This window comes from Callorhinus ursinus, unplaced genomic scaffold (assembly GCF_003265705.2).
Source record: "Callorhinus ursinus isolate GAN/ISIS: 27379988/994484 unplaced genomic scaffold, GSC_fseal_2.0 scaffold41, whole genome shotgun sequence".
NCBI lineage: Eukaryota > Metazoa > Chordata > Mammalia > Carnivora > Otariidae > Callorhinus > Callorhinus ursinus.
This window is the reverse complement of record NW_027397103.1, coordinates 9,900,901-9,966,260: the sequence shown is the minus strand read 5'-3', so window position 1 is coordinate 9,966,260 and position 65,360 is coordinate 9,900,901. Positions and strand designations below refer to the sequence as shown.

Sequence of the window (65,360 nt, the reverse complement as noted above, 5' to 3'; positions counted from 1 at the left end):
TGGAGCACTGGGTGTTATGCACAAACAATGAATCATGGAACCCTACATCAAGAACTAATGATGTAATGTGTGGTGATTACCATAACAATAACAAATTTTAAAAAAATCATAAGGAAGTGAAAGCACATTTATAGCATGTTCTGTTATTTATTGAAAAAAATCCACGTAAATGTGGACCCATGCAGTTCAAACTCATGTGGCCCGAGGATCCACTGTGTGTATATTTTCTATTATTTCACAGGGGGCCACATGGTGAAGCACCACAGTCAGGCTGGAGGTAGAGGGGGGTGAGGGGGAAATGTGGGCAAGAGACTTTGCTGTAATTTCTGCAGGAAGGAATGGGCAAGCCAGGATAAGCAAGCTGAGAAGGTTGAAGATTGGCTCATTTGAATAATTACAGCAGGCCCTGGGGTGCAGGCTCTGTCCCCAGTTGTCGCTCCCTGGCCCTGGGGTGATTAGGACTGGGGGATAGTAGCTGAGAGCTAAGAGCTTGATAGAGTAGGCATTGGAATTGGCTGGTTTGCATGTGAAACGCTCGCTCGCAGGTGGGTTGTTGGCTGTCTCCGGGAAGGAGCTAACCTTGGGAGAGGCTGTCTTTCCCGAGTCAGCAAGGCCCTGGGAGGCCGAAGCATCAGAATAGAAAGACACGCTTACTGCCGAGCCTACAAGCATCAGCTCACTCCGTATCTGTAACCAATCTGCTGTACCAGTTGGAGTGACTTTGGCAGTTGGTACCAGAAGAACTGATTAAGAGAGGCTTAAGGAATAAGATGCTTAATTCAATCTGACATAACCAAGAGGACTTGAGGTGGAAGCTTCCAGCTTTAGCTTGTCAACTCAACAGTATCATCCAGGATGCACACCGTTTCTCTCCTTTGCCTTTTTTCCTGCCCAGCATGTTGGTGATGTCTCTCCCTGTGGTCCCAAGAAGGAGAGAGGTTTCAATGACTATTGCAATGGAACCATGCCAGAACTTCATCGTGTAAAACAATGCAATTATTTCTTACACTCGGCGGGTGAACATGGCTACAGCTGGATGGTGTTTCTGTCCCATGTTGTGCAGGAACAGGATGGCAGTGGGGCCATCCACTGAACTGCCTTCGGCTGGCGGCTGGGCTAGGCTGGAAGGTTCAAGAAGGCGTTGTTCACGTGTCTAGGGCTTTGGTGCTCCTCTGGGTGGCCTCAAGTCCCATGGCTAGCTTGGGCTTCCACACAATATGGTGGTCTCAGAGTGATCAGACGCCCCTCCCAGTGGCTGGCTTCCAGGGCCAAAGAGGGGGTGCCAGGCCTTCTTTAAGGCCTCACTTCTACTGCATTCTTTTGGTCAAAGCCAGTCACAAGGCCAGCTCCAATTCGAGGGGAGTTTTTAGAGTTGGGCACCTGCCACTCCCAGTAAAAGTAAGAAAAAGAAAGAAAGGAAGGAGGGAGTGGATTTGGTGAGACAACTGGTAGTATCTGCCACGCTCAAGCTTCAGTGTCCCATGCAGAGGAGGCCAGCCAGAGGTGGTCTTTTGTTAGAGCGACGGGGTGGCATGATGGGTATTCATACTTCTTGGAGCACCAGGCTAATCTAGGGCATCCAGAGTCTTTTCCTTCCCTCTCTCTCTCCCTAGCTCAGTGTGCTCTATTTATCCATAGCCTCGCCTGGTGGCGGGGTGGGAGGCAGGACCATGAGAGGGGAGAGGATGATGACACATATGCAGAGGGGGCAGGGCCCAGTTATATAAAAAAGATGGAAGCATTTGGCACCACTCCTGGTGCCAAATTGAAATTAATGCTGGCTTCACTCCCAGGCTGGTTCCCACCCGCTCCAGAGGGCAGAATCTCTGCAGCACTGAGTCCGGGAAGGGCACTTGCTTGTCAGAGGGGGAGGCTGGGGAGAGGCCGTGTCGGTCAGGGTCCCAGAAGAAAACTGAATCCCATGCAGGTGGGTCAAGGGACTTTAAAGAAGAAACTTCTCTCAGAGTGTGGACACGGTTAGGGGTATGAGAAGAAAGGTTGATGCACAAAGAGAGTGGCCACACAGGGAAGTCATTACTACCCTTAATAAAGGCTTAAGAACTAAGATTCTTAGACCTAACAGGAGAGTCCTCCCCAGCGGGATTCAAAACCGACTCCCTCTTGCCCTTCCTTCCACTAAAGCCCAAAAGAGCGATTGTAATCTCAGTGGCAGGCTTCTAACATAAGGAGTGACGAGACCCGCACATCCTTCACAAAGTCATGTGGCCTCCCACAGCGAGAGCTCTAAAAATGTTTACACCCTTCAACCCAGGAAACCTAAATCTGGGGATTCTTCCTAAAAAAAAGTAAGATTTTTTTTTAGCCTTTGACTTTTTTCCTTTTTAAGATTTATTTATTTGAGAGAGAGAGAGAGAGAGAGCATGCAAGCAGGGAGAGGGGCAGAGGGAGAGGGAGAAAAGAAGACCAGGACCTAACAGGAAATCTTGAGGTGGAAGCTCCCAGCTTCAGTTTGTCAACTCAACAGTAGACAGGAAGATAGGAAGGACCCAGAATGATGGAAGCCCAGAGAGGGCTGGGGCTGGGGAGAGCCATCCAGACAGAAGCTATAGCTGGAAGTACAGCATGGCTACCACTAGAGACACGATGCTCAGACAAAGGAGTTTGAAAGAAATGCCCCACCCCCCTCTCCCCAAGCCTTCTGATCTCCTGCTGGTCCCTCCCATTGGCTACACCCAACTGGAAGCTGGAAGACAAGGGAGCCCATGGGTGATGTGGACTCAGGGTAGGCAGAGAAGGGTAGAGAAAGAACTCGGGTAGGGTGGGCAAATGATACAGGGGTGTTATGCACATGCCCAAGAGAGGTGGTTATTTTTGTAGTTATTTTTCAATATTCCAGAACGTCCCATCAATAGATATGCCACCATGTAAAAAATTAAAATAAAAAAAATCCCTCTCTCGTTCATCTCTGTAGAAAACTTTTTAATTGAAGCACAATATACACATATAAGGGGGACATATCAGAAGAGCAGTTTGATGAGTTTTCACAAGTGAGCTTATCCATGTAACCAGATCAAGAAATAGAACATTCGAAGTCCCCTGACTCCCCGTCAGTATGTCTGCTTCAACTCCCCTCCAGCAGATAACCTGTATTCTGACTTCTAATTGCACAGGTTCATCCTCCCCAATTTTGTACTTTACATAAATGGCATCCTTCAGTATGAGCCCCTTGGGGTCTGGCTTCTTTCACTCCACATGGCTATTTTGTTGCTCTTTACTTATTTCCACTTGTCCCTGTAGAGATATTACAAGGGGCTTTGTGTCTATGGGTTTTTCTTTTGCCTTTGACTTTTTTTTCTCTTTAAGATTTATTTATTTGAGAGAGAGAGTGAGAAAGAGCAAGCAAGCAGGGGGAGGGGCAGAGGGAGAAAAGAAGACTCCCTGCTGAGCAGGGTGCCCGTGCCAGGCTCAATCCCAGGACCCCGAGATCATGCTCTGAGCTGAAATTAAGAGCCAGATACTCAACCAACTGAGTCACCCAGGGACCCTGCCTTTGACTTATTTTTTTTTTTAAGGAAGAATCCTCAGATTTAGGTTTCCTGGTTGAAGGGTGTAAACATTTTTAGAGCTCTCGCTGTGGGAGGCCACATGACTTTGTGAAGGATGTGCGGGTCTCATCACTCCTTATGTTAGAAGCCTGCCACTGAGATTACAATCGCTCTTTTGGGCTTTAGTGGAAGGAAGGGCAAGAGGGAGTCAGTTTTGAATCCCGCTGGGGAGGACTCTGAAGCTGTAAATATGAATTAGGGACACCCAAACCGTATGTACTTTTTCCAAAATTATTTGTTATTTTGTTTAAAAAATATTATGTCAGAAGTCAGAATCCCATCAGACTGCTTGACCCTTAACTTATGGATTACTACTGTTTTTATTTTGAACCCATAGGTGGAGTGAAATATTTTATGATCTTTTTAGGCTTTCAAGTTCTCAATTTGGCCCTGGTAGTCTCAAGAAATAAAGGCTCAGAGAGGTCAACTGACTTTCCTAAGGGCACACAGCAAATTAGTGGCAGAGCCAGGACTAGAACCTGGGTATCTTAACAATTTGTTCAGTGTCCTCCCCACTGTAACACTGTGCCCTCCCTGCCTGTTCTCCCAATTGTGAGATTACTTTCACAAGTCCTACAAAGGGGCTATTGTGTTCCCTCATCATGGTTCCCAGACCCCATGTGACTGCGCCGACAGTGGACATCAAATCTAGACTGAGCCAATTGGATTCTCTTTCCTAAGAAGCTGAGATTAGAACATCAGTGTGTTTTGTTTTGTTTTGTTTTTAAACTGGGCTCCAAAGTGGGAACTCAAAAGAAGCAAGCTGGGAGGAGAGGAGAGCAAAATAAATAGTCGTTAAAAATAAGAGGTCAGGGGCACCTGACCGGCTTAGTCAGGAGAGCATGCAACTCTTGATCTCGGGGTTGTGAGTTCAAGCCCCATGTTGGGGTTAAAGTTTACTTTAAAAAATACATAAATAAAAATAAAAACAAGAGGTCAGTTTGCGAGACCAGGTAGCTTGAAAGACAGAGTTGGAGAGAAGAGCTGATTTGGTTTCTGATAGCTCTCTAGTTCTTAGTTCTTGTTCTTCATGGGGATGTGTCTCCAGTTCAAACACAATAACCCTGGTATTCCTATAATTTAGCATGATTTTGGCTGCAGTAAGAAAATTTATGAATTTTTACAACAGGAAGTACAGAGCCAAGGTGGATTTCAGGCATGGTATAATCACAGTTCTAGGCGCTTCCCTCCATCGTGTGTTGGCTTTGATCTCACACTGGTTTCTCTCATGGTTATGAGAGGGGCCATCAACAACAAGGGCAACACTCCTCCTGTTCCCAGCCACGGAGCTAGAAAAAGCATTTCCCCCTCCAACCTCGGACTATAAATACTTCCTTTCTGTCTGATTAGGCCACTGTCAGTTTTGTACCTATTCTTGACCGCCTTGCAGGCTCCAGGAGAATGCTATGCCGTGATTGGCTTGCATTTGTGTTCCTGGTCCAATCATTGGCAAGGAGGATGGAAAGGCTTGGCTAAGGGTAATAGAGATCTACCCTGGAGATACAAGTGCAAATCAACTTCAGTCAGCTGAATGGGAGGGGCTGGTTACCTGAACAAATTGGGATCTGCTAGGGAGGAAGAAGGGGTAACAGATGCTGGAGAAGGAAAAAAAATTCATTTTGGACTATTTTGAGTGGATTTCTGATCCTTGTAGCCAAAGAGTCATTTGGACAATCAGCTTCCTGGTCTGTAGCCAAATGCCTTTGCCCAGCTCCTCTGCAGCTTGATTCTAATTTCCTCCTCCATTCTGTGGACTCTGTTATCGCCAACATTTCTCACCGCTGGCTCATTGCTTTGGCAAGCTGGCTTCTCACTCTGCTCCAAGCCCTGCTGATGGAGCTGAAGATCCCTTTAGCAGAATCAATTCTGGCAGGTTCTAATTTAAAAAGCCTCACACTTCTCTGCATGGGGGCTGCTGAGATCTGTGCCCATAAAGGCAGGGAGAGTAAATTCTGCTGAGGAGAGCCTATTCTAGCCTATTCTTAACAAGCCCTGAACCTAATTGAACTTAATCACTTTTCAGTCGCTGACACTTGAAATGTGTGAGTCACTAGGCTATGTATGGAGCTGAGGGCTACGGTGGCCCTTTAAATACCAAAGAGATGGTAGCTGTTTGCTTCCAGAAGAGCTGCTAGGGTGTGGGGCTGTGGTTTCACTCAGGGTTGCCCCCGAGACAGACAGTCCTGGATTCCAATCCTGGCTTCTCCACTTACTGCAACAGTCATTCTGTTTCTTCAAGACTGTTTCCTCATCTGTAAAATGAGGATGGGAACACGCCCCAAAACACTTCATGTGAATCATCAAGGCCTGACACGAGGCTGCTCAAAATCTTTATTCTACCTGGCATGAATATTCATGTTTCCTTGCAGAAATGTTAATGTGTCTGGTTATGACGTGTTGCCCAAACCCCATACATGATATACCATTGCACTAACTTTCCTCATGGTTACAGCGTGGCTGCCAGCAACATCAGGGACAACATGTTTCCTTGTGCACCTTATTATCTTTCTGAAACCAAAAATATGGTAAGTTCTAAAACACATCCCGTCCCGAGAGTTCAGGGATAAGAGAATGGAGATCTTAGTGTGGCTGAGCTACAATTATTCCAGGGCCTAGCAGGGAAAGTAGAAATCACATGGAATCAAGATTACCCTAGGAAACCAGTACCCCCAACCTTTTCTTGAGCAATGTGGCTGCTTCTTGAATTTAGCCCCACAAGAAGTGGTCAGCTTGTGTTTGAAAAATGTTTATCTTTAAACTACCAGACGGCATTCGGCCTGTAACAAATGCTCCTGCCAGGAGTCACTGGTGACCTGGGTCAGGCCAGGGTTCCCTGTGTCATGCTCACAGAGGGTGGGTGTGGGTCCTCCTGAAGAAAAATGACGGGCCAGTTCCCCCGCACGGGTGAAGTTCTTTTTTGTCTTAAATTGTTTCTCTCTTGTTTTGCAGAGCAGGAAGAAATGGGTCCTTTTTAGTGCGTGTCGAGGGTGTACCCAGCGTGGCTGCGGTAGGGATGCGGGGCTGTGAGAGCCCGAGTGAGGAGAGCGTGAATGCAGATGCCAGCGATGTGGGAGCACCTGAGGTGGCAGCTGAGTGGCGCTGTGAGGGGCTGTTACTGAGTATCGTGAGGGGCGCTACTCCGGGAAGGGGCCGCTGAGAGGTGTGTCGCTCCCCCACGCTCCGCGTTCTCGCCTTCGCTTGGGTCTTCTTCCAGCGCCTTCCAGGGGAGAACGCCTGTCTGTGCAGGTCACAAAGGCGCCCGTTCCAGGGGTCCGAGAACTCCCAGACGCGGGGCTGGGGGTGGGTGCAGCGGGGCCGCGCAGCAAGCCCTGGTCTTGGTGCCGTCGTCGGACCCGCCGCGGGGGTCGGACCCGCCGCGGGGGCTGAGTGCCCCGGGTAAGTTTCACGCCCTGACGGCCGCGCTTGCTGCTCCACAGCTCCCCCTGCTGGTGGAGGCCCCTCGCCCATTTCCTTTAAGAGGCCCTAAACCTGGAAAATATCGTAAGCCCCCTCAATTAAACACAAATAAATTACAATGTGTAAAACAACTTCAAGAAAGTCCAAGAAACTTCCATTTCACCCCAAGAGATCCCATTTTAATAAATGATTTTATTTATTCATTTCATTGACAGAGAGAGACAGCGAGAGAGGGAAAACAAGCAGGGGGAGCGGGAGAGGGAGAAGCAGGCTTCCCGCGGAGCAGGGAGCCGGATGTGGGGCTCGATCCCAAGACCCCAGGATCATGACCTCAGTCGAAGGCAGTCGCTTAACCAACTGAACCACTCAGGCGCCCCCAAAAGATCCCATCTTTAAAAAATAATTTTTTTGTGTTTCTGTACCCCTACTTGGCTAGCACCCCAAGCATATCTTTAACGTACTACCAGGTTAGGCAGCCTTGGTTCAGGTTTTACAGGCTCCTCTCTCAGACCTGGCATTTTTATAATCCACGTAGTCGTGAGTCTGGCTTTTCCTTTAATGGCAGATTGTGAACATTCAGCCGCAGAGGAGGAACCTGCCTTCCTACCCCAGCTAATTAAATGTTAGTTGGTAAAGGTGATCTCTTCATTCATTCAAACACTATTTGCTAAGAGCTTACCCTATGCCCCAAGACTATAGAGATACTGTAGCGGAGGGACGGAGCCCCAGAGCACCGGAGGGCATGTGCCTGAGGGCAGGCTTTGAGTTTCCGCTCTGGAATTGCAAACTCAAATTCCTGCTAGCTCCAGGCAGTTGCAGGGAATGTGGGAATTGGAGAGAGGAGTTAGGTAGGTACTAGGGAGCAGGGAAGTCTGTAGCCAGGAGAGTCAGTACACTGCCGACATTCACATTTTAAAACACTGATTCATAAACAGGACGGAAGGTAGGTTGAACCTGCCCGTAGGCATCAAGTTTGAAACCCTGGAATGAGAAGGTGGTGAGCCAGGGGCCAGGATACTGGTGGGGCTCTGAAGGCCCGGCTGTGAGAATGGGGGTGAATCTCTCTGTAGGGAACAGAATGAGCCCAGCCCCGTGGGCACAGACAGAGACAGGCCTATGTTGGTGTCTGGAAGCTGGAGAGAGCCCAGGGGGAGACTGGCTCTGTGTGTGTGAGTGGGTATCAGCAAAAATGTGGGAAGCTGATGGTGCCTCCACCCCCTGGGGAAAAACACAAAACACAACCAAATAACTCAAGGGCAAGATAAACTGATACTTGACAATCCTGATTCACAAACAAGGTACGTTCATCAAACACCTGTTATGTGCTAGGCAGTGTGCTAAGAGCTTTATAAACATTAGTTTATGCTAAGAGGTGGGTGTGAGTATCCCCATTCTACAGATGAGGAGACTAAGGCTCAGAGAGGTAGAATCACACCGTCAGTGATTGTCAGGTTTACTTGAGTCCTGCTTTTAGAAAGGTATAAGGTATATCACAGATCCACGGAAGTCCAGAAGAGCTCTTGAACATAGAAAAGCTCCCGGGCAATATGAAATTAGAGCTGCATAAAACTCTCGAGTAGAAAGAGGTCCCAAAGTGAGTATCTTTTGCCTAAACCTTATCAGTCAAGTAAATCCTGCTACAGCCTGTACCCCCACCTTGAGCTCTCTTACACACTGATCTTATTGCTTTCTTGCTTTTAAGGAACATCCAGACTTCTTTGCCATTCACTTCCCACTGGATGCTGCCACCTACACTAGATCACACACCATTCTCTGAATGCTCCTTTCATCCACTTGCCTCTCAGCCTTTGCCCAGGCAGTTCTCTCTACCCAGAATTCTACCCACTTTTCTTCCCTGCTTGTTGAACTCCTATTCATCCTTCAAAACCCAAGTTAAAATTTACCTCCTTCTTTTCCACAATTTTACCCTGGACAGAATTCATACCACCTTGAAGGCTGACTTACCACTGCGTTCCCTAAAATGTTTAGCACTCAGTAGGGGCTTAGTGTGTGTGCTAAATGGATCTAAGCACTTCGGGCATGAGAACTCATTTGGTTACAAATGATAGAAAACTCCTCTCAGATTGTTTTGAGAGAATATGTTGCGGGGCGCATGGGTGGCTCAGTTGGTTAAGCGACTGCCTTCGGCTCAGGTCATGATCCTGGAGTCCCGGAATCGAGTCCCGCATCGGGCTCCCTGCTCGGCAGGGAGTCTGCTTCTCCCTCTGACCCTCCTCCCTCTCATGTGCTCTCTCTCTCATTCTTTCTCTCAAATACATAAATAAAATCTTAAAAAAAGAGAGAGAATATGTTGATTCATGTGACTGGACATGACCCAGAGGTATCTTCAGGCTTGGTTAAGTCCAGGGGTTTGGATGATGTCCCCAAGTTTCAGTCTCTCACCATTTTGTCTTCTCCATGTTAGCTTTATTCTCAGGCTCCCTGCAGAGGCAAGAAGGTTGCCAGCCACTCCCTACCTCATTCGGTAGGCTCAAGAGCAGCAGGAAACGAAGTCCCTCTCTTCTGAGTGTTCAAGATTAAACCCCACTATTCACTCTGCTGGGACAAGTCAGGGTTACGTTCCCATCCCTGACATGATCACACTGGCAGGAGTTGGAGGGGAGAGGGTTGTGGGGGGTGGAATTATGCAGATCAGCTAGGGATCTGGCACTCTGATTGGCCCTTCCAGAATCACATGCTCCGATCCGATAAGGAGGGGTGGGGTCAGTCCCAGGGAGAAAAACATAACTGGGTGGTTTCCCAAAACAAATCCAGATGTTGTGACCAGGAGTTAGAGGAATGCTGCACACTCCTCCAGCCTTCACAAACGGTTCTTAGCCTGGACCTTCATCAGATGAAACAACCCATACAATACCATATCATACTAGCCCCTGTTCACTGAGCACTTACTATGTGCCAGGCTCAGTGAGGTGCCTTAAGGCTTCCCAACCTGTGAGGTGCCTTCTAGAACTTCTCCTATTTTCCAGAGGAGGAAATGAGGCCCAGAGAACGGAAATGACTTGCCCAAGGTTAGTAAGTGGAGGAGGAGGAAATTTGTCGAGATCTGATGATTGACACAACTAATACTTTATTTTTTTTAAAGATTTTATTTAGGGGCGCCTGGGTGGCTCAATCGTTAAGCGTCTGCCTTCGGCTCAGGTCGTGGTCCCACGGTCCTGGGATCGAGCCCCGCGTCAGGCTCCCTGCTCCGCGGGAAGCCTGCTTCTCCCTCTCCCACGCCCCCTGCTTGTGCTCCCTCTCTCGCTGTCTCTTTCTCTTAAATAAAATACAGGCTCCACGACATAACTAATACTTTAAACCACTGGACTGCAGGACCCCTCAATGGGTGGCAAAACTAGAAGTTTCTGCTTTAGGATTCTAGCCCTTGAAGTCTGGGAGTCCGGGTGCAGTGGATCTCACAGCCCTCTGGGTCTTGTAGGGTTAACATTGTTATCTTCTCCTCTGAATATGTAGGCCAGATGAAGTTCAAGTTATGACTTGATGAAGTGCCTCTTGGTACCAGTGGCTCCTGCTTTAAAAGGCAGCTGTATGTGTGTGTTCTAGCCTTAGCTGAAGCTGAGGTTGGACTAATTGCATTTTAACCCCATCAGAGGACACATCGCCCTGATGCCATTTGCCCCCTCTTCTTTGGGAACACAGGAGGCAGGAGGGTAACCAACGTGCCAAACCATCTGCCTGGCTCCTAATAATAAATTGTGAGAGGAACAGTTTTCAGGCAAACATTGCTTATTAAAAAAAAAAGAAGAAGAAGAAGAAGAAGAAGGCTCTTCTCACACCCGGGCAGCCATCTGCCGTGTCCTCCACATGCGCCAAAGTGGTGGGAGGAGGAAGGGACTGAAGCGGGGGGTAAGGGAGAAGGTGCCTCTGGGCCCCACACTGCCAGCCGGGTGGCTCACACATTGTCTTCCTTTTGCCGCTGTGGACAGGACATTGCAGAGAGAGAGAAGAGCACTCACTGGCTTTGACCTCCCTGGTGTCTGAGCATAGCGAAACACAATTCCTTCAAGATGCCGATGGTAGGTATTAGCTCCTGTGTATGGAACGCTTACTGTGGGCTAGGCACATATTAGCTCATCTAATCCTGACAACAAATCTATGTGCACCCATTTTATAGATGAGAGACTGGAGGCTCAGAAACGTTAAGTGATTCACCCAAGGTCACACAGCAAGGCTGCCTTTCAGTATGAAATAATGAGGCCCAGCATCCTCTCTACCCTGGCAACACAGAGCAGGTTTTCCATGTAACAGATAAGCAGTTGACATCACCCAAGGGTGTTCTTCCACCTCTAGCCCTGCCCCTAGACATTTTCCTGACCTCTGCCCTTGAGCTGAAATGTAGGCTTCTCTGGTCACCTAACCCGTTGCTCAATGCCTCCCCCTATCTCACCCAGTCAAAGAAGCACAGGAGAAAAAGCTCTGAAACCATCCAGGAACTTTCGGAGAAGGTCAAAGAGCAGCTGGCTGAGGCTGAGCTTCGGAAGCTGAGGCAGCAGTTCAGGAAGATGGTTGAAAGTCGGAAGTCCTTTAACTTCCGCTCCGAGCAGAAGATCTCGAACCAGCAGTAAGCCATGGTCAGAGTATTATACTGAGTGAACTTGGAGAAAACTTTGGATTTGGTTTCACGCGGTGTGCCTTCTTATGTGGCCTCTGAGCAGGGACCCCATTCTAAACCCATACTGGGTACCTAGGTGGGATAGCTTCAGTAGCCGGGGATATTTATTCTCAGAATCCAGGCTGTCACCAGGACTCCAAGTGGGAGCACCACACCAAGAGGCCCCCATGAATCAATTCTAATCCCAAAAGCCCAGGAAAGGGGGAATCTGATTGGCTTAGCTTGGGTCAGGTGTCTAATCCTGGTCCTGGTCCAATCAGCTGTGGCCAAGGGGCGGGGACTGAGCCTTAGGATCCAAAACGGTTCTTGAGTGTCACTCGCAGGGTTCTAGCAACCCGGTTGGGGGAGTTCCCAGAGAAGGGGAAATCACCAGGCTGTGGCTATCCCAAAATATGTTTCCTGCTATACGTCCTTATGGGATCTGCAAGATCAAATATTTGCAATTGGGTTGTCCTAGAAATTATGATGTGGATAGCTTTTTTAGACAATAGAAAAGTGTTCCCTGGGGTTGAATAAACAAATATCCTTAGATTCCCTCCAAAGGAATGTAATTCCTTAGCTACCTCCATAACGTTTATACAGGCAGAAACTGCCCATTATTAGAAAGAAAATCTTACTGTTTGATATTATGTGAAGTTCAGAGGATAGGGGAAGCGGGACGGTTCAGAGTTTCTGTGGATTTAACACAGACAGTCCATATGGGATCTTCATGTGAATTAGAAAAAGCACCCTTTCTCAAGACACTTTACTGCCATCTGTTGGAAACACTGTCATCACGTAGGGATTTTGTTCGACCAAGATGAAGCGTCTCCTGGGAAAGTATAGTAAGTCAAGAAATCAATTATTGCTTTTCAAGCAGACAGAGCTCCCTTGGACAGTGCAGTCCACAACCTGCACATCTGTACCTGGCAGCCCTGATTCAGAGCCTACCTCTGGTGGGCATCAGGAAAAGCCTCCTTCCTGGTGGGTCTCTGACAGTTTTTTGTGAATCTTACCCTTCATCCTACTTTTACCCCAGTCCATTTGATCTGGTTTCACCGTGATGGACCTGAAGGGGAGGGGGTGGAAAAGTGGAGATCTCAGATTCTTCAAGTGAAACACTTGTAAACAGGGGCCAGGACTGAGATGAGCTGAGTGAGGTGCCTAGCATTCAATATTTAAGGAGACACTTTTTCCTCAGTGCTTGTCCTGCACCTGAACCCCCTGAGAGTGAGGGCCTCCTTAGAGTTGGGAGCACCTCACTCCCAGTCCCAGCCCTGCTGATGAGACAGACAAACCTTCCTTTTGCTTTTACCGAGTCCTCTGAACTCCCAACTTTGGTGGACTCTTGTGCTTTTTTTCTCTCCACCCTAACAAAGACCCCCTCCCAAGAGTGGCTTAAGAGGGGGAGAAAGGTCCCAGCTGCCAGGTTTAGAAGACAAGTAGCTCTAGGATTAGGGGTACACTCCCACATGGGGCTATTTACATTTGTAGCTGATGAAAGAACATTACAAGTTCAGTTCTTCAGTTGCACTAGCCACATTTCAAGTGCTCAATAGTCTTGGTGCCTGGTGGATGCTATCGTACAGTAGATAGAGAACATTCCCATAATTACAGAAATTCTACTGGACATGGGCACCTGGGGGCCTCAGTCGGTTAAGCATCTGCCTTTGGCTCAGGTCATGATCCCGGGGTCCTGGGATCTGGCCCTAAATTGAGCTCCCTGTTCAGCAGGGAGTCTCCTTCTCCTTCTCCCTCTGTGCTCTCTCTCTCTCCCTCACTCAAATAAATAAATAAAATCTTTAAAAAAATGTGCATATGCGTGACTTGAGGATCTTGTCACAAAGCAGATTCTGATTCAATAGGTCCTGGGTTGGGGCTGAGCTTCTGCATTTCTCCAAGCTGCCAAAGGATATGGAGTCTGCAGACTGCACTGCCCAGGGCGTTGGGTGCCCAGACTTTGCCAGAAACTCGGCCTCTGCGCCATTTCCCGTTGTTCAGTTGCCGTCTCCTGAGCCTTTTTTCTTTTCAAAAGCCCTGTTTGTCCACACTCCGACCCCTCTCCTCTCCAGAGTAGGAAGAGGGATGGAGAGGAGACTCCTGTCAGCTGATTTAATAAATCATTAGCACCCTGCGTAGGGAAACTGGGGAGGTTGGAGGTTACTGCGCATCTCTGTGTTGATGCGAAATTGAAAATGCCTGCCTGATGGGCTTGCCTCTCATTACCAGAGATAATTGGCTGTAAAGTCTGGAAAGAAAGTCAGCAAAATCAGACAGATGCCCGTGAACTGCTGGCAAAGGAGAGGACCTCCCCCCCCCCCCCCCCCCCCCCCCCCCGTCTAGGTAATGGGTTTTGACAGGCACGGCTGCAAATTGTTCCCTAAGAAGAAAAGGCCCCCTAGCGAGGGGGCGGAGCCGTGGAGTTGCAGGCGGTCAGAGTTCCGGACCTAGACCACCCCCCACCCCGCCCCGCCCCAGCCACCTGCCGGGGTGGGTGGTACCTCTCTGTGTCTCCTTGCAAGCGCTAAGGAGCCTGGAGCGGCAGAGCAAGGTAAACTCGGCGGTTCAGGGCTAATCACGCGCTGCTTTTCCCACAGCAAGGAAATCAAGGCCCTGCAAGGAGAGCAGGAAGAGATCACTCTGCTTTTGGGTCTCATCAAGTCCTCAAAGAACTTGGATCTGAATGAGAAGAACTACATGGAGCTGTGTTTCCTGCGGCAGACCAAGGACGACTATGAGGCCCTGATTAAGTCAATGAAAGTGCTGTTGGCAGAACTGGATGAGAAGGTGTGGTCCTTCCCTTAGAGGGTTAACTGGAGCGCAGGGCAAGGGAAGGAGGTGGGGTGGAATGGGGGGAGGGGGGTACCCATGATACCATAGGCCAGATCTGACACCCCATATTCTAAAGGTGACTGTGTTTACTCTGCCACCTTGTGACCCCTACTCTCCCAGGCCATTCCTCCACTGTGTTTCCCAGCACTTCCCCACTCCACTTAGAGTAAATTCCCAAACCCTTACTGTGCCAGTCAGGAGAGGTTAGATTATGCTAAAGTATCACCCCTGCTCACCACTCAGTGGTTTAAAACAATAAAGGTTTCTTCCCCATTCATGCTATGTCTCTCATGGATTGGCTGTGGGCTCTTTTATCTTCTCATCCTGAGACCAGGCTGATGGGGTATCCACCATCTTGAATATTGCCAGGTGTTGTGACAGAGACAAAGAGAGTTCTGCAAAGTCTCACACTGGCAATTGAATGCTGCAGCCTGGATGTGGCACATCACTTCTGTCCATGACCCAGAGGCTCAAAACTGTCTACCAAATCCATATATACCCCAACTGCCCATCCCCCAAATAGTCAACTCTATCCATCCACAAAAGTGTCTAGGAAGTGCGTGTATCCAGAAGGCAAAGAGCTAGAGACATTTGCTGAACAGTGTTAATGGTCCTATCCCTTACTATGGCTTGAGAGGCCCTGCATGATCTAGCCCCTGCCTGCCCCTCTGTCCTCAACCCATGTCATTCCTTCCTCAACTCCTCTCAGCGAGCTGCAGAAGACTTCTTTTTTTTCAAATATGTGAAAACTGTTCTTACCTCAGGGCCTTTGCACATGTTCCCTTGATCTCTGCTTCTTGCCCTTTATGGCTCAGCATAAATGTGACTTTCTCAGGGAGGCCTTTTCTATACCTTTTCTCCTGTTTAAAGTATATCCCCCTTGCATTATTTAGGTTCCTGGCCAAAAACAAATAGTACACTCAGTAAGGTACTTTTGAGAAGAGTTTTATGAGGCTCTATTTACAAGGGTGTGAGCACAGAGTAGGAACATTGAAGCACTGTAGGGTTAGCCGCAGTGGGCAGGGCAGACACTCTGGAACCTGAAGACAGAGAGCAAACCAGGGGGAATAGATACCCCAACCTCTGTCTTCTCACCCACGGGCTCCCAGTGCAATGGAGTCCTCATGGGCTCCTTCCGGGTCAGCCTCATGGGACCCAGAGCAGGGTGCGTGGAACAGAGTGGAGAGTGAACCTCAGGGGGCAAACCAGATCTCAGCACACTCCCTTAACTCCTTTCATGACACCCCATGGCACTTCCCTCATAGCACTTCTCCTCGTGGTAATTATACTTTAACACAGGTATCATCTGTCCATAGCCTGTCACCTCTAGGAGGGCAAGGACCATGTCTGTTTTGGTGCCCTCTCTACCCATCCTGTGCCTGTCCCAGTGCCTGGCACATAGGAGGTCCTCAGTAAATATTTACTGACTGAAAGAATCTGGAAATCTCATTCCATCTTTCCTCTGCTTCAAACCCTTCAGTAATTTCCTATTGTTCCTAGAGATGAGGGCCAAACTCCCCAATGTGGTTTGTTAGCTCTGCTGCCTTGTGTCCCTCCTGCTTCTCCCAACTTCTCTCCTGCGCCCCCCTCCTTTGTGTTCCGTCCACACTGGCCACTTTCATGAACCCATAGTGCTGTCTCTCACTTGCAGGCCTTTGCACCTGCTGTTCCCTCTGCCTGGATTGCCCTTCCCCATCTTCTCTGCCTGGGGAGCTCCTATTCAACCTTCAGGTCTCAGCCCAAAGGCTGTTTCTGCCGGATGGTTGTCCCTTCATTTCCTCTCCAGATGCCCCTGCTGTCTGTGTCCAAAATACCTTACCTCTTCCTTTTCCCAGGACTAACTGTGCTTTGTAGCTCATTTCCAGCCCTAGTGTTGAGGTCGGGGACCATCATACTGTCTTGATTGCCTTCATACCCTTAGTTGTCTGGCACAGAGCAGGTGTTTAATAATTATTGATGAATGAGTATATGAATGAATGAGAAAGGCAATAACAGTGAAGAAAGCAGAAAATTGAAGAAAAAAATGGGGATGTGGGTCCTCAGAAACAGTAGGAAAAGGCAAGCTACTTTTTAAAAAAGATTTTATTTACTTATTTGTCCGAGAGAGAGAGAGAGAACACAAGCAGAGGGAGCGGCAGGCAGAGGGAGAAGCAGACTCTCCGCGGAGCAAGGAGCCCAATGCTGGGCTTGATCCCAGGACCCCGGGATCATGACCTGAGCCGAAGGCAGACGCTTAACCGACGGAGCCACCCCGGTGTCCCAACTACTTCGGGATCCTCAAAAGAATATGGCACTCACTGCCCTGTACAGAAATTTTCTTTGCCCAGTTCCATCCCAGGGTGGGCAGGTCCCAGAATCCCCTGCGGCTGTGCCCACCACACAAACTCCAGAGCTGCTCCCTTGCAAGAGGTCCCTGGAGGCAGGGACCTCACCGGGCCCTGCCTGACCTCAAAAAGCAAATAAGCCTGTGCCTTTATGCTGAAGAGAGCACCTCACGTAGGCGATGCACTCCTCGGTGGGCGCAGCCTTGGCTGTGTCTCCTGTCGGGCAGAGGCCTAATTACTCTCCGCGTCACAAGAACAACATCTGACACAAAGGTGCCAAAGGGACTAGGAGGCTGAATTTAATCACAGGAGCAAAAGGGAAGTGCTGACACACACCTTCCTTTGTCAAGGAGCTGGAACCTGAGGTCTCTGAGTCAACTCAGGGGCGGGCACGAGGAAACGCTGCAGTCTGGAGAGGCTGAAATGAGGTTGTGTTGAGGGGCTGCCTGTGCATAGCACAGGAGAACCGAGTAGAACAGGGACCTGACTTGACTTGATCCAAAGCCTGGCTGCTGATATCACTCATACACAGTCTTCATGTGCCTTACGAGATTGTGTGAGACCCAGCGGTTCCCTTGATGCCTGATCATCTGAGCTGCCATCTTGCTTGATGTACCAGTGAGGATAGATTGGGCTGTAGGTAAAGCAATTCTTGACTAGAAGTGGCTGGAAGGATAGAAGTTTGTTTTTCTCACAGAGTAAGATGTCTATCTGGAAAAAGGTCATCCCAGGGATTTTTTAGTAGCTCTGCAATGATAGGTTGGTCTTTTTCTCTCTGATCCTCTTGGTTGGCCCTCCCCTCATGGTCTCAAGATGGCTGCCAAAGCTTAGCTGGTGTAGCTTCTCACATCATCACATTCAGTGACATGAAGAAGGGATGAGGGGCTGGTTCTTACATGATAGCCTCTCTTATGGGGGAGAGACTGTTTCACAAAATCTCTCTAGCTGGTTTTCCCTCATTGGCTAGGGCTAGAGCATATATCTACTTCTAGGCCAATCACCGGCAAAGGGAAGTGAAGAGACAGACTGTCTCTTCTTATGACGCTTTTTTAGGAAATGAAACTTTTTCTAGAAGCTTCTCTAGCAATCACACCTTCTGAATTCAGAGGCCCCAAGTGGTTTAGTCCAGCCCATCCCTGATGAATAAATCATAGGCAAAGGGGTAAAGTTGCCATGGTTGGTTTGGATCAGTCTTCTGGGGTGGGATGGGTGTTGGGGCGGTCAGCCACCCACCATGTCCCCCACAGTTGTGGTTGTTGTCCCCTTTTCCAGCTACCTGGCTCTGGACCACTCTTCTGTCTTCTGCTTGGCATCTCTTGCTGCCTAAGCCATCTTTCACCAGTCTACTGTGGTTCCTTCAAGACCTTAAAATATGGGTATAGACCAAATTGGTGATCTTCAGGACAGATTGAGCCTGACAACATGAAGGCTTTGGCCTGTTCAGTGTTTAAAATTTATTTTAATTAGTGTTAACATGTTAAAAATTGAGAAATTTCATGAAAAAAAAAGTGGGTATCTGGCTTCTCTTCAAAAAAAAAAAAAAAAAGACTGAAAGATCTGGCAACATTGGGCCTGATTTTCCAAGGGGCAACTGTACCTAAATAGTGTTGTGGTGACACAAGAGCTATTTAGCCACTCTCTACTTCTTCCTAACAGACTCCTGAAGAGTTATGTTTCCCATCCTGCCTTGCAGCTAAGGGGGGACAATAAAATTTAAGGGGAAGTTTGTTGGGGGTATCTGGGAAAGTTTTGCCTTCAGATTTAGGTTCCACCCCTTTACCCATATTGCTTCTTCTTCCTTCCTTCCTGGAACATGACTGTGAAGGCTGGTGCTGTGGTAGCCATTTTTTGACCATCAGGGAAAGGCCAGGTGAATTATAGAGATCTTGTATTTATTTCCCTGAGTTACTGAACTTTAAGCCAGCAACCTTTATGGACAGAAAGATAAACCATAATTTGTTTAAGCCATGGGGCACCTGGGTAGCTCAGCTGGTTAAGCATCTGACTCTTGCAGCTCAGGTCATGATCTCAGGGTTGTGAGATTGAACCCCTCAGAGGGCTCTGTGCTCAGGGGGGAGTCTGCTTAGGATTCTTTCTCCCTCTTCCCCTCCCCCCAACTCACGCATGCACTCTCTCTAAAATAAATAAATAAATCTTTAAAAAGCCTCTGTTTAGTTGCACTTTCTATAATTTGTAGTCGCATCATATAAGCTGCTGCCCCTTAAGGCAGGGTGTGTGTCCTCTAGTTTTCTATACTCTCTACCATCCTGTATTGTCTTATAGTGCATCCACTTTACTCTTTTATGTCACCTGCTTGGCCATAGTTTGCAAACTCTAGTATAGATTTTTCTCTCAGTGTTCCATGGTCATAGCTGAGACTGTGCTGTATAGACTTCCTGGAGGTTTGGGGATAAACAAAGGAAACTAAATCTCAGGGATGCTAACACAGGACCCCAGAGGAGACTGCTCCCAGAATTCATCAGCCCAAGCTCAGCACAGGGGTGCCTTGCTCCCAGCTGGAAGCAACCTCCATGTAGCTGACAAACTTTATATTTCATTACACCAAGCATTTAACCTGCCTCATGTGGAACTTCTCCATTCCAGAACAGGAGCTGGGCTTCAGACTGTGAATTCAAGCTACTACCTCCAGACAAACAGGGACATATCAAATTGCTTAAAATGACAGTGTCCCCACCCTTCACCCACCAGGGTTCCAAAACAAAGCCTCAGAGCTTAGTCTCACCCCAAATCCTAAGAAGATAAGGTACCTCTGACACATTAGGACCTGGCACTCACCACTCTTTACAGGCACTTGTCTTCAGGTAATAGTTCTATAAACTTCTCTAGAACCTGCTAGGATTTAGCACTAGCCAGCTGCTTCGAGATGGGGCTAACTATTGGGCAGGTTGGATGGATGTCTGCCTGGGTGTGGGCTGAAGCCATATGGCGGGTTGGTTACGCACACTGTTGGCGGTGTGAGGAAATGACCTGATCCACTGGTACTTGTATGAAAAACTATAGAATGAGTTCTCTGGGAAGGTGATGGTGGGTGTGTTTGGGTTTGGAGAACTTGGCCGGAGCTACCAGGGTAGGAAAAAACACCCAAATTCTTTCCTGCCAGCCATGGCAAGAGTGTATTTCACTTATTTGAAGTCAGAATCAATTATCCTAAGTGCATGGTGTGTTAGGAATGCTTTTGGCCACAGGGGATGTGAAACCCAACCAAAAGAAGCTTGAACCAAAAGGTGAGTGAAATTCACAAGCACAGATAAAGCAAAACCTCTAAATTGCCTCATTTTACCCCAAACTGGCTAAGATTAAGTTGAGTTGAGCATGCATTCAAGAAAGAAATTAAAATTCTACTGATAGGGCACCTGGGTGGCTCAGTCGTTAAGCGTCTGCCTTCGGCTCAGGTCATGATCCCAGGGTCCTGGGATCGAGTGCCACATGGGGCTCCCTCCTCGGGGGGAAGCCCGCTTCTCCCTCTCCCGCTCCCGCTGCTTGTGTTCCTGCTCTCGCCGTGTCTGTCTCTGTCAAATAAATAAATAAAATCTTAAAAAAAATAAATAAAATAAAATTCTATTGATAGGAAAAGAAAGAACATTGCAGTTTTTATTTTAGCACGCTTACGTTAGTGAACTGTAAAATTTGTACCTGTACAGATATTAATTTAACACAGCTGGGGGTTCTCTCTCTCTCTCTCTCCTTTCTTTTTTTCCAGATTGTTCAGATGGAAAAAAAAATTATAAACCAAAAACAGATCTTCACAAAGATACGGGAAGCCAATGACCCTCGGAAACTGCAGAAGCAGATCCATGTTCTGGAAGCCCGTTTGAATCTTGTACGTAAGGGGTTCTCTGCAGCTTTGCAAACAGCTCTTCCTTCTCTTGCTCAGAGTAGAGAATGATGTCTATGGAGCCTTTAGCAGAACCTACGCATCTTGTTCGTTGACTCAGGAGAAGGTGAACCAGTGGTGTTCACATAAGCCAGGCAGCCTTTTAGACTTACCACCCACCCTGCTCCACCCACTCTGTTCCATTGTTACCCAAGGTGCCTTTCGCCTTCTTGCTCTCTGCACTTTATGCACCATGCTCTTGCCCCCACCCCCTCTATTCCAATCCCCCACCCCTCCTGGGATGCCTATTTTTAGTGCCTTGACTTAAAAACTCTTGCTTATTTTTAAGAAGCAGCTCAAATATTACCCTTCAGCAAGCAGAATTAGTGAGACCTTCTTCCCCCATTGCGATCTGCTCACGCCTCTATTAGACCTAGTGCTTTTTGGTTGTTGTGGATATTGTCTCTAGGAAATATTCAGCATAGACATGTATAACTTGATAAAGAGAAAAGTGGTGTTTCCTAATCACTTTCAATTTATAGTGACCTTTTGCATTAAGGAGGATTCTCTAAATTACAAACTGACTTACACAAAAAAGAGAATAGATTGGCCATAGAACTGAAAAAATCAGGGGCAAAAAATTCAGTATCCACCTTCAGGCATAGCTGGATCCAGGTGCTCCAAACATGTCTTGAGGTTACTTTCTCTGTCCATCTCTCCTTTGGGTGGAAATGGCTTCATTCTTGGGCTGCCCCCAGTGTGAACAACCACCAGCAGAAAAGGACTATCTCTTTTCTAAGAGTTCAATCACAAGTCCCAGGGAGGGTTCCCATTGGGCCGTCTCGGGACAAGTGCCCATCCCTCAACCAATCACTGTGCTCAGAAGAATGGAATACATGGACTTGAGTCACATGACTACCCTTGGATTACTCCCCCCTCCCCCAAGTCAAGAGAGGACAGCCCTATCCAACAATGTGGACTGAGAGCTGAGAAGAAGTGGTAAAAAGCAAAAAGAAAGGAAGAAAGAATGCTGAGCACATACAAACACGTTCCAGTCTGACTTGTGAAATTACAGTTCCCACAACATAAGCCAGGAGAGAGGGCAAGTGAATTGATTTGGAGGGAAGCCTGTCAGTGCCTCACTATACAAAGCTCTTAGCTTCCCCCAAACTCTGACCCCCAGGCTTTAATCAGGGATGGTTGAAGTTAATTGGATCTGATCTCTGTCTCCCCAGTAACCTGGAAGTGGACTGAAGGCAGGGCCATGTCCTTAATACCTACACACAGTGATTTGCACCCATGCCTCAGAAGGTCTAGGATGTGTGTTAAAATGCAGATTCCTGGTTTTGAGTCAGAATCTGTAATTCTTTAGACTCACTGGTTTTGAATCCGAACCTGTAAGGCTTAGACCCAGGCATCTGCTCTATTAACAACCCCAGTGAAACTGAAGCTCCCTTGGTTAAGAATCATTAATGCCCAGCACAGTGTGAGGCTTGGAGTAGGTACTTGGCAAACATCTGTTGATTGAATGAATGAATGAATGAATGAACGCATGCATGATTTAATGATGACATGTCTATAGAGGTCTGCTTTTTTATAATAGATCTATTCAGAGTTTCTATTTCTTCCTGAGTCAATTCGGTAGTTTGTTTCTTTCTAGGAATTTGTCCATTTCATCTAAGTTATCCTAATTTGTCGTTTTACAGTTTTCTTAGTACATTGCCTTATAATTCTTTTTATTTCTGTAAGGTCTATAGTAATGTCCCCTCTTTCATTTCTGAGAGGAGTGCTGCTTCTTTACTTCTCAAACGGGTCCCCTTTCCCTTCTTCCCTGACCAGGTCTGGCTGTGCCTTTTAGTAGATTAGGTAGCTATCTCTAAAGGTTATTTCAGGGTCCCAGAATACCCCATGACCCTAAAGCCTCCCCCACTTACTCAGTGGGGCCTGAAAGTCCTCCCATTTTTATCCCACAATTAGAGGATGGGTAGCATGTCAACAGCCCTGGAGTAAAATTCACACTAAAGTACAAATGACTGATAACCAATATCTTCTTAAGGGTAAGTGGAAGGCCCAGAAAGAATAAGAATGACTCTGTTCCTGGATTTCCTTCCCTTGTGTGGTGGCCACTGACACATCCTACAGAGGAACCCAGGGCCAGGACTAGGGTGAGGCAAGTAAAGAGCCCAGGATGCAAAACTGAAGGAGGCACTCACTCTTAGGCTCATGGAAATGCAGGGTTGACTCTGGGAGAGTGAGTACCTTCTTAAATTTTGCATCCTGGTGGTCTCCCTTGCTTTCCCCCTTCTCAGCCTTACAGAAACCTAAAGTTTCTTAGAACATGCTTTGAAAACCTCTGATCAAATCTGCCTTATATCCATTGGGAATATTTTCTGTCATTGTTTCTTTTCAGTGTCTATGGGAGCACTTTGCATAAAAAACTTTTTTTATTAAGATAAATTTATTAAGATGTGCAGAAAGGTGGAGGGAATAAAATAATGAACACCCACATACCTATCACTTAGATTTAATCATTGGTAACATTTTACTATATTTGTTTCACCCTTCTTTCCCCTGAAGTATTTTAAGGTAAATTACAGACATCTTGCTATTTCACCCCTAAATACTTCTATTTGCATCTCTAAAAATCAAACATTTTCTTCATAGCCACCAAATCATATCACACCTTACAAAATTAATACCATTTCCTTAACATTGCCCACATTAAAATTTCTCTGGCTGGCCCCAAAGTGTCTTTGTAAAGTTGGAGCCAATCAAGTTTCTACCTGATGGTTAGGTCTCTTAAATTTCTTTAGTCGACAGCAGTGGTTCTTAAGCAGAGATGATTTTGCCCCCAAAGGGACATTGTCTCCAAAAAGAGACATTTTTGGTTGTCACAGCTGGGTTGGGGGCTGTGCTGCTGGCATTCAGTAGGTAGAAAGCAGGGATTACTTCATTAACACCCCAAAGCACAGGACAACTCCCCACCACAAAGAATCATCCAGTCCCAAAACAGTGCTCTACAACTTTTCCCGGCCATCAACCTGTTGAAGAGTCTGAGTCTTCAAGGAATGTGATACAGAAAGTTCTACCTTCTGGATTTGGCTGATTGTTTCCTTATGGTGTTTTTTCCTGTTTACCTTTTCCTCTCTCCCCTGCCATTGCTAAAAACTGGAAGTTAGGTATAAAAGAGCTTGAGACATTTAAAATTCAGGGGCTGGGGGGTGGGGGGAAGAACCTTGCACAAGACCACTTAGCCCTTTGGTGACCAACTCAAGCCTCTCACCCAGCACTTCAGCCGCTGTGCTGTGGACCTGCGGCCAGAGGGTGGGAGAGACTTCCCCACCCTCTGGCTGCCTTCTGGAAGCCTGTCTCGTGCCCCAGGAGTGAGCTCAGTTTTGAAGCACAGCCCTGCCCACAGGTCACTGTGCACTTTGACAAGATGCTGACCGCCAATGCTAAGCTCCGGAAGGAGATTGAGGACCTGCGGTACGAGAAGGCTGCTTACGACAATGTGTACCAACAGCTCCAGCACTGCTTGTTGATGCAGAAGAAAACCATGAATGTGGCCATCGAGCAATCTGCCCAGGCCTATGAGCAGAGGTGGGCTGGGTGGAGACCCTAGGGGCAGAGATGTCTCTTGGCCCCCTGCTGAGCACCTCTGCCCCTGGGCTTTATGTCTCGAGGGATCTTAAATGATCATCATCACTCTGAGCACTGACTGTGTGCCCAGCATGATGCTAGGTGCTCTGAGTATTATTTCAACCCTCACAACTGCCCCAGGGGTTATATCCCTATTTTATTACAGACCAGGATACGAAGGCTTAAAGCTGCCGAAATACTCAACCTGAGAGCTAGGTAAACGGCGGATGTGGTAGGGCTGAGATTCAAACCTCTCTGCTATGCCGTCTCCTCTGGGTGCCCCAGCCTCTAGTCCTGGGGTCTCTCACTCTGGGTTATCTCCTGGCCTCACACTCGTAGGGGCAAGAGGCATATAGTTGGGTTGTGAAGAGCATAGGTTTTGGAGTTGGAGAGATCGGGGTTTGAATCCTGGCTCCATCACTATTATTATAGGACCGCTTTGGGGGTTAGTGAGAATTAAATAGTATATGTATATAAGGACTGGCTGGGCCACAGTAATTGACAAGTGCTGATAATGATGAGGTGGTGGTGGTGGTGGAGGTGATGGTGGTGGTGGTGGTGATGGCAATGGTGGTGATGATGATGGTGGTCGTGGCTGTGGTCATGGTGGTGGCGATGATGATGATAGAACGATCTGTTCCTGGGGATGGTCTAGAGCTGGCAGCTCCTGTCATTCAGGTAAGGAGGGCTGTTCATCTGCTCCCAGAGCCTCCGTGTGTAAGAGAAGTGATGGTCACTGGCAGCAAGTCCCTCTGGTCTGGCAGGGAGAGGGGAGGGTGAGAGGGGAGCCTCCGTGCCCTCAGAGCCTGTACCATCTTGCTCAGGCTGGGAGCCATGGCGCGAATGGCCGCCATGAAGGACCGCCAGCAGAAGGACATTTCTCAGTACAACCTGGAGATCCGAGAGCTGGAGCGTGTCTATGCCCACGAGACCAAGCTCAAGTCCTTCTTGCTTATCAAGCTGAATGACCGTCTGGAGTTCGAGGAGCAGGCCAAAAAGGAAGAAGGTACACTCTCCAGGCATTCTTTCTGGCTCCCTCTCAACTGAGGCGGCCCAAGGCCTTCTGGAGGAGGGTTGCCAAATTTAGCAAATAACATTATAAGATGTCTAGTTAAATTTAAATTTTAGATAAACAGTGAATAAATTTTTTAAATGAAATAAAAAGTTATTTGTTGGTTATCGGCAATTAGGACATGATGATACTTGAAAAAAAGACACGGTTCGTCTGAAATTCAAATTTAACTGGGCAGCCTGTATTTTATCTGCCAATCCTAACCCATAGGCTGTGTCCTTACTCTGAGGCTCCTCTTCTGTTGTTTGGGGGAAGAGACTTGGGTGTCGGGTCCCCAGGACTCCCCCCCAGGTTTGGTGACCCGCTGGGAAGATTCACGAGATTCAGCCCGTAGTGACGCGCACGCCTAGGCAGTCGGGGCACGGAGCACACGCCAACAAAGAGGAAAGGCACATGGGGCACAGGCTGGAGGAACCCAGGCACAAGCTTCCAGAACCTTCTCCCAGGGCAGTCACACAGGACATGCTTAACTCCCCTAGCATCTCCCTGTGACATGTATGAAGAGGTATCTACTAGGGGAGCTCATTAGAGCCTCAGTGCCCAAGATCTCACTGGGCGCTGGTCACATAGGGGTCCTCTCCCTGGCATACCCCAATTCCAGCCTCCTGGAAGGAAAGCAGGTGTTCAGCATGAACCACACACACACCATCTGCACAGCCTAGGCACAGTGAGGCACTCCTAGCGTTTAGGGAAAGTCTGATATCCATGTAGGGAACTGTTTACCATCTAAGTGCCCAGGTACGGCCACATGCCAACCTTGCAAGAAGAGCCCTTTCTGTGGAGAACAGTCTGAGGGCTGTTATTTTTACTCTCCCCTGAACAAACTGAAAAATCTGAGCTCTTTGGAGAACCCCCCCCGCCCCCACCACACACACACACACACACACACACACACACACACACACACACACACACCAGGCGACTGCATTTGTGCTTTGGGCTTTTGGCATTTCCCATCTTCTCATGCCTTTTCATTTGGGACTGTGGTGTTGCAAAAAGTGTGTTTCTGAGAAACCCCACCTCTCACTCTCTAAATAACAACAGGTAAAGGAGTCACATGGCCAGATGTGCCTAGGAAGATCTAAAAAGATCTTTGTGATGGCCATTTGGAGGTTAAATCAGAGACAAGACTGAGTTCGGGAAATGTGGGGCTGTGGTAGGCATCAGGTGGGAGAGAACAAAACTTGGAGAACTTTCTTGGTTCTAATTCCTTGAATTTGCCAACGTCTGAGCCTGCCAGCAGGTTCCCTTGACCTTCACCCCGCTCAAATATCACCTCGTTCGAGAGGCCTTCCCTGGCCACCCAGCTCCCCCATCACAGCATCTGATGCTGCCCCTCTGTGACCTGAGCCACAGTGTGGTGATGTACATCTTCTGTTTACGTGGGTATCTCCTTTTCTTTCCTCTTTTTGTCTGATTCCTCCACTAAATGCTCCACAGGGCAAGGATTTTGTGTCTGCAGAGCCCAGCACAGTGTCTGGCACCTCGTAGATGCTCAATTAAATATCTGTGAAGCGACTAAGGAGTAAAGCGCTTGCCCCCACTCCTGAAAAAGTCTAGCCTCCTCCCCAGGGCACAGTGACAACATTATGGAGCATGTCTCCCTGCCTGGCACTGCTCTGAGTGGCTTCCTTTCAGATTCATGGTTGCTGGCTTTTCCTTCCTAGCTCTCAAGGCAAAGAAGCACAGGAAGAAGAGCATGGGTGACAGTTTCGAGAGCTTTGAGGTGGCCCACCTCCGGCTGCTGAAGCTGACCAAGGATGGGAACCTGAATCAGCTCATTGAGGACTTTCTGGCCAAGGAGGAGAAGAACTTCGCTCGGTTCACATATGTCACAGAGCTCAACAATGACATGGAGACAATGCACAAGAAGACCCAGAGAATCCAGGTGGGGGCGGCTCTTCTTTCCTATAGGCCTGGGACGTGCACACCCTCACTGCAGCCTTTCTCAAAGCGGGTTCCTCAAAGCACACCTTGAGATGCCCTGTAAAGAGGGCCTCGAGGTCTAATTGGTTTGGGAAACACTATATTTCTTCAGGGATCCCCCCTTCCATTTTAACCTTTCTGAAATTAGTATTTGTCTTCCAACTGATGCAAACACATAATGTGGTCCTGCCCCCACACCCCCAATAGTGACATTTGTAATCCATGGCATGTTCCATAATCCAGGGTTCAGTAAACTATAGCCATGGCCAGATACAGCCTGCGGTCGGTTTTTGTACAGGCCATGGGCTAAGAATGGTTTTTACACATTTAAAGGGTTAAAAGAAAAAAAAAGAGGATATAGGCAAGAGAGATCATATGTGGCCTGCAATGCCTAAAATATCTCTCTGGCCCTTTGCCTTAAGAGCTTGCTGACTCATGTTAATCAACAGCTTCACAGAATTGAGGAGAGATGGTCAATCCATCTTGAAGAGAATTGAGGTACTTGAGCATCATAAAGGCTCTGACAAGTCCCGCAGTAAAGAAACCTATGTACCTTTGTTGAGTCCATAATTTCCCAAACTGAATTGGCTCCTTGGGCTACTTACTCCCCAGAACACACATAAACAGCCTTTGGAACTGTCTGCATAGCATAGAATCTAAACTCCTTAGTGTGACACTCAGGCCCCTTCAAAAATTTGGCTTCAACCTGCCTTGGCAGGTTCACCTCCCCTCATGACCCCAAAGGCGCCCTCCACAGCTGCCAGTCTCAGCTGTCCTCTGAGGCTTTCCTTGTCCCATTTCCTCCCCCACCTCCTGCTTTTCTTCTGATGAAATACTGCTCGTTAGTCCTGACCCTGCACAAATGTCACCACCACTGGGAATTCATTACTCCTCCCTTGGAGGTCCCTGTGCTGTTTGTATGGTGAAAGGAGCCACTTCCTTTTGCAACGTCACTGTTTCCTGAATATGGAGCAGGTGCATTGGCCATGTGCAAATAGCTAGTAGCCTGAATACAGGTGAAAACATTTTAATTTACTAGTTGTGAGTTAATTTTTATGAGGAGTAGGACAAATATAGTTTGCAAACTAGTGATTTAATTACTTAGGGTGATAAGTAATAATAACAGTAAACATAATACAATGAACACAATCTGGCTGATTGAAAGAAAACTATTAATAGACAGTAATCGAGAGTGATAGGTAATAATTGTACAGGTGACATGCGAACATGATAGGAATGAAGGTGGTGGTATCAGGGTGGTCATGGGAAACAGATGGCGTGCCCCAAGTGGGTAAATAGAGGTGGGTTTTTTAAAAAGGGACTATTTACAAAGGTTTAAGGAAATTACAAGGGGAAAGTGCAGGACCAGCGAGAGAGGGCTCCAGAATAGGTGTGAGGAAGGAGCTGTTTCTGGAATCAGGAATGAGGTGTGTGGAGGAGGGTTTCTCTGTGTTTCTCCTGGAGGGATTGTGGCCAAGCTAGTGACCTGCCAAGTTCGGTGGGTGGGGAGGGCAAGTGCCCCCAACCTCTTTCCACCCACTAATCTCCAGCTGGTGCCTCCCTTGGGTGAGACCCAAGCCAGGGGACAAGGGAGCCCAGAGCCGTAGCCCCTGGGGTGTGCAGCAGAGGGTGGGGAAGAGAGGCAGGTAGATTTGGGGAGAAATGGAACATGTCCAGCTCAGTGTGTGTAGAGGAGATGACGGTGGGGGGAGAGATGAGCTTGAACAGCCCTCTGTCTCCCTTCTGGAAGGTGATCTTCCAGGGGACAGGCACAGTTGTGTATTCCCTCTGCTTTCCTGATGCCCAGGATGGCCCTGCACACAGTGGGAGGCACCAGGAAATGGCTCCAAAACAATAACTGACCTTGACCTTGCCATTCACCATGAGGATAGTGTCCTCTCCTTCGGGCACACAGACTGTCTCTGTCAGGACCAGTGTGTCTGATGACAGATGGCCACTCCTGCCTTGTCTGGCCTCATTCTCCGCATCTGTAGAATGACCTACTTGGACTAGAGCAGTACTTTCCAAACTTCTGTAAAAAAAAAAAAAAAAAAAAAAAGAAATGAAATAAAATAAAATAAAGTAAAATAAAGCTACAGAACATTTTCATTTAAAGCCAGGTTGTGAGGAAACACGGTAGAGAAAACAGGTAAAACGGAGCAGCTTTGGATGAGCGGGTTGGGGTGTGCGAGGGGTGGCTGGAGGGGTTGCCTGGACCCTTACCTTCTTGTCTTCTTGTGGCACCTCTGCTCAAACTACGGTTCAGGTAAGAAAAATATATAAATCCAAAACAATTAGGATTCTAACAGCTGACTTCACCCCCTCCGGAGAGAGAGCCGGGGTCAGAGGTCGTAACTGGTTGAACCCCGCTCTCATTCTTTTGCTTGGTCTCCCCTTCCCCGCCAATTTAAAAATTATTAGTTGCCAACATTTAAAAATCAGGATATTCCACATGAAAACCTGGATTTCTGGTTTCTCCTGGAAAATCCGATCTGACGACTCTAGCCCCGCAGGCTCCACTCTGAGCTGAAGGCCCCTCGCTCACATCCACCCATACAAGCTGGGTGCCGTCCGCTCTTGTGTCCGCCGGGCCGGGCAAGCCTCTGGAGCTTCTGCCTCCGGTGTAGGCGCTTCGCCACTGCCCTCAGGTGGCCATCTTGAGTATTGCATGGAAAATCTTTGGACGCGGAGATCTGAAGGGTGGAAGAAAGATGGATGGTCCATTTGGGACCTGGGAAGTGGGCAGGTCATTTTCTAGCAGACAGCACCTTCCTAGTCCCAGTGGGATGACAGGGACAGACTATAGCAGAGGGATGTGAGGATGCTAGTCAGAAACTGACCCAATCAAGAAATGGTTCCTAAACAAAATTAACCTTGATCTTTGCCACTCCCCATGATGGTCTCCTCTCTCTAGGCTACACAGCCTGTCTCTGGCCTTAGCACGAGTGTATCTGATGAAGGATAGGCAAGCCCATGATCTCCCTGGGCTTCAGGCTCTCTCTTAGTAGGATGATGTTTGGACCAGAACAGTAGCTTCTGAGCTTTTCTTTGAAGTTATAGAACTGTGTCTTTTGGGACTTAATACAGCTGGAAATGCCTGCCGAATAATTCCTGAAAACATTCGTTTCTAGTGAAAATGCTTATATTTTAAAAATCTTATAAGAGAAGGATATGCTCATTATAGAAAATTTGGAAACTACTTAGGGACTGAATTTTTTAAATCATCCATTTTCCCATTCCCTAGGGATTGTCATTGTTGTTATTTTGATCTATTTCCTTCTGACTTCTTTTTTTGGGGGAGGGTGATGCCTTTGAAACTTCACATAGTGATTATCCTATAGCATATAGAGAGTTACATATTTTTTAAAAGATTTTATTTATTTGAGAGAGAGAGAGTGAGAGAGAAAAGCAGACTCCCCGCTGGGCAGGGAGCCTGATGCAGGGCTCGATCCCAGGGTCTTAGGATCATGACCTGAGCCGAAGGCAGATGCTTAACCGACTGAGCCACCCAGGCACCCCAAGAGTTACATATTCTGATTGCAAAAAATGTTCTTTTGGTTTTGTTTACCCAGCAAGTATTTATTGAGCACCTACTATGTGCCAGGCACTATTCTAGACACTGATTATGGCACAGGGAACAAAACGACAAAAAGTTCTGCTTGCTTGGAGCTTCTATTTTGGCAGAGAGAAACAATAAACAACAAGCCTAATAAATACATAAATTATAGGGTATATTAGAAAGTGAAAAGTGGTGTGGATAAAAAGAAAAAGTACAGCAGGTAAAGAGGGGTTCTGGAGCCAAATGAGGGCACGGGAATTTGAGAAGCTAAGATTTGAGCAGACTTGTAGGTGAGGGAATAAGCTGTGCAGATCTCTGGGGGATGAGTGTTCCAGGCAGAAGAAACAGCAGTGCAAAGATCCTGACGCAGGAAAGGTGCCCATTTATAGTACTGGGATCATTCTAGACTGTTCATACTGTTTTGAAAATCCCCCCCCTCCGAAATTCATCATAGACACCTCCCAACATTTTCTATGTTCTTTTTAATGGCTTCTGGGGATGTGGATGCTCTATAGTAGAATCATAAGCTACTTCTTAAAAATGCAGATTCCCCAAATCCTATCCCATACCTACAAACCTAGATTCTCTGAGAATGGGCTAGGAATCTGCATTTTTAACCATATTTTTATTTGAGACCCATTCCCCTCATGATATGAATGTGCCATCATTGATCTAACTGATCCACCATCAGTAGACATTTAGGTTGTCCCTAACTGGGGGCCATTATACTAATAACATGACAGACAGCCTTGAGTAGTCACTTTGCCCACATGTCCTACTATTCCATGGGACAGATTCCTAGAGATGAAATTACTCAAAAGGTAGCCTTTTCTATTTGGACACATTGTTCTAGCCCTAGGGGTTCTTGAATCTGGTCCCTGGATCAACCAGCAGCAGCAGCTCCTGGGAACTTTTGAGAAATGCACATTCCTGGGCCCCACCCAGAACTACTCGCCCACAACCTCTGGGACAGGGGCCCGGCAATCTGTGTTTTCACAAACCTCCAGATGATTCTGATTCATGCTAGAATTTGATAACCCCTGCTCCGGAGCTGCCTTATGTTCATTATAGTAGCACTAGCCATGTGTGACTATTTAAGTGTAAATTCATTTAAATTAAATAAAATTAAAAATTAGCTCCTCGGTGGCACTAGCCACACTTCGAGTGCTCAGTGCCTAGGAGGGGCTAGTGGCTGCAGGACTGGGTGGTGCTGAGGCAACACTGCCACCATTACCGTTCCACTGACTGTGCTGTTCTAGACAATTCTCCGAAAAGGATGAACCTCCCACCCACCCACGCCCTCATCCTCCTTTTAACTAAGAAACATCAGGGGCACCTGGGTGCACAGTCATTTAAGCGTCTTGATTTTGGCTCAGGTCGTGATCTCAGGGTCCTCGGATTGAGACCTGCGTCACCTTGGGCTCTGTGCTCAGTGGGGAGTCTGCTTGAGATTCTCTCTCTCTCCATCTGCCCTTCCTCTCTCTCTTTCTAAAATAAAAATAAACAAACCTTAAAAAAAAAAAGAGAGAGAGAGAGACATCAGAAAGAACCTCCATGGGCATAAGAGGGGCCCAGGGGCTTGGGGGCTCTCAAAACAGATAATTTAAATCCTCATCATCTCCTGAAGGCACAGGCTCAGTTTTAGGTGCGGTGGGAGGGGAGCACCAGCTTTTCCTTACGGTCTGGTTCTCTCATGAGCAGGATGAGATCATCTCCTTGCGATCCCAGCAGAAATCATCCCATGATGACAACCGCTCCGTCCTGAGAGAAATGGAGGTAACACTGGGGTGGGGAGGGAGGGACATGGGAGTCTCTGTTGTCTATCAGGCAGCCTGTCTGGTGGTTCTCGAGAGGAGAATATGGTATCTGCCGATGAGACTCTATTGGCCTGGCTCGTGTATTGACATGTCCTGAGCCTTTGTCTCGGGCCACCTCCGCTACAGATATTGCTGCAGAATTTTGTCCCTATAGCTTCTTTGTCCATTTTAAAGACTCCCCGACTTCAGGAAGCCTAGCCCAGGCACTTGTGCCTATAACTTCGTCCCAGGCAGAGCTCTGCCTCAGTATTTTTTTCTCTCCTCCTTGTGCTGGCTGTGGCCTGCTCTCAATCAATTAACAGTTATTATGAACATTTGTTGAGCAATTACTACATACCAGATGCTGGGATAAGCGCCTTGCTTCTATTATCTCATTTAATCCTCACAACAGCCCTATGAGGTAGGTGCTATGATCTCTACATTGTACAGATGAGACTGAGGTTCAGAGAGGTAAAGTCACTTGACCAACATTATGGAGCTGGGATGCTGTATAAGAGCTTTGCATTGTATTTAGTTGCTGATCACAAGGAACCAAAGTAACAATGGCTTAAGCAAGGTAGAATTATTTACTTTGTTAAGAAATAAGTTTGGAGGGGCGCCTGAGTGGCTCAGTCGGTGAAGCGTCTGCCTTCGGCTCAGGTCATGATCCCAGGGTTCTGGGATCGAGCCCCGCATCCGGCTCCCTGCTCGGTGGGAGGCCTGCTTCTCCCTCTCCCACTCTCTCTGCTTGTGTTCCCTCTCTAGCTGTCTCTCTGTCAAATAAATAAATAAAATCTTAAAAAAAAAAAAGAAATAAGTTTGGAGATAGGTCCTTCAGGGCTGGTCATGATGTCACCAGTGACCCAGGCTCCTCCTGTTTGCCATCTTTGGTGTGTGGCTTACATTCCCAAGGATGCCGCATGGTTGTATTGTAGCTGCCAATGATCCAGCCATCGCATATATGTTCCAGGCAGAAAGAAAGTCAGGGAGGCAAAAACAACAACTATGCTGCCTGTTGGGCAGCTTAAAAGTTTCCTTCCGTGAAGACTCAGTCAATGCCTTCTGTGTTTACATCTCACTGGCCATCTCTATTGCAGAGGAGGATGGGAAATAGAACTTCCGCTGGGCACATTGCCACCCCAAATACAATCAGGAGTTTGTTGTTAAGGTGTAAGGGGAGAATGGATAGCAAACGTCTGACAAAGATATGAACCCAGAGTGTGACCACACAGCCCTGCTCTAATCCAGTAGTTACGGCCCAGGAACTGTCCTCCTGGGTCATTATCCTTTCCTTCTCTGTGACCTATTTTCTTGGCGTGCACCTGGTTATCGGGATGGCAGTGCCATTCTCTAGTAGGCCACTGGGAGGCAGCAAAGCACAAGGCACCCATTTTGCCCCTCTGGCTCAGAGAGGCCTCTCCCAGGAATTAAACTTCCAGACAGGTCCCCAGTCCAAGGAGACCCTCCTCGAGCTGCGCACGTGCTTGGGGTCCCATGTCCTCAGCTTCAGGGCCACCCAGTGTCCAGATGCTTCCTTGGGGCTGGAACTGGTGCTGTTCTTCATCTTGGGGTTTTGAAGGCCTCAAAAGGGGCACACTGGGGAGGCTGGTGGGGCAGCCTCCAACATCTCCTCCACCTCTGAAGTCCCTCCATCCCCTCTTTGTTCCTTTGGTTGTAGCATGACTTCTGGAGGCCTCTTTTCAAATGAAAATACTCCACACAGGAGAATTTGTCTTAAAAGCAATGGGATCACAAGAGCCCTTGTTTCTTACCCCCTGCTAAAGACCGTTTACCTCTGTTCCAGTCTTGGAACCTTTCCACACACCTTCCATTCCATCATCTTCTGCTCCTCTGGGAGTAGTGGTGGCACCTGTCCCTTAACAGGAGGGTTTTGCCTAGGAGTTTGGCAGCCAGGCCCTGGGAACAAATGCTTGGGTATGACTCTCAGAAAAGTCACTTCCTAGCTGTGTGACTTTGAGAAAGTGACTGCACCTCTCTGAGCCTCTGTTTTCTCACCTGTAAAATGCGGATAATGATCATCCTCACTGCAGCGGGCCGCGGAGGTTCTGTCAAGTCATGCACGTACGCGCTAGGCATGCTGTGGGCAGAGAATTCTAAACGTAGCTATCACTGGGGTTGTCCTGTAAGTCAATGAAACCTCAAAATCACCACCGCCTTGGGCCTAAATAACTGCTCAAGAGATAAAGCTCAGGTCAGGCACTCAGACTACTCAGTAGATGAAGCTAAACACAAGTTTGTTTTTCTTCTCTGACCTCAGTATTCCTCATCTGGAAACCGAAGCAGTTGTGAGGAGGTGTTGAGGTGATGTGTGTGAGGTGTGTGAGGTGCTGTCACCACCACATCAGGCTCTCCGTTTAACCACGGGATCCCCTAATGCACCTGGAGATGGCAGATCTTGCCACCACCGGAGGTCTCGCAGCCCCGGGTGCTGGGCACAGAGGAAACTGCCCGGCGTGGCAGTTGAGTGACAGTCCAGATCTTGGCTTCCTTCTCCAGGCTGTGTGCTTTGGAGCCTCCGTTTCCTCACCTGGAAAATGGGGGGTGTGGATAGGACTGACCCTTTGGGACTGTTATTTGGGATGATGCATATGGAGCCACGGGGAATGGCTCCTCACAGGGCCTGGTTCACCTCAGCAAGCCAAGGACTCAGAGGGAGAGACAGGAAGTGACCCAAAGCTCTCACCCCCGAGCAGGGATTCTCAGCCCGGGGCTGCAAATCAGATTCTCCTCGGAGGCTTTAAAATTCCTGAGGCCAAGCCTGCGCCCCGGAATCTCTGAGGCTGGGGCCAGGGCAGCAGGTGTTTTGAAGCTTCCAGGTGATACCAATGGGAAGCCAAGATCCAATGGACTTGCAGGGTTTCTCAAATTTCACCGTACATCACAGTCACCTGGAGGTTCATTAAAACACACGTTTCCAGGCCCATCCCCAGAGCCTCTGAATCAGGGTCTGGACTGGAGCCCAAGAATTTGCATTTTGAACAAGTTCCCTGGTAAAGCCGATGCTCTTGGTCTTGGGACCCCACTTTGAGAACCACTGGGCTAGAGTGATGTGTTTTAAACTGCAAGTGGTAAAATCAGTTTGTTGGATCAAACCAGCATTTAAAAATAATGAAACAGAACAGAAAAGATTAAAACACACAATGAGAGCATTGATTTGTGAAACTTTCACTTCATTTGATTAGATAATACACATAAACACACACCCATACGCACATGTATGTATGTATGTATGCACGCGTACATTGGGCCGCAGTATAAAATGTATTCCTTCCTGTGGGCCACAACGTTAAAAAAATGAATCACCAGCTTCCAAAAGATACTGTAATCCTGGGGCGCCTGGGTGGCTCAGTCAGTTCAGCATCTGACTCTTGGTCTCAGCTCAGGTCTTGATCTCAGGGTTGTGAGTTCAAGCCCCACTTTGGGCCAATGCTGGGTGTGGAGCCTATTTTAAAAAACATTAAAAGTAAAGCAATCCAGTACACATATAAACACGTATATATATTGTAAGTGAAACAAAATGTCCATTTAACAATATTTCCCCTCTTTACCTGTAATGCATACTAGTATTTTCTCTTCCTTTCTTTTCTGTTCTATTTATTTTCTTTCTTTAAAATGCTGATTGAGGCTTAATAAACTGATTTTGCACCCCCTGAGAGGTTTGAAAATCTGTAGTTCAAAGACCCTGTTTCCAGAGGGTCCCAAACTCCCATTGGCACAGAAGGTCCTCATTGGGGGTGGGGAGCTGAGCCTAGGGTGTCAGTCTGGCTGATGCAGGGTGGGAATTGGGGTCTGTTACCAGGAGAAACTGAAGAAGACCACGGAGGAGGCAGATATGTATGAGAACAGCTATAAGGAAATCAGCAAGACCTTGGAGTATCTCAAGAACTCGGTGGAGAATCTGTTTAAAAAGATTAATTGTGATACCACCACAATCCTGGGGCACTTGGGGGAGACGGGGAAAATCACCGACAACAACCTTCCACAGTACCTTGGTGAGTCAAGCTGGGGCCCGTTGGACCATTAGGAACCATTTCCAGAGCTTTCTATGAGCAGGCACGAGGACTTGTTCTTTGGGTGGCGGTGAGCCTAGTGGTGAAGCATGTGGGCACTAACACTGGCCTGCCTGGGTTCAAATCCTGGTTCTCCTCTTACTAGTTGTGTGCCATTGGGCAACTTTCTGAACCTCTCCATGCTTTAGTTTTTTTCATCTAAAAAAAAAAAATGAGGAGTAAACCCAATGCCTACCTCATAAGGTTGTTGGGAAGATTAAATAAAATTTAATTTTAGTGAAGCTTTATGATCATATCAATAGAGACAGAAGAAGCATTTGACAAATTCAACATCCATTCATGATAAAGACACTCCACAAACTAGAACTGGAAGGAAACTTTCTTAACCTTGAAGGGTGTCTACAAAACACCTACAGTTAGGGGCGCCTGGGTGGCTCAGGTGGTTAAGTGTCCATCTTCAGTTCAGGTCATGATCCTGGGGTGCTGGGATCAAGCTCCACATAGGGCTCGCTGCTCAGCAGGGAGTCAGCTATCTCCTCTCCCTCTGCCCCTCCCCCCTGCTTGTGCTCTCTCTTTCTTTTAAACAAACAAACAAACAAACAAACAAACCTACAGCTAACCTCACCCTTGAGGGTGAAAAACTGAATGTTTTCCCTCTAAGATCAGGAATAAGGCAAGAATGTTTGCTCTCACTGCTCCTATTCAATATCATAGTGATGGTCCTAAGCAATACAATAAGGCAAGAAAAAGAAATGAAAAGCATACAGGTTGGAAAGGAAGAACTAAAGTGTTCGGAGCAGTGCCTGGCATGTAGCAAATGCCTATTTCACACATTTCTAGCCATAACCTGAGCTCAGGATAGAGCAGGAGGGATGCACCTCCACAGATCAGGACAATTTGGAATGAACGGCTTGCACAGCTCTTAGAATAAAACCTGTGGTTCTTAATACAATCTGTGTTTCGGAGTTTCCCATGATGCCCCCTCCTGCCAGGTTCAGTGATTTGCTAGGAGGGCTCACAGACTCAGCACATGGTGGTACTTGTGGCTATGATTTGTCACAGCAGAAGGATAAAAAGCAACATCAACAAAAGGAAAAAGGAGCCTGGAGTGAAGTCTGGAGGAAGCCAGGAGCAAGCTTCCAAGGGTCCTCTCCCAGTGGGGTCACACAGGATGTGCTTAATTCCCCCAGCATTGAGTTGTGACAATATAGGTGAAATGTTGTCAACCAGGAGGAGCTCATTAGAGAGACTGTGTCCAGGGTGTGGAAAATAAAACAGGTGTTTAGCAGAAACATGTTTTGTATACACAGTTTAGGCACACTGAGCTGCTATTATCAGTTAATGATGATAGGAACCTTCCTGAAACCCAAGTTCCTGGATGCCAGCCTGGTGCCAACCTGGGAAGCAGGCCTTTCAAAGAAGAGGCATGTATTGAATGGAGCACTGGGTGTTACACGCAAACAATGAATCATGGAACACTACATCAAAAACTAATGATGTATGGTGATTAACATAACTAAAAAAAAAGAAGAATAGCAGTCAGGACTGCTGTGTTAACTTCTTCCTGCCCACAGCCTATCGGGTTCTGCACAGCCTGGCCCCTGCTTCCGTTTCTCAACTCCCTCGTCCTACCCTTTGTCCCTGCTTACCACTTCAAGTCACACTCTCCTATGTATTCTTGCTACCCTCCCCTCAACACATTCCCACCTCAGGGCCTTTGCACAAGCTGTTCCTGGAATCCTTGTCCCAGTTCCTCCTCATTCTCAGATCTCAGTTTATTTTTTTAAGATTTTTTTAAAAATTTATTTAATTGATAGAGAGAGAGAGAGAGACAGCGAGAGAGGGAACACAAGCAGGGGGAGTGGGAGAGGGAGAAGCAGGCCTCCCACCGAGCAGGGAGCCCGATGCGGGGCTCGATCCCAGGACTCTGGGATCGTGACCCGAGCCGAAGGCAGTCGCCCAACCAACTGAAACAACCAGGCGCCCCTCAGATCTCAGTTTAAATGTCCTTTCTCTAGCAAGGCTTCCCTCCGCTGCCCCACCTGTAGCTGGTCTGCCCCCCCACACACACTATTATTCCCTGTCATGGCAGCCCCTTTATGTAGCAGTCACACAGTTTGTCTCCATATACAGGTGGCTCTCACTCTCTGAATCTATGAGGTTTTTGAGATCTGATAGCAAGTTCCAGATGCAAATATTTTTGGTTCCCGATTTTCAGAAGAATAGCCACAGTACAGGTGGTGTAAGTTTATTTAAAACATTGTATCCAAGTCCAGTAGTTACCTAATCCAGATAATGAGCATCTGTATAGCAAGGGATATGTTTATCTATTTGTTTCCTTGTTGAATTTGTCTTTCTTTCCATCTTCTTCACATACACTGAAACTTATGAGCTTCAACAGGTCAGGGACTGCATCTTGTCTTCGTTGTTACTGTTACCGCCGTTGTTTTTCCCCCGTGCATCTGGAGCATCCAGCACTGCGCCTGGCATGGCAGGCATCGATAATCATTTGTAGAGTGAGTGAATGAACACAAGCCTCTGGTGACAGTAGGGGCCTATGAAACACAGAGGAAGAGCACGTCCCCCCGAGTAGGCAGGTCAGAGAAATGTTCCTGCAGGGGGCAGAGCCCTGATCCAAGTCTGAAAACACCAGCAGGCCTTATTCACAGAGGGGTGTGGGGAAAGGCATTCTAGGCAGAAGGAACAGCATGAGCAAAAGCCCAGAAGCCTGAGACAGAGAGTGCGTAGGGGGAAAAATCAGTAGTTTAAGGGGCTGCCCAGGGCTCCCAGTTTTTGGTGTAACCCAGTGTTTCTCAACCTCCTTTTCATTATTGCCTCCTAAGGAAACTTTTTAGACATTCTTTTCCTTATTGTCGCCCTCAGGCAATTTTAACACTCTTGATACACTATATAGTTGTTTATGTTCTGTATGCATATCTGTTTTATGTTATAAAGTCAGGTTTGTTGTTGTTGTTGTTGTTTTTGCCTCTGAACTACCAAATTTTGCCCCCCCTCGGGGTGATACTGCCCCCTGGAGAATGCATGGGATAACCCACAAGAAAGGCCTCCTCATGTTCCTTCCCTTCCTCTCCAGCAGGGGGCGTCACCCCAAATCCCTACCCCGCCTCCCCACCCCGAACCAGGTCTCTCGGCTGCCGTCTTGGTTCTGATGGATTTTTTTTCCAGCCATCATTGAGAAGAAGACCAATGACCTGCTGCTGCTAGAGTCCTACAGGCGGATCCTGGAGATGGAAGGGGCAGAGACTGAGGTCCCGCCACCATTTGTCAACCCTTTCTGGGGCGGCTCTGCCCTCCTCAAGCCTGCAGAACCCATCAAGGTCATCCCCCCAGTGTTTGGGGCTGACCCCTTTGGCGACAGGTTGGATGAAGGTGAGTTCTCTTCCTCCTGCGACCTGCGCATGTTGCTAGGAGACCTGTGCCGGTGAGAGTGTGCAGGCTAGAGCCTCAGTTTCCCTTTATGAGCCTCGTGGGCCCATGTGTTCCATTGGGTTCCACCGGGGTTGTGGCCCTTGACTGTTTCCCCGGGGGATGCTTCTCCTCAGGGCGCAATGAAGATCCTGGAGTTTAGTGATCCTGGATATATATATATTTTTAAGCACTACTTTGTGACCGTTTCAAATGAACCTTAAAATGTCCACAGTTTACAAACTGGCAAATTGCAGGCACACGAGGTTCCCTGATCCCATCTGTCCCCCTCCCGCTATGCCCCTGGTCTTACTCTACCCTTGGCCCGCCCCAACCATGTCCCCCAACCTCATGGCTGAAGCGGCTGTGACTTGGCTGGTGACAGAAGCAGATGTCTAACTGTGGCGCCTGGGGCCAGGCTGTTGACCTTCCCGCCTTTCTGGGGCTGAAGCTCAGGACGCTCCCCTCACTGTGGGAAGCAGCCCTTCTCTCTGGAGGTGGGGAGAAAATCGGCCACCTGGGTTTTGGAGGGCAGTGTGGTCACAGGTGTGGCAAGCCTGAGACATGGATACACCTGTTAAGGCCATAATCTCACCCGCACAAACTGCTCCTTCAAGAAACCTTTACTCAAGGGTCCAAGATGAAAGTAGGACGATGTTCACTGCAGCCCCAAACTGGAAGTGACTGAAATGCCCACCCATTAGAAACTGGTTACATGATACCCTCTAGTTCCATCCACGTCGTTGCAAATGAATTCAGTTCACCCATCCATGCAATAGGAATACTGTGCAGACGTGGAAAAGAACGCAATGGGACAATATAAACTCTCACACACAGGGAATATCAATTATATATATAATTGTAATAAATATGGATTATAAGAATATATATATATATATATATATATATATATATATATATATTCAGTAATTCTCAACCTGGGGTGATTTACCCCTTAGGGGACTTTTGGCAATGTCTGGAGATATTTTTGGTTATCACATCTGGGAGGTGGGGGGTGCTGTTGGCATCTAGTGGCCAGGGATGCTGTTAAAAATCCTCCCGTGTACAAGACGGCCCTTGACAACCCTGATGTATAATGAGGAAAGAGATGTATATAATGAGAGAGAGAGTGAGAGAGGAGGAGGAAGAGGGAGGAAGGTATCTTGATAATGCATATAAAAACAGGGTTTTATAGGCTGACTTACAGTGGGTACTTCTGGTGGTGATTTACAGAGAACTTTGCATTTCTAAATTATTGTCATTCTGTATTGTTTAAATTTTTCTTTTACAATGATCTTGAGCAGCTTTAGTAATCAGAGAAAACTGGATTTTTTAAAAAAAGTTGTCCCACTTCCCTAAGTAGCACTTCAGGTGTGCAGGTGTGTCAGGGACTGGGGGAAGTGTGCCAACACACAGGTGCTGCGCGCACACACACACATACCCCCTCCTGTTTGATTTAGTCGAGGCAACAGAAACTTAGCAGGAGTGAAACCTGGGTCTGGCATTAGCCACCTTAGCACAGCTTCCCTTGGCCCTTTGAGTTCCTAAAAGGAGGGTGGCAGGGCGCAGTGCTCGTAATGCTGCCCGCACAAGGTCAGGAACTTGCAGATGATGTCTTCACTTCTGCTCAAGGGAATGTTGATAATCATTGCGTTCTCTTAGCACTAGTCTCTATGGCTCATATGTATGAATTCGAAGAGGCGCCCCCTCTGGACAGATTGAGAAAAGGGGCCCCTTCTGTGCGGACATGGTTTGGCAATCAAGTAGGGGTTGGATTTCAGCCCATTCATTCACCTGTCTCCACCAGATGTCTGGGCAGTCTACATCCTGAACGACTGCACATGGTAGCCCTGTCTCTTTGACATTAACCTAAACTCACCTTCACATCCTCTTCTGGGAGAAAAAAAAAAAAATTATTGTCTGGGCATCCCTGTGCGGTATATCTCTATTAATGTTCTTCCTCCCTGAACCTCAAGAATGCTCACCCTCCACTCCCAGCACGGTGGAGGGACCCCAAACCGGGCTTGGACATCCTTGCCTTGGGCATCCATGAACGGGGCAGAGACGCACTGTCCCTGGAAAGGAAGCTGCCTACGCCCACCCCATGCTGGGTTTGACTTCCGAACTCCTCACACAAATCCTTTCTTTGATACAGTGGAGCAGGCCCTGGACCACAGCAGCCTTCGGCAGCTGGTGCTCAGCAACTATACTGCGAGAGAGTTTCAAAGCAGGGACTTAGACAGCATACCGGAGAGGGGTGATGATCTGAGGCTCAAGAAGAAGTTAGTGATCTGAGGCGGATGGGGCTGCGTTTGTACCTTAACCAGAGAAAATAAAGGTTTTGTTCCGTAACCCTAGTGCCTCCTCACACGCATTACAAAGAGACTAGACTAGGGTTCTGGGAGCCACCCTGGGATGGAATAGAGAAATTAGAACAGAAGAGCTGAGACAGGAAGCAAGAGTTGTAGGAGGTTACCATGGCTCCTGAAACCTCCCCCCCACCCCCGAGATTGTGACCAGAACAAACCACTAGTACCGCTGAAATTAGAAATTAACCTTATAGTTAATGGATGTGATTCTTTGCTGAATGAGCCATAGTCTTAGAATGAATGTGAGGCCTCTTCCTCTTCATTTCTCATGGGGCCCGTCTAAGCACATCTAAGGGAGAAATATTCCAATGGCATCCTAAAGGAGAGGATGTCATGGAAGCTAGGCTCTACAGATGCTTGAGCTCTTTGAAGAGAAGGGCTTTGGTCCTCTAGTTAACATTCCACTAAATCGTGGCCCTTCATAGAAATAGTCCTGAGTGGCTGTGAAGGTCTATTTCAAATAAAGAGTTATTAAAATTCAATAATAATGACAGCAGGGACATCACTTGCTCATACTCTGCCTTCATGGGAACTAGCAAAGGATCTTCCTTATTCAAGGCACTTCTGTCAGAGAAACACCGCGAACAAATACACAACATCCTGTTTATTTGAACACAGCTTCTGGATGGATTTCCATCTGCAGGATGTGTGGCCACCTGGTATCTATATGCCCCTGAGGCTGCAAGGAAGATGGAGGTGGATAATGAGGCAGCCACAAGCTAACAGGCCAGTAGCAGGGATGGCAGCATTACTGGGCAAAGTGAGAGGAGAGCAGGGACCACCCCTCCCCACCAAAGACAGGCCCAGGGTTGGGTGGTGAGCCCCTTTCAGTCCTTCTCTTCCCCATGGGTGATGATGTGCACCAGGTTCTTATAGTCCAAGTTGCCAGTCACATCAGGGGGGAAGGCGGCGAACATCTGTTCAATCTGCAATGAACCAGCAACACATACTGAGCATGACGGGAGGGGAAGCGAGAGGGACCGCTGGGTGTGGGCTTGGTCTCCGGGCAGAGGCAGAGGCAGCAGGGCTGTGGTGGGTGTGGAGACACGACACTCAGGTCCCCTTCCAGGAAGGCCTTGTCACTCAGCTGCTGCAGAGAGCTGACAGCCCCAAGGTCATGGCCTTCCTGGGGCAGCCCACAGCCAACTGATCAGTGTGGGGCCCAACTTGGGACCTTTAGAAGGGTATGCTAGCTCTAGGGCTCCCTGGGAGGTGGGGGGAAGCCAAGACACTCTTTGGGCCTGAACTGAGGTTCAACATCTCCCTCCATGCCTCCCCCATCGGCCTTGTGCTGACCCCATGGGCCATCCTGCAGGGATGTTCCCAGGAATCCAGCCTGTAGTAGCAGGTAAAGCAGGGATTGCAAATGCAGGTGTACAAAGGGGCTAGGCAGATTGTGTAAGGGAGCAAAGGGGGGCCTGTGGCTAAAAGCAGACACACAACCAATCTACAGGGGCAGCAACTGGGCAGAGCCAGCTGAATGTTGTCGAATGGGCTAGGAGGTCACGTTTTTTGAGAGAATCTGACTCCTTGAGGGAAATGAGAAATCTAGATTTTTTTTCAACATGTAATTTCCACATTTAAAAAGTATTGACTAGTTATTTTTTAAAATACCTATTGGCCAATAATTGCTAACACATTGTCCTTATCACATGCTTCAGCACATTATGCATATTAACTGGTTCAATCCTCACAGCGTACTACCAGGAAAGTTTTATTACCATCCCCACTTTACAGATGAGGGAACTGAGGCACAGTGGGGTTAAAGAGCTTGTCCCAAGGCACCAAGCTGGTAGGAGGTGAAGGCAGGCTCTTTTAAGTGCTTGAGTTTTAGGGGGAAATCTAAATACAATTTTTAGTGAAATGTGAAACCTCATGCCATCAGGCCTGAGAAGGAGCTATTTTTAAATATTTCATTAATAACATTGACAGGACTATTGCTTATTGATACAGGACTTTGGGTGAATTAGCAAAAGTGCCCCCTTTTCCACCTGCCAGAAAAAGTCATATATACTGCTTTAAGAAAAAAATAAAATTACAACAGGACACTTTACTGCCATCTGCTGGAAAACAATTGCAACAAATAGATACTCTGCAATATTATTTTATGAGTACAGCATCCAGAAGAATTGCACAGTGCGGAACCTACATGACTGTATGTGGCACCCTGCAAGGCACCCTCACTACATCAGGAAACTGGTGCTCTAACCAGGGCTCCGTGCACTGTGAGGAAAGTAGCCCTGGAGTCAGACTGACCTGGCTTTGAATCCAGGCCCCAGAGTTTAGCATTGGTGGTGTCCTTTAAGGCAAGTGACTAACTTCCCTGGGCCTCAGTTTCCCCAACTATAAAATGACAATAATACTAGTCCCTACCTCATAGAGTGGTTGAGAGAATGAAATGAGATGGGGGCTCAGTAGCAGGTACTCGGTCAGTGTGGGGCCAGGGGTGTTTTAGGAAAGGGGGTAACACGGGAGCTGGGGTGCAGTATGTGTCCAAGGGGCCATTACCTCCTCTTTCGAAAATCTCTCTGCCTGCGTGGTCAGCATCTCCCGAACGCTGCCAAGAAAGAACAGCAGGTGTTGGCACTAGGTGTGTGTATGGGAAGCAGGGGACCCCCATGTCTCCCCCACACATCCCACTCACTAATCAGCCTTGAGCACCCCTTTGCCTTCGGGGTCAAACACTTTGAATGCGTTGAGAATGGTCTCCTCGGGGTCTGCCCCTGAAACAGAAAACAGGGTTGAACATGCCATGGGTGGCCGAGAACCCATGGTACTCCAGGAGGCAGGGCCCAACTCCCTCCAAAGATGGAAGGGCCAAAGCCAGGCTGTTTTGCTTGGAGGAAAGGCCCTGCCTTCCTCTGAGCACTGAACCTTGGTAATTGGAAAGAGTGGGCTGCGAATCCAGTCATTTCTGAGCAAACCCAAACTCAAGCGTGGATCTAGATTTAGAAAGACAGAGATTCGAATCCTGGCTCCAGCATTTGCTAGCTCTGTGGCCAAAGACAAGTGGCTTTCCATCTCTGAGCCTTAGACCCTAGGGATAAGAAGAGAACCTACCTCCTAGATACTAAACGAGGTAATGCATCCAAAGTGCGTGGCATGAGGTCTGGCTCAGGGTGAGCCTTGGAGCAATGGGAGCTGCTGCTTTTTTTTTTCTTCCCCCAGTGTTACTCTGCCTTCATCTTCTGCCAACCTTTGTCTGCCCTCCTGGTGCTTTAGTTCATGCCCAAAGATGAAGACACGTAAAGACACACAGAGATGCACAGATGCAGTCAAACATACACAAATATACACGTATGGACCTACACATGAACTTACCCTTAAGTTTCTCCCCAAACATCGTTAGGAACACAGTGAAATTAATTGGACCTGGAGCTTCCTTGAGCATTTCATCAATTTCCTCATTTTTCACGTTCACACGCCCTAGGGCAGGAAAGACACAGTCAGGGCCCCCCCAGGCTGGGCCGGAAACAGCCGTCAGGACCCTGGCATTTGCCCTCGTAATTCCATTCGAGGGAATCTCGTCTAGGGACAATCAGAGAAGGAGTGGGCGGGCCAGATTCACTGGAAAAGATGTTCTCCACGGTGTTATTTATGATAGCCAGACAGCTGGAAACAACCCACACATCCAATGGGGAGAGGGGCTAGCTACTTTTATAGTGGTGTCTTCAGAACCTGGAACATTTTAAACAGATCTCTTTTTTTAATTTTTTTAAAGATTTTATTTATTTATTTGACAGAGATAGAGAGCCAGATCTTTTAACTTTTTACTTAAATGGGAAATGTTCCTATTATAAATTTTTTGATTTTTTTTAAAAGATTTTATTTATTTGACAGAGAGACACAGTGAGAGCAGGAACACAAGCAGGGGGAGTGGGAGAGGGAGAAGCAGGCCTCCAGCTGAGCAGGGAGCCCGATGTGGGACTCGATCCCAGGACCCTGGGATCATGACCTGAGCCGAAGGCAGACGCCTAACGACTGAGCCACCCAGGCGCCCTGTTCCTATTATAAATTATCCCTCTCAGCTGGAGGTGGGAGAGACAGATCAGAATCACCTGGAACTTTTTCAGATTATACCAGCTGTAACCCACACAACCTCGGAGATTCCAACACGCCTGTGCTATAGCCCCTGCCACGAGTCCACGTTGCACCTTTGTGCAAATTTTTAAAAGCCACCCCTTCTTAAGATAATTTATGTTTTAAATATAAAAATCTACGGTGACTACAGACATGAATAGTAATCTGTAAAATGGTGTAGTGCACAACCTACACAGCTGTTCCTGGAAGCCCTGAGTTCTGGGAGTGGGAGTGGAGTGGGGGTGAGTGGTGGCGGGTTGGACACATATTTTGAAAAAGCTCCATACACTTGTGCTCACACTGTTGAGATGTTAAATTTAAAAAGGTGAATCCAAAATAGAATGATTCCAATCTTAAAACAGCCACCACCACCACAACAAAAAAAAACCTCACAAAAAAACAGATGTATCTAGAAAAGATTTGGAGGCTGAAATGTGACAGTGGGATGTGACCTAGTGGTTAAGTTTTCTTCTTTATACTTTTCTGAATTTTTCAAATTTTTCTATTGTGAGCTGGCATTGCATTCAAAATCACAGAAAAAAATTATTTTAAAAGAAAAATGAAAGATATGTGAAGACACTTAAAGCCTAAACACTTTGCTGTTTTCCGAAGTTTGTCTTAAAGGCCAACCATGATTGAGCCGTTTCTTGAAAAATGACAAGCTCTTGACCTTTTCAGTGGTCCCACCTTCTGCCCCTCAGGCAAGTGGGATAAGGAGACCCTCCTGCACGCCTAGCGGGGTGGGGGGCACATACCAAGAGCAGCAAAGGTATCCCTCAAATCATTCTTGTCGATGAAGCCATCCCTGTTCTGGTCCATGATGGTGAAGGCCTGTGGAAGGGGGCGGTTGGCTGGTCAGCCCAGGAGAAGTTGGGTGGAGGAGCCCAAGAGATTGGGCTATGGACTGGGGGAAATGGGATTCTGGGATTCAGGGAGCACTGAAGGACATGAGATCAAGAATCAAAAATCGGAAACATCTGGCCGTTCCTCAAAATGTTATGCATAGAGTTCCCGTAGGAGCCAACCATTCCACTGCTAGGCGTCTACCCAAGAGAATTGAAAACACCTGTCCCCACAGAAACCTGTGCCTGAGCGTCCATAGCAGCTTTATTTACAATAGCCCCAACCTGGAAACGGCCCACATATCCATCAACTGATGGATGGATCCACCAAATGTGGTCTAGCCACATAACAGACCACTACTGAGCAAGAAGAAGGAAGGAGATCCTGACACCAGCTACAACACGGATGAGCCCTGACTCAGGACACTGAGTGGAAGAAGCCAGGGCAAAAGGCCACGTGCTGTATGGTGCATTTCTACGAAATGCCCAGAACAGGCAAATCCGTGGGGACAGAAAATAGATGGGCGGTGGCCAGAGGCTGGGGGAGGGGGAGAGTGGCTGCTAATGGCTCAGCGGTTTCTTTCTGGGGTGAGGAAAATGTTTGGAAGTTAGTGGTTATGGCTGCACAACTCTGTGACTTCAGTAAATAAGCACCGATTGTGCACGTAGCTAACAAAGTGAATTTAGGGTTGTGTGAATTACATATCTATGAAGTTGTTATTTAAAAAATCAAGTTAATACCTGGGGTCTCATTCCCTACCCCCACCCCACCACCAAAGCCCAGTTATCTATAAAATGGGGCTGGTAATGTTTCCCAGGAAGCGCCCATGAAGGCTCCCAAGAGCCTTGTAAATGCCCTGGTCATTTTACAAATGACTTATCTCCATGTTTTTGTTTTTTTTTTTTTTGAGTTCTTTGCAGCTGGTTCCTGAAAGTATTTGCACCCCCCTCCACGCCCCCCAGCAACTGATCTCATTCCAGAGATTGGGACAGGGTGAGGGGGAAGGGGCAGCAGCGTCTTCTCCCTGCAAGGTGATAATTTCAAGTTCAGATACAAATATTTTGTCCTGGGAATTCTTTCCCCTGGGGGCCTGTGGGACATAACATTCCTATGATCTAAACTTTAGTGAGGACAAAAAAGTGCAAGTGTTCGTGTCCCACTTGGAAGCCCCAAATGGTTTCCTCTTTGATACAGAACACACGGGCCTCTGCAGCATATTTTCCTCTAAAGGCCCAGATGGGAGTGTGGATGACTCAGTGTGAGCCATCACGACTGCTGGAAAATTAATTTAGAGTCTATCCTTCTAAGCCTGCGGGCAGTGGCTTAATTTGGCCTAATTGGTACTTAGGTTTACTTAATAAGGCACACTCCCATAGAATGCGATGGGGTTTCCACCTGGCTAGTGTTCAACAATGGGGGACTATATAATTTAAAATCCAAGAGATACTCTTTTTCGTCTCTCAGTTTGGCAGAAATGATATTTTAGGCTATTAATACCCAATGTTTGGAGATACAGGGGGAAAAGGCAATTTTTCCTTTTGAGGCTGATGGGGGTAGGGATTAGTACAGCATTTCTGGAAGGCCAGCAGTCCTGGTTTTTAGTTCCTTTTTAAAAATGCCTTTGACCCAGCAGTTCTGCTTTTAGGAATTTACCCCAAGGAAATAAACAAAGATGTGTTATTCATAATTGTAGAACAGTCTAAACAAAGATCACTTCCAACCATAGGGAGTGGTTTCAATAAATGATAGAAAATGTTGCTGAGGAATTGCTCAAAGAAAAATAGCAAAATAGTTTAAAAATAGTTTAAAAGTATATAGGCGTAATACAAAAACGACTTGAAGAATGGATATCAGAATGTTAACTGATTATCTCTGGGTGGTAGAATTGTAGGTCGTTTTTATGTTCTTCTTTGTGCTTTTCTGAATTCCAGCCCCCAACATTTTCAACAAGAAACGTGCTTTACTTTGACAATCGGCAAAAAATATTAAAAATAATTTCTTTAAGCGGTTCACCCACGTCTTGAGACTGGATCTGGGATTGTTTGGAGGATAAAAACTTCTAGCCCAGAGGTCCCTGCAGGGAACATGGACCGAGGGAGCACTCCCTCTAACAGGTGGGACTCTCCATCTGGGCGGATGGTTCAACAGCTGCACCCACCTCCTTAAATTCCTGGATCTGGGTCTGTTCAAACATAGAGAACACGTTGGAATTGGCGCCTTCTGCTCTCTTCTTGGCTTTCTTCGGTGCCTGGAGAGGGTCGGGGGGGGGGGGGAAGCATCAGTGAAAAGAGTCAGAAGCTGGGAGCTGGAGAACTAGGTGAGGTTGTCCATTTCTGAGTGAGCCTCAGCTGCTCATCTGTGAAATGGGAGTATGAGGCCCACACTCCTCTCAAAACAGTGATACGGGAGGGATCGGAGGAAAACGGAATCACGTGTCTCAAAAGCACGCTGGTTCTGGTGGATAGTCAGAGATCGTGGGTCCTGCAGCACCTCCTTTGCAAACTAGGGGAGGTGGAGCTGCATCTCTGGGGAAGGAGGCAACACTTTCAGATCAGCCCCAGCAGGATCCAGCCGCCTTTGTTTCAGGACATTTCACAAAATTTCAGTAATGCACAGAAGGAGAATTGATTGGAGGGGGGACACTGTCAGGCTCTCTAAACCATGAGGAATACCCTTACGAAATGACACTTTTTCAGGGTGTTAAAACCCACTGCTCCCCCCACAATTCTCCTTTGATCCAGATGGCAGTGAAATCTCCTCTCCGAATTTTCTGTCCTTGCATATGGCAGACAGTGCAGAGAAAAGCAAGTTAACCTGTGTCCCCACCCCACCCCACCAGAAATAGAGCAAATGCTTGAACGCCGTATATACAGGATTTCATTTAACCCCCAGGCAAGTAGATGCTATTTTTTGGTAAAGATTTTATTTATTTATTTATTTATTTGAGAGAGAGACCGAGATAGAGCATGAGAGGGGAGGAGAGAGAGAGCAGCATACTCCCCACTAAGCAGGGAGCGTGATGCAGGACTCGATCCCAGGACCCCGAGATCATGACCTGAGCTGAAGGCAAACGCTTCACTGACTGAGCCACCCAGGCACCCCACAAGTAGATGCTATTACTACCATAGCCATTTTACTGGAGAGTCAGCCTGGGCTCAGAGAGGTTGGGTTGCTTGCCCAAGGTCACACAGTCACAGAAAGGCAAAACTGGAGTCGCACTTGGGGCAGTCTGCCTCCAGAGTCTGTGCCCCTAACCATTCCCCCAGGCTGGCTCTGATTCGGTGGCTTCCTGCTTTGGGAGGGGGACACCTAACCAAACAACACGGGGAGAAAGGTTTTAAATTTGCAAGTTCAAAAGGTGAAAACAAAAAGATTCTTTTCCCCAGCTGCCTGAACAAGAGAAAAGAATTACAATTTGATCCTTAAAAGCGTTCAATCCCATTTTGCAAGCCCTGGGAGTTATTGATTCCTAGAGAGGTCAGTAGACAAGCCATAAAAAAGCCAACTCTCTTATTTTGTTTTTGCGAGTCCCTGGGAGCTGCTGTTATTGGGAGCTGCCGTTATTTGTGGCTTATCGGGGCATTGATTGGGGTTCCTCTGTGCGCACACAGCAAGCACTGCTTTTTTCAGCAGGGTCTGGGGCCCTCAAAAGCCACCTTTCTCCCCCCCCCCCTCTGGTCCTCTGCTCACAGGTGCAGTTCCCCCCCCACCCCCAACCCCTGCAGCATCACACCTCTCAGAGCCCTTGCTACTCACCATGGTGGAAAGGACACAACACTGCTTCCCCAGAAGAATCCCTCAGGCTGCCCAGCTCTCCTCGGCTGGGAAACAATAAATACTTCCTCCCCATGTTTAAAAATAACCCCATGACCACTTTTGGCAGTAATAGGTGAGGCGGACACCACCTAAGGCCCCCCCACCCCATGCCGTTCTTCTGAAGTAAGGGGAGCTCACTCGCCACCCGGTGACACATGAGACCCAAAAAGGCATTCAAGGTTAAAGAGACAGGCGGCTGGGTCACAGGGAGAGATGCTGCACACTTTCGGCAGCCCTTGGGCGGGAGGCACTTGCACTTGTCAATTTTGAGAAAGAAAACGGCAGAGAGGAGACTGTTAAAATTCTCTAACGTGAGCAGGGTCCCACCCAGGGCCTTTGCACCTGCACTTCCCTCTGCCTGGAGTGTTTTTCCATCAGACATCTTCGAGGCTCCGTCCCTCACCTCCCTCAGATCTTTGCTCAGATATCACCTCCTCAGTGAGATCTCCCCACCACCCTGTTTAAAATAGCCACTCACCCTCTGCCATCCAGAATCCCTTCTCTGCTTTGTCTTTCTGCAGAGCACTTATCACTTCCTGACATACTGTGTAATTCACTTCTTTATTTTGTTCAGTGTCAGTGAACAGTCGGCTCAGGGAAAGCAGGGTCCTTTTCAGTTTTCCTCACTACTCTCTCCCTGGCTCCTAGCTCGTGACGGGCGTACAGCACCTGCTCAATGAATACTTGTTGATTGAAGAAATAACATCTTTCACTTACTGAGCACTTGCTACGTGCCAGGCACCATGTACACGTGTCTCACGCTCATAGTTAATTTTCCAGACACCCTCTGGAGTAGAGACCACCTTATCCTCTGTGTCACCAGCACTCATTCCCCCCCCCCCCACTGTGTGCCAGGCGCTGTGCTAGTGTGAGGGAGAGGGCTGGCAGGTGACAAACTCCCTGTCATGACACTCTTAGTAAGGAGTAGATGGACAAAGATAAAGACATGCATAACCCAGATACTTTCAGGTAGTAACACATCTTCCATAGGAATGAGATAGAGAGGTGTGGAAGTCACGGGCAGGGGCTGCCTCCCGTGGGCTCGGGGGTCCTCTCTGAGCAGAGACTGGGAGAGAATGCTCCTAGCAGCGGGGACAGCAAAAGCCTCGGAGGGTGAATTGGCTTCTTTGAGGAGCAGAAGGACCTGTGTGGCTGGAGCTGAGTGAGTGAGGGGGTTTGGGGCACAAGGTGAAGCCAGAAAGGCAGGTGGGGCAGATCACAGCCTTGGGATTTTACACCAGATGCAAGGGGGAGCTATAGGGGACTTCAGAGCAGGAGACCCTTTGTCTAACCAGTCCCGGGGCGGGGCTGCCAGTGCCCTGGGACATACTGATTTGGGGAGCAAGGCCGACCGTGGAAGGAGATCCTATCAAGCAAATCAATCCACAAATATCTTCTCAGTTGCTCTGATGTTCTAGAACCTTCCATGGGTGTTGCTGGGAGGAAACCGACAAGATTCTTGGCTCCCAGGAATGAACAAACTAGTTAATAAAGGAATAAGGCAGACTCTGTCCTCCTGGACTGAGTGGGGGTTGTTAGAATGTCTCCATTTGACCTGAGAAGGTTTGAGGCAGGAGGGAGTGATTTAGCCCTCAGGCTGGGAAGTCAGATGAAATTGCATTTGAACCTGAGCTCTGTGTGACCTCAGGCAAGTGACTTCACCTCTCTCAGCACATAAAGTGGGAATGAGAAAAGACCTTCCTTATGAGGCTCTGCGCAGGGCAAAAGGAGATGAGGCCCAGAGAGGCATCACTCACCTCCCCTCTCAGGTGAAAACAAAATTCAGTTTTGAGGGCACAAACCCAGGAACCATTTATTGCTGTGACGAAAAAAGATGTGAACTTTTCTCCTCTTTCCAGTCACATGCGGGTCACAATTACCCATGAGCATCTTCTGACAGAATCTTTAATAACAAAAGGTGTGTTTTTCTGTGTGCATACAGGTGTGTATACACACACACCAGAGTGGGCACACACACACACACACACACACAAACATGCACAAATCCATGTATTTGTGTGCATACGCGGAGCACATAATTCGCATGCACACTCACGTGCACACTGGTGCACACACCCATGCACACTCACACACCCATGCATGTGTGCACGGATCAGTCAAGAAGAGCTTTTCTGTCCAAGATTCTCTGACAACACCAGAATAAATGTTTCCCTAGCTAATAGGAACACCATGGATTTTCGTTAAAACACTTGTGTGAGCAGTCAGTAGCTATAAATGGCCAAGTAACATGGTTGTTGCAGCTGCAGTGGATGGGCAGAATGCATGCTGGGGGATGGGGAGCCCCTGGTTCAGGGGCTCGGACAGGCTCAGGCCCTCCAAAGGCAGGTGGGTGTATAAGTGTGCCTCTGAAGGGCCACCCATACAGCTAGTCCCCCTGAGGACATATTTTTTTTTTTTCAACTGGATCTTTGGGAGGGATGGCGGGGGAGAGTTCTGGCTGAGGAGCTAGAGGTGCAGGGTCTCAAACAGGGCACTAAACTTCCTGGGGCCTCAGTTTCCTCATCTGGAAAATGGAGACCATAATAGTGCATAATCCCTTAAGGCTACTGGGGGGACTGAGTGAGATTATGTGTGTCAGGCAGATTCTGGGAACATGGCGGCCTGAATAGCATGGAGCCCCATGGCTGCTGGGACTTAGGGCCCACAGGATGTGCGTCAGGCCTTGGGCTCTGTTGAGAGAACTGGAGACCCAGAGGTGCCCCCCCCCCGCCAGTGTGTTGGGTCACCACTGAGGAGTCCTCTGGAGCCCTGGGACAAGGTCCTAGGAGTGGAGAATCTGGGAAGACTTGAAGTTTGGGTCTATGTAGACTTTCCGGGGTTTCAGCATCAACCTCAAGAGAGCATTTGAAGAGACTCCTGGGTGGCTTAGTTGGTTGTCTCCCTTCAGCTCAGGTCAGGATGCCAGGACCCTGGGATCGAGTCCCGCATCGGGCTCCTTGCTCAGTGGGGAGCCTGCTTCTCCCTCTGCCTGCCGCTCCCCATTCTTGTGCTCTCACTCTCTCTGACAAATAAATAAATTAAATCTTCAATAAATAAATAACATCTTAAAAAAAAAGAGTGCATTGGAGAGAATGGGTGGGCTGGAGCCTCTCTGGCCTCAAGGGTGGGGTGGTTATATCTTACCTACGAACCATAGGCTCACAGGGCCCGAGACCCCCCTCGAGACCCTCCACCTTTCTACTGCCTGTGGGATTCCTCCAGCTGAGAAGTGTCCCCCGACCACACAAATCCCATGGAGCCATAGAGAAAAATAACTGCCCACCTGAGGTACTCAGAAGCCAGGGAAGGATGCTGGGCGGGCGAATCAGAATAGCAACTTCCAAAACAATCAGAAAACAAACCCAGTGTATTCATTTCCTATCGCTGCTATAAAAATATTACCATAAATTTGGTGGCTTAAAACAGCCCCAGTTTACTATCTCCCTGTTCTCAAGGTCAGAAATGGAAACTGGGTTGGCAGGGCTGCATCCCTCCTGGAGGCTCCAGTGGAGAATCCTTTCCGTGCCTTTTCCAGAGCCTGCCCACATTCCTTGGCTCATTTGTTAGCCACATCACTCCAGTCTCTGCCTCCAAACTCTGATCCTCCTGCCTCTCTCCTGTCTTCTAAGGATCCCCTGGGACTATATTGGGTCCACCTGGATAGTCCGAGATCCTTCCCCAATTGCCAGATCCATAACCACATCTGCAAAAGCTATGTGAGCTAACATATTCGTGGGTTCCGAGGATTGGGACGTGGACATATTTGGAGAACGTAATGCTGCCTACGTACCACATCTACGTACCACGTCTACGTGCCACGTCTACGTGCCACGTCTACGTGCCACGTCTACGTACCACATCTAGAGAAACACAGCAGCTGGAGAAAACAGATCATCAACCGCTGAGTAATATTAATTACAACAATAAAACTTAAGTTAAAATTCACGGAACTATACACCAGAAAAAGGTCAATTTTATTGAATGGTAATTTAAAAAAAAAATTACCCATTGACAATTTTAAAAGAAGAGGTGAGGAGAGGGGAAAAAAATGTAAGTAGTGCTTACAGATGTACTCTGTTTTTAAAAAAGAATGATTCTGATCCCCAATTCAAAGGATATTAATTACTTAATTATTTTTTGAAGCCTTACTGTGTGCCAGGCCCTGTTTTCAGGGCCTGATGTATATCAGTAAAACTTCATTCAGGTAAGCAGAGGCATGCGTATAAGAAGTTTAAATCTGAGAAAAGTGGGTATTTATGTTCAACTGTAATATGGCACAATGTTCTCTTTTAAAAATGTAGCAGTGTATATTAATTTGGTTATTTTTTAAAAAACCGAGTGTGTGGTTTACTCCATAAAACTAAAACAAACAAACAAACAAAACTCCTAGGGAAATTCAAGTGAAATTCTAAAGTGACTTCCTGGAGCTTTAAGATCTGATTTCTAAGCTAAAAATTAAGTGGATGAATAGCAAAAAATGGATGGTTCCTATTGCAATCCAAGTACAAGGTTTGAATCCAGGCCAGCTTGCCTGTGTGATCTTTTGCAGTTTCTTCTGAGTCTCAGTTTCCCCATCTGTAAAATGGGGATAATTATAGCACTCACCTCAAAGGGTTTTCATGAGGCTTAAATCAGATAGCCCATTGTAAGGACTCCATAAATGTTAGCCACTGTGATTGTTTTGGGGTGTTTGACAGTTAGACCCCTACTTGGGGCCAGGAAGTTTCCAACCTTTTCCCAGGCCTAGGGGACAGGAATCTGAAAGGGAGACAGTCTTTTTTCCATTGACCATTTGGAGCCTCACCATGGTGTACCATGGAGCGTCTCAGGGTCAATGTCTCCATTTGAACTTGGATTTAATGCCTTTGCCTGGTTGACTGTGTTTTCAGTGGGTGGAAGGGAGGCTTGGAGTGAGGGGGACAGGTAAGGAACATTTGAATTCCTATAAGGCTTTGATTCCCACTTTGCTAACCACTGCTCCTGATGTTCTTCTTCTTCTTCTTTTTTTAGGTTTTTATTTTTTTATTTATTTGAGAGAGAGAGAGCACGAGCAGGGGGAGGGACAGAGGGAGAGGCAAGCAGACTCCCTGCTCAGCAGGGAGTGGAAGCAGGGCTCTCCTGATGTTCTTCTTTACGTTAATATTTTAAATTGCAGGACCACCTGGGTGGCTCAGTTGGTTAAGCATCTGCCTTCAGCTCAGGTCATGATCTTGGGGTCCTGGGATCAAGCCCCATGTTGGGCTCCCTGCTCAGAAGGAGAGTCTGCTTCTCCCTCTCCCTCTGCCCCTCCTCCCTGCTGTGTTCTCTCTCAAAGAAATAAAATCTTTAAAAAAAATTTTTTTTAATTTCAAAATGATGCAGGGTCAAATAGGCAAAATGAATCTGTGAAGTTCCTGGGTTTAGCAAAAAATATAGAATGCCCAGTTAAATCAGAATTTGAGATAAACAATGAGTAATTGGGAGCTTGGGGGTGTTGGGGATGTTCTGTATCTTGATCTGGGTGCTGGTTCCACAGATGTAATGTTTGGGAAGATTCGTGGAGCTGGACTTCTCTATCAGTGCCCTTCTCCATGTTACATGTCCATAAAAAGTTGAATCGATGCTATGTGAATGAGTGCATTCTTAATATAAAACAATTTGAAATACTACGGAAATATAGTGACAAAAAGCTTTCTTTCTATCATTGCAGCCAAATCCTCTTTGTGTGTTTGGTATAAAGTCTTCCAGACTATATGTTTTTGTTTGTGTTTTGTGTTTTTATAATTTTTTATTTTATTTTAATTCCAGTCTAGTTAACACAGAGTGTTCTATTAGTTTCAGGAGTACAATATAGGGATTTAACAATTCTGTGTATTACTCAGTGCTCATCACGATAGGTGTGCTCTTAATCCCCTTCGGCTCTTCCCCCACCCCCCCACCTACCTCCCCTCTGGTAACCACCAGTTTGCTCTCTATACATAGTTAAGAGTCTGTTTTTTGGTTTGTCTCTTTTCCCCCCTTTGTTCATTTGTTTTGTTTCTTAAATTCCACATATAAGTGAAATCATATGGTGTTTGCCTTTCTCTGACTGGTTTATTTCGCTTAGCATTATGCACTCTAGATCTGTGTTGTTACAAATGGCAAGATTTTGTTCTTTTTTATGGCTGCATAATACTTCGGTGTATAGATGTATATACACAAATACGCATACCACATCTTCCTTATCCATTCATTTATCAGTGGACAGTTAGGTTGCTTCCATAATTTGGCGCTTGTGAGTAATGCTGCAATAAAATTTAGAGGTGCGTGTATCCCTTCAAATTAGTGTTTTTGTATCTTTGGGTAAATACCCAGTAGTGCAATTGATTACTAGATCATAGGGCAGTTCTATTTTTAATTTTTTGAGGACCCTCCATCTGTCTTCCGCAGGGGCTGTACCAACCTGCATTCCCACCAACAGTGCACGAAGGTTCCTTTTTCTCTACATCTTCTCCAACACTTGTTATGTTTTCCAGACTATATTTTTAATTGTTTGCTTTTTTAACTTGAGCTGCACCTGTGGGAAAGTGCATGTCTCTTAAGTGCTCAGGGCAACAAGTTTTTGCCTATGTTCACACTCTGTCACCACCCAAGTGAAGACAGAACATTCCAGCTCCCAAAGCTTTCCCTAGTGCCCATCAACATCCCACCCTCCGCTGTAACCTTTTTTTTCTTTATCTCTAGCACTGTAGATTCATTTTGCCATTGTAGAATTTCATAGCATTCCTTCTAGACATGCTTGAAACAAAATTTTAATGTTAGAATTCACAGAAAAATTGCTACATTCCTATATACCTCTCACTCAGTTTCTCCTAATGTTAATCTCTTATGTTACGGTGGGACATGGGTACATTACTATTAACCAAACTCCAGAGTTTATCTGGATTTCTCTGATTTTTCTACTGCTATTCTTGTTTCTGTCCCAGGATACCATATTGCAATTCCTGACTATTTCTCTCATTTGCACATACAAATATACATTTTTCACATTGATATCATACCACACACATACATACACATATGAATACACTTTTTCCCACAAATGGTAAGACATACACACAGAGACCACCTGGGTCTTTCCACTCCAGGATTAACTTGGAGACCTCGAGAGGAGTCCCGGGCCCTCACCTCACTAACGAGATGGGATGCACGTCTTCCTCTCTGTGGCCCATGGAGAGGCTGGGGGCAGAGCCGGGTCACGCGGCTGGCACACTTAATACATGCTCTTTAGAACACCAGCTGAGCAGGGATGCCAAGAACAAAACAAAGAAAAACTCCGCAAACTTTTTTTGGAAAGGATTAGATATATTTTTAAAAAGGATTAAAATAGTCATCGTGGGGGGAAAATCAGAACATTGTGGGATGTTCTTACGCTAGTTTGACCATTACGCACTGTTTTTATCTTTCATTTTATATGAGGCCGTGGGAGTCAGCGTCTTTTCTGTTTTTAGGTATTTTAGAAGTTTTAATCCAGCCCCAGCTGGGGGCATTTTAAAATTAATTTCTTTTGTAGGGTGCTTTTTCCTCTCTAGCTCCTGGATTGCAGATGCAAGCCGTTATGACCCACCTTGTAAGGTAAACAGGAAAGCCTTCTCCATATGGTTGTTTTATAAAATTCTTTGGCAAATTAAATGAGTTCATCTATTAATATCAGTGATTTAAAGAGTTAATCTAGTAACACGTTAAAATTTAGGACAGAGCCTGGCGCAGGAAAGTGCCAGATACGCGCTCACTGGATACGATACCACTGGAAGTAACTGGCTTAGCAGGTCAACTTGCCTTGAGGTCGTGCCCCTTTAAGGGGGGGGTGGTGAAGTCAGCCATCTCCAGATAGAACAAAGGCATACCAGGCCCTGCCAGCCCGAAGCCTGGTGGCTGATAGACTCTGTCATCAAGTGATAGCGCCTATCTCCCAGTGTCAGGGCCCCCCAGGCGTCAGCGGGAGCTACTAAGTGGGAAAGCAGCTTCTCCAGCAAGTCAGACGTGGGTGGACCAGGTCTCGTGCCCAGGGGAGACGGGTCAGCCTCATTAACGAGACCCTCACTGTGTGCAAAGTGCAATTTGGGCAAGCAACATCAGCGCTGCCTGCCTCGGTTTCCTCATCTGTGAAATGGGGATAATAGTGGTCCTTACTTTAAACATTCTTAGGAGGTTTGAATGACTATGAGTATAGGTAGCTGATACTTAGAAAGTGCTAGGACACTGCTGGGCACACAGGGAGTGTTCAGGAACTGTCAGCTCTTATTCTTGGCTGTCACCTGGGTCCAGGGAGATAGGAGTCAAAGAAATAACATGATCAAATACGAATTCATTTTTTCTCCTCTTCCACTTCCCAACGCTTTTTCTATTAATGACTTTACCACTCTTTTAGGCACCCAGACCAAAATCCTCAGCCATCTTGATTCTGCCCCATTGGTGACAAAGTCTGTCTATTCTGCCTCTAGAATGTCTTTTTTTTTTTTTTTAAGATTTATTTATTTTAGAGAGAGAGCTTATGCACGAACAGGGGGAGGGGCAGAGAGAAGAGACAGAGAGAGAAGCAGACTCCCACTGAGCCACCCAGACGCCCCACCTCTCGAATGTCTTGCACATCCGCTTCCTCCAGTCCTGTCCCAGGTCTGGCCTACGGTAATAGATCTCAACTGGTTTGGGGCCTGTCCTCTTATGACTTTCTACACCTATCTTTCACATACCCCCAGTCTAAATACTTTCCTCCATGCCTCACTCTGATGATGACCAACACACGTTCCAGAACCCTCAATGGCTCCCCACTACGTCGGGAAGAAATCTCCCCTCCTTGGCTCAACAGTGAAGATCTTTTACCACTTGACCCTGACCTAGCAGAATGGTGCGATGATTGAAAGCTGGCTTCCAGGTCAGCTCCTCCACTTCCTTAACTGTGGGGCCCTGAACAAATGACTTAACCACCATAAACCTCAGATTCCTTACTTGTTAAAAAGGGAAACAGTGGTGCTGACCTCAGCAGATTGTTTTGAAAGTAAAACTAGAAAATTGTGATACTAATGATAGCAGCTAACATTTATTATGTGCTTACTCTGTGCCGGGCACTGTTGCAAGTGCCGTCCACATGGCAACTCCTGCCGTGTGTGTGAGTGGCTTTACATAATGCTGGGCACAGAGTACCTGCACCATGAGTGTGTGCCTATATGCACACACACATGCATGTGTGTGTATGTGGTTATTATGGTTTACTTTTCCAGCCTCATTTCCTACTCCAGCCCCGCCCCACCCCCAACCTGCTAGGGCCCTCATGCAGAACTCTTGTAGGAGGATGCTCTGTGGCACCTGGCGAATATGCTCATTTTTTGAGTTTTTCCTCCTTTCAGGAAGGCTTCTTGGTGGAGAAAGGACACACCTGAGCTGGCTGAGTACAGCAGGCGTGTGTTGGCTCCTGGAGGGGATACTAAGTCTGGTGGTGGATCCTTACGGGTAGGTAGTAAGGACTGGGGATAGTAGGCCTGCCCCCACCATAGCTGCCACACAGCTACTGCCCCTTGAGCTTGCCAATCTGAGGTCCCCAAATATACCGGACTCTCGCTTATCTAGAGCTTCCCGTGTGACCGGGACTGTGCTCAGTGCTCTGCCCATCATATTAGTTCATCTTCAAACAACTGTAAAGAAAGTACTGTAAAGCTGTAAAGAAAGTACTGATATTAGACCCATTTTCCAGATGAGGAAACAGAGGCTCAGAGAAGAGCAGTCAGTCTGGAGGGCCCCACTGCAAGTACCTGCCGGATTTTGACCTAGAACGTCAGGCTCTAGCCCTGCACCTTTCCCCACCCTGATATTCTGATTTTAGGGCTTGGGGATCCGGGCCCCAGCTCCCACTGCTCTCAGGGAGCCCAGAGGTCGGATCTGGCCCCAGGCAGCCAGACAACCCCTTGGTGGCTTTTTCTCTCTTGGTATTTTTAGCTCTTGGTCATCTGCCTTGTCTGTGTGGGGGACAGAAGCACCCAGACAATTCCATTTTTACTGGTGCCCTTCAGATGCCCGCCTGCCCACACCCGCCCGCCCCGCGGACTCAGCTGTCTTAGTGGCGTGCCTGGCATTCCGGGGGGCATTGTTCCTCTTGGTGAGGCCCAGATTCCAGCAGCAGCTGCTGCCCCAGTCTCCCGCCACCCCCACACCAGCTTTTCCGCACCCTCCTCTGCCCGCCTGTCAGAGCCCCTTTGCTGAGGCCGGGGCACTGTGACAGCCAAACCTGTCAGCATGGCCCTGCTCTGAGCTATATAAAGGTCGTGCTCCTGGCTCATTAGTCATCCGACCTGAGGTTCTCAGGTGAAGGACCTTTCAGCATGCCTTCAGCTAACACACAGCTTTGCAGGCCCGTGGCCCCTGTCCCTTCCCAGCACAGACATGGGTGTTCACGGGACTTTGATTCTGGAGAAGGATTCTCAGCCTCAGCTCTATTGACATTTGGGGCCAGATCATTCTTTATTACGGGCAAGGAGGCTGTCCTGGGCATTGTAGGACACGAAACAGCATCCCTGACCTTCACTCAGTAGATGCTAGTATGCCAGTAGCAACACCCCCCGCCCCCGGCCCCGCCCTCTGGGACAACCAACAATGTCTCCAGACACTGCCAACTGTCCTCTTAGAGGGGAAATTATTCTGGGTTGAGAACCACTGACCTAGAGAATTATTACTAGGATGAGAGAGAGGGGTTCCCTGCCAGTAGAGAGTTTGAGGGTAGTTTAGGGGTGCTGAAGTCCACCGACCACCCTTTGCCCTTCCTCCTGGTGTCTCCTGATCATAGGGAAGAAGGGTAATTTGGAGTCAGGTCTGGGATAGAATGCTCCCTCTGCCACTTGCTGGCTGGATGAGGGAGGGCAAGTGGCTTTTCTTTGAGGAACCTCTCTTTTTTCATCTGTGAAATGGGTTGGGTAAGAATACTGACCCCATTGGGGGGGTCCTGTGAGGCTGCATTGAGATCATGTTGAACAAAATGCAACTTTGTTTTTGCCTTCCTATTTCCCAGGGTAATCTAGCCTGCCCTTAGATGAAAAGGCAAGACTTTCCTGCTCATGACTTTTCTGCTCACTCTTAGGTAAAGGACAGCCCTATGGCCATTTAATCCCCAACACAGTCTTATGTCGGTATTTAGAATGTTCAGCGCCAAATGGGAGCCCAGCTCAAAACTTCTCCCTTGATTTCATGTCTGGCCTCCTGTCCTCCCTCAGCTCAGGCCTGCAGAGAGTGCACAGCTATCCTGACATCAAATCCCTGCAACCACCCACCTGGATGACTCCAAAAACCTCCCCAAATATCTCCCCGCTTTCAGCCTTTGACCCTCTGCAGACCGTTGCCACATGGCAGCCAGAGGGACCTATTCAAAGCTGGTTGTCACCACGCATACTTTCAGGCGACTGCCCACGCTCTTAAGAGAGAGACTCTTCCACCCATCTGGATCCCTTCTTCCCTTTCTCTTTATCTAGATCAGCGTTTCTCAATGTCCCCATGCATGGCCCTGGAACTTTCTCTCAGATCTCTGAGGGTGCCTACAAAGGAGGAAGAGCAAATGCACTACCCCTGCCTCATTCAGTACCCACGGCAGACATCGCTAGCCAATCACAGCACTCTCTCTAATTGAGCCAGGACGGCCGTGCTAAACTGGGGTTGGCAGGGGACATGAGCTGACATCTTTGACCTCTCCAACATGGTTGGAGGCGGGGAATTAAGAGTGAGGTCATCAGCACTATTGACATTTGGGGCTATATAGTTCTTTGTTGTGGGGACCTGACTTGTGCATTGGAGGATGTTGGATAACGTCCCTGGCCTTTTCCCTCTAGACGTCACCCAGTGGTGACAGTCCAGGATGTCTCCATACATTGCCACATGTCCCCTGGGGAGCAAAATTGCCCCCATTAGAGACCACTGATCTGCTCATGGCTTTTCTGCTCACTCTTATGTAAAAGAGTGCTCAGGCCTTTCTCATGCATGTTCTGGACTCACCTCGGGACCATCCTCGGTCCCTCTTGAGTTCAGTTTCACGGAACAAGTCTGTAGCGATCACCTATTATGTGCCAGGTTGAAGGGCCCTGGGAAGATGAATGAATCCTGGCCTCTGTCCTGGAAGGTTCTAGAGAAAGAGACAGACTAGCAAGACAATAAGGCAGCATGCAGTGAACGATGCAATAGAACAGCATTCAGTCATTCAGCAGACACTTACTGAGTGGCTACAATGTGCCAGGCACTGTGTTGGGTGCGTGCTAGGGGAAAATGGCGAGCAAGATAGGCACAGTCTCTGCCCTGTGGAGCCACAGTCCAAGCACAGTCAGATGCTCATCAAATAATTGGACAAACAAATGTGAAATGCAACTGTGGTGAGTGAGGGACAGAGGGGCCTGGGTGCCGGAGACCTTTATCTGGGGAACTGGGTAAGAATGAATAAATTAACTAGACCATCAAAGATGTCAGTTCATCTCCCCTGCCAACTCCAATTTAGCACGACCATCCTGGCTCAGTAAGAGAGAGTGTTGTGATTGATTAGCAATGTCTGCCATGGGTGCTGGCTAAGAGAGTGGTGGTGCATGCCATGTGCCATGTGTTTGCTATCCCTCCTTTGTAAGCATCCCCTGACACCTATAACAGAAAAAAAAATTCTAGGGCTATGTGTGTGGAGGAGAACAGGAGGGTTGGGACACATAATGGAGCCGTTCTATTTCCCCAGGAAAAGCCGGAGGGAAAAGCTAGGTTTGCCCTGTTCTCCTAGGTGACTTTGGACAAGGGAACAGGAGCCTAAGGGATTAAGGGGGAGTACATGCTTATATTTCTGTATCACAGCCAGGGTCCAAGGCATTTTACAAAGGACAAAAATAGACAGGAGAGATGAGAAAGACAAAGAGGGACGGGTCACACAATCTGCTGTGGAATGAAGGTGTGAGGCCAACTAGGGCCTCCGAGGTGAGTCATGGTCTTACAAGGGGAACAGGCCCCAGAGAAGGGAAAGGTTCTGCCCGGTACAATGCCCAGAGACTGTCCTCAGGGTGAACGAGTGAGTGTTAATGCAAATGGAGAGAACCGGGCTGATCTTAATTCTGAACATAGAGCTGGGACCCCTGGATCAACGAGGAATGCTTTGGGCTGCAGGAGACAGAAGACCATTAGCAGCAGCTTAAACCAATGGGGAGTGATTTTTCTCCTATAACAAGGAGTTTGGGAATTGGGAATTCCACGGTTGTTTGGTAGCTGGGCACTATCAGAGATCCTGGTGGAGTTTCTGTGATTCTGTTGGCTTTCCCTTAATGCTACCAAGATAGTGGCCGCAGATCCAAGTAGCCTGTCTACTTCCTGTCAGGGAGGGAAATACCTTTTTCAGAAGCTCCCAGGAGACTCCATGTATTTCATTGGCCAAAATAAGGTGAGGTGCCCATGTCTACACTGAGCTTGACCTACTTTCTTTGAGATCAAAGGCTCTTGGGCCAAATCCTGAACATAGACGGAGTTCTGTTAGCAAGAAAAAAGGTAGCAGATAGATTTGGGGTAGGCACTGCTCACCCCGTCGCCTACAAAATAGCTGAAGTAATTTTCCCCAGAAATTTATAGTGGAATACAAGATGTTCTGTAACCAGAAGCTTCTCCAGCCAAAGAGTCTAGTTAAATAAGTTCCTCTGTTATAGAAGTTCTCAGAGCCTTTTCACAATAACAGTTAGTATGTACTGAGTACTGACTACTTGTCAGGCTCTGTATTAGTTGCCTTATTTCTATTATCTCATTAAATCCTTACAAGAAGTCTATGGGACAAAGGATGTGGAAATTAAGGAGAGGGCAGAGCCAGAACATGAACCCAGGATTCCGATTCTAGACCACTGTGCTAAACCGTATCCCACAGAGCAAATATTTACTAAGACGGGCTAATTATTCCTGTCACAGGGGATGTTTTGCCAAGGCTGAAAGCCTGGAAATTTCCTCCACCAAGATTGCTTCTGGCTACTAGGAGAAGAATTCAGATTTAAATATCATGTTCTCATGGGGACCTCCCCAAATCAAAGTCTACCTCTGCTTCTCTTTTTCACAATATCCTGTTCTTCTCTTTCAGACCCCTTACTACAGGGTTAAATTAGATATTAGAATTGATTTATGGGCTAAGCATCTGTATCCCCACTAGAATATCAACTCCATGGAGGCTGAGATTTTTGTGTTTCCTCTGCTCTATTCCCAGCACCTAGCACCATGTCC

General features: G+C 47.5%; 2 protein-coding genes across 5 annotated transcripts; one reads left to right on the top strand and one right to left on the bottom strand.

Annotated features, from left to right (window-relative positions):
- Positions 1–6,845: 6,845 nt before the first annotated feature.
- On the top strand, positions 6,846–54,848 carry CCDC63 (coiled-coil domain containing 63). 4 transcript variants are annotated; one of them, XM_073880952.1, is made up of 12 exons: positions 6,846–6,962; positions 10,931–11,020; positions 11,396–11,565; positions 14,193–14,382; positions 20,473–20,592; positions 24,005–24,186; positions 25,050–25,231; positions 26,965–27,185; positions 32,484–32,558; positions 36,399–36,591; positions 39,796–39,999; positions 54,773–54,848. In XM_073880952.1, exons 2-12 carry the CDS (start codon positions 11,012–11,014, stop codon positions 54,805–54,807), a joined length of 1,581 nt encoding a protein of 526 aa, XP_073737053.1. In that variant the 5' UTR covers positions 6,846–6,962; positions 10,931–11,011; the 3' UTR covers positions 54,808–54,848. The 4 variants fall into 4 exon arrangements, with proteins under 4 accessions (XP_073737053.1, XP_025745558.1, XP_073737054.1 ...); XM_025889773.2 differs by lacking the exon at positions 54,773–54,848 and adding an exon at positions 42,191–42,387; XM_073880953.1 differs by lacking the exons at positions 11,396–11,565; positions 54,773–54,848 and adding an exon at positions 42,191–42,387.
- MYL2 (myosin light chain 2) lies at positions 42,994–51,193 on the bottom strand. The gene is made up of 7 exons (XM_025889790.2): positions 51,084–51,193; positions 49,486–49,575; positions 47,240–47,315; positions 45,726–45,830; positions 45,049–45,127; positions 44,913–44,961; positions 42,994–43,330 (listed from the first exon to the last, which is right to left on the bottom strand). The coding sequence occupies exons 1-7, from the start codon at positions 51,084–51,086 to the stop codon at positions 43,232–43,234; spliced, it is 501 nt and encodes a 166-aa protein (XP_025745575.1). The 5' UTR covers positions 51,087–51,193; the 3' UTR covers positions 42,994–43,231.
- Positions 54,849–65,360: the final 10,512 nt, after the last annotated feature.

Coding starts and splice junctions, on each gene's coding strand:
- CCDC63 (XM_025889773.2), top strand. Junction 24,187..25,049: donor GCCCAGGCCTATGAGCAGAG/GTGGGCTGGGTG, acceptor CATCTTGCTCAG/GCTGGGAGCCATGGCGCGAA. Junction 36,592..39,795: donor CAACCTTCCACAGTACCTTG/GTGAGTCAAGCT, acceptor TTTTTTTTCCAG/CCATCATTGAGAAGAAGACC.
- MYL2 (XM_025889790.2), bottom strand. Junction 45,128..45,725: donor GTTTGGGGAGAAACTTAAGG/GTAAGTTCATGT, acceptor TTTCTGTTTCAG/GGGCAGACCCCGAGGAGACC. Junction 43,331..44,912: donor AGAGATTTTCGAAAGAGGAG/GTAATGGCCCCT, acceptor GGTTCATTGCAG/ATTGAACAGATGTTCGCCGC.